Raw genomic sequence first — 56,955 nt, 5'->3', positions numbered from 1 at the left:
GGCTGTAGTTGTCCTGCAGTGTTTAGTGCTAGATGTATGGGGATAAGTGGGAAGAATAATAAGCTAAACAGTTGACTCGTATCCCTACCTTGCTTAGATTAAGATATACAGTATTAGGTTGATTGTATGTAAAAGTCAGATTTGGTGTGTCAATCCTATATGATAATGTTTGTGGCCACATTTTGGCTTCGGCTTTCAGAGTGAATGTTTCTCTGCAGAGAGTGTGAGGCTTGCCGATGTAAAGCGACAATTTTTTGTAGCTGCTGTTAGGCCAGCCAGCCAGGCCTGTCGTTGCTGTAGTGTAAAGAATCATCATTCAACAATAAAACTAATGGAGAGCAAGGTACAAAGCATTTCAATATCACATACAAATCTACAAACCCCCCCGGACACTCCCAAATCATATGGAGAAATGTCCCAGGAGCCCCCTGCACTGTAAAAAAATGTCTGTGAAATTAACAGTTAAGTGCTGTGAAATTATGACATCAAAAAAGTGTAAATAGAAAAACAACGAAGCAGTGTTTAATTTACAGTTATATTTTGTAAAATACTGAACCAAACACAACTGTTCATTTTAAAGTAAGAATATGTTAAAATAATCATATTTCTTTGTAGAATTTACAGATTACTGTAGTTCAAACACAGAAAAACTGTAAAACTAAAAGCAATACAATACAGTTAAAATTACAACATGACAGTGTTAAAATAATGTTTTTTGTCAGGTAGGTTTTTTTTAATACAGAAATAAACCGTATTACATTTTACTAATTCATATGTTATACTTTACAGATAAGAATACGTACAAATACAGTAAAATTATGTTAATATGAAGGGCTTAAAAAAACAGGTGATGTGTCTGTTTAGAATTGAGTAGGCCTATATTTAACAATATATTAGTAGGCTAGTAAAACTATAATAGTAGTAGGTCACTGTAAAAAAAAAAATTGCATTACATATGAACTATTTTTATAGCCTCCCTGTTAAAAGAAGTCATGAGTAAGTGTAGCTAATAGCCAATGGATTTTAACCCTCCTATTGTGTTCCGGGCAAAATTGGCCAATTACAACTTTCGTCTGTGATAAATAGGCTATGGTATATTTCATCTGACTGGCCGAAGTCTGATTTCCCCATACATCATCACACCCAACCCTCCCCCCACCCATCCCACAACTAACAACCCCACACACACGGACACACACACATGCACATACATACACACAGACGAGAGGGGCCTGCAAAGCTTCAGCTGTGATTCTGACCCCTAGCTGTGACTTGACCTCCTATCATTCTTGAGCACCCCCCTCACCCGCCTCATCATACCAGGGGAACCACACCTTCCAGACAAAATGATACATACATTGTCTTGCAGATCTTATAAATACATTTTTCTTGAGGCCTTGCTCACCTCCCAGCCCCAGCAGCTCCCCTAACCCCCCAAGAAAGAGGGGATAAAATGAAGAGATGTCAGCTCTGTGCCCCGAGAAACATCAAAACCTCACCTGCCACAAATGCCATGCCTACGTTTGCAAAGCACACGCCAAAATGATCATACAATGCCACTCATGCTCATGAACACACACACATACACACACGCGCACCAACGCAACACGGTCTCACAGCAGTTTGTGAAATAGTCACGAAAATCGAATCTATTCATTTGTGTACATGGACACGATTTTTTTCATGAAATGAACACGACCTAAAAATTACGTTCCTCCACCACGAATTTGAAAACGTTTTGGCAAATAAAACAACTCGTGTTACGGTTATGGTTAGGCAATTAAAACAACTTGGTTAAGGTTAGAGAAATGGTTTGGTCATGGTTAAAAACATTCATTAAAAATTAAATGGTTGAAATGCACATTGAACACACTGGGAATCAAACCCCGTTCCTCGACATCGAAGGCAAACCTATATACCCATCCACCACTGTTTTATTTCACGTTTTATGTCACACTACTTCCTGAATCCCGACTGACAGAAAAAAAAAATGTGTTGCAGGCACGAAAGATACTTCCAATTGAAATACATTAGTTTGAAAGTCATGCTGAGTGTCACGAAAAAAATAGAAAAATCGTGTCCATGTACACGAATTAATAGATTAAATTTCGTGACTATTTCACGAACTGCCGTGAGACTGGGTTGCATGCACACACACACACACACACACACAAATAAATGTATGTTCATGTTACTGTTTTTAGGTTGAATCTATAAAATAATAATATATAATAAGTTGTCATGACTGTTCTTTCTGAATAAAATCACATCAGTCAGTTTTTACCAGAAACAGATGTCGCTTATGGCAGCCACCCAATGGGACTATGGTACCAATACATTTTTTTTAGATGGTTTCAACACAGCATCCTGGCTAAACAGATGCCAGTCTGTGATAATCCCTCAATATATTTTCCTCTGGTCTTAACTATACTCAAAATAATACGTAAATTGTATTTCTTTTACTGAAAAATGAGTGGTATTATTACAGATAACTGAGGTCTATACACCATAAATTCCTAAAATAAGTGTGAACTTGTAATAATGACTGGTGATGGAATTTCAGAAATGTTATCTTTGTCTTCCAAATGGACATTTAGCTGCTCGTCTGTTCCATAGCTGTTCATCAGTTCTTTATTTTTGCATCATATTAATTGTTAATCAATTGTAAACGATACAATTAAAAGTTTCTGTTTTTTTTTCATTACAGAAGAATGTCATTTGGTAATATTTATAGTGCCTTAAGGCCATTTTAAATGTAACAGTAATGATTTTCAATGTAAATTTGACATTCCCGCGAAAATAAATGCCTGTGTTTGAATTTCAAACTAGATGAGCTCTGCATCATCGACTCACTGAGCAGTAGAGCTTGTTTCTGTTCTCTCATTGGACTACTTAATTATCGCGGGAGCAGCCAGCTTGGCTCGTGGCTGAGTGTGCGCCCACTGCCCAGTCTGCCAGCGCATGGAGCTGTGTGTTCATGATGACATGGAGAATCACGATGTGTAGCACTGGTAAGCTAACAATTCCTTTTCTTCGAACTTGAAATACATGACCGTTTGTTGTCAGAAAAATACTAGCTTCTGTTTGTGACCGAGGGTATATTCCGCAGTCATAATAATAACGCCGACTGACCGGGGGTTTCATGCTACGGCTGAACTCTTTCAGTTCGTTTTTTTCATGCTGTTGTGGAGCGGTGGTTTTTGCAGTGTCATGAGGAGGGTAAAAACTTAAAAAAACGGCGGTTTTGTTAGTTTGCTAAAAATGATTACCTGCCGTTTTTGCAGCAAAACACTAGAGACGTTGAGGGGTTATGTGCTGCATTGTACAGTTCATAGGAACGAACCCCATTGTTTTTTCAAATGTCTTGGCGCTGACTGCAAGCGGACATTTTCTACTTACGCAGCTTTCAAAGCTCATTTCTATCGGGTTCACAATGTGCCTGCACCCTCTGTTACTGCTACAGCCATTGTTACAGATTTTAAATGTGCCATTTCGCTGTGTGAGTGCCAATTTCACACAGTGAAAGAACTTATATCCCACTTAAAAGAGCATATAGTGGAGGGGCGACCTGTGGCGTGTCCAGTAACTGGTTGTAAAAATACGTTCACTGCGAAATCATCATTTGCTGCTCATATGTCCAGGAAACATAGAGCATGTTCGGTGGATAGCATATGTGACATGTACAGGGAAACTATTTCTCAGTCTTCTGCTCTCATTGCATGTGAAGATGCTTCCCAGAGCTCAAATGATGCAACAGCAAATGAAAGCATTGAATTGCCACAGAATTTCAATGAGACCTTTCTTAGGAATGTATGTTTATTCTACCTAAAATTGCAAGGGCAGCTCCTTCTTCCAGCTTCAACAATACAGACGATTGTCGAAGAGATGCAAAATGTGCATGAGTTGGGACAGGATTACACTTTAAGTAAACTACGTTCACTTTTAAAAAATGACATGTGTCTAACAGATGATGCTATTGCTAAAATCTGTGATTGTGTGAAGGATTCAGATCTGTTCTCTGTCATCAGGGACCACTGAGAACAACATATTCAAGAGCTCAGACGTTCAAAAAGATGTTCAAATACATAGAGCCTAAAAAAGTAACGTTAGGAAATGATGAAAATATGACACAAAGGTTTGCTTACTACATACCTGTGAAACAAACAGTAAATAACTTGTTAGAATCAGAATTATGGACGAATTCAGTGTCACAACAGTCTTGTGAAACAGACTCAGATGATTTAGGTGACATAAGCGATGGACAAAACTGTAAGTCCAACCAGTTCTTCATTGAAAATCCAGGATGCCTGAAGCTAATTCTGTACCAGGATGCTTTTGAAATTGTCAATCCCCTTGGCTCTGCTAAGAAAAAACACAAAGTTGCAGTATATCTTTCTGTGGCAAATTTACCTGCTCATGTGCGGTCCAATACTGATCACATGTCCCTTGTCTTATTGTGTGGAGAGAATGACCTAAAACAGTTTGGAAGTGCTAAGGTTTTCTCAGAGATGTCAGTGGATTTAAAAGATTTGGAGGAAAATGGAATGACTGTAGGTGGTGAAACAGTCAAAGGGGCTCTGTATTGTATTGCTGGTGATAATTTGGGTTCACACAGCATTGGTGGGTTTACTGAAAACTTAAGTAGAGTAGGTCTCAGTACTTTTGCAGGTACTGTGAAATCACACAAAGTGAGTTTGAGAGTGATCCAAATGTATGTGGTCCACAGCGCACCCCTGAAAGACAGTCAACACAGCAAAGGCATAAAGGTAAACTCTGTTTTCAATGCTCTGAAATCTTTTCATGTTTGCCAGCCTGGTCTCCCACCTTGTTTAGGCCATGACATATTTGAGGGTGTCTTATCCTATGATGTTGCACTGTACTTGGAAGTATTTCATTAAGAAAAAGAAATGGCTTACATATTCACTTTTGAACCGGCGCATCAAGCAGTTCAAGTACAAAGGATCTGATGCTCTCACAAAGCCATGTGCTGTCAACTCTGAGTTGTCCAAGCTTTCGGGTCAAGCCATTCAGAACTGGAATTTGTTAAGGTTGCTGCCTGTATTAATTGGTGACAAAGTGCTAAATCCAGAAGATGATGTCTGGCAGTTAACTCTCCAGCTTAAAGATATTGTTGATCTGATTTGTGCGCAAAAGATTTCGTTGTCACAGGTAGCCTATCTTGACATTATAATCCAAGAATATTTGGAATCAAGAAAGTGTTTATTTCCTGAGAGTCCACTAAAACCAAAACACCATTTCTTGCGGCACTATCCGGCACTAATTTTGAAATTTGGCCCCTTGATCAGAGTATGGACGATGCGTTTTGAAAGTAAACACAGCTATTTCAAGAGATGTGCCAGGCATTTGAAAAACTTTAAAAACATCTGCCTAACTTTATCCGAAAGACATGAGATGTCAGGCCAGGATGCAGTCAGCTTCTGCAGGTCAAAGACAGTTGTACTTCTCCTCCTGAACTACATGAATGCTGTTTGTGTGTACAAGAACAACAAGTTCCTACAGGCTGTAACAAAGTTTAAAGTGAAGAGGGGAGAGCTGAGTGGCTGCTCTGAAGACGTCAAAGAGATGGTGCTGCTTCTGCTGTCCTACTTTGATGAGAAGGAAGACGCAATGTTCTGTTATGTGGAGGACACATGCCTGGCAGGGGAAGGACAGATGGACCAAGTTCACTTGACTCCTCTCCCCTCTCCCTCTCTCCTCTCTGTCCTCTAGCTCTCTTTTTTCCTCTCTCTCCTCTCTCTCCTCGCTCTCCTCTCCTCTCTCTTGTCCCTCCTCTCCTCCCTCTCCTCCCTCTCTCGTCTCTCCTCTTTCTCCTCCCTCTCTCTCTTCTCCTCTCTCCTCCCCTCTCTCTCTCCTCCCTCTCTCTCTCTCTCCTCTCGTCTCTCTCCTCTCTCTCCCCCTCTCTCGTCTCTCCTCTCTCTCTCTCCCCTCTCTCCTCCCTCTCTCTCGTTTCTCTCCTCTCGTCTCTCTCTCTCCCTCTCTCCTCTCTGTCCTCTAGCTCTCTTTTTCCTCTCTCTCCTCTCTCTTCTCTCCCTCTTGTCCCTCTCCCTCCTCTCTCCTCCCTCCTCTCTCTCCTCCCTCTCCTCTCCCTCTCTCCTCCTCTCGCTCCCTCTCTCCTCTCTCTCCTCCCTCTGTCCTCTCTCTCGTTCTCCTCTCCCTCTCTTGTCCCTCTTCCTCTCTCCTCTCTCTCTTCTCCCTCTCCTCCCTCTCCTCCCTCTCTCCTCTTCTCTCTCTCCTCGTTCTCCTCTCCCTCTCTTGTCCCTCTCTCTCTCTTATCCCTCTCTCTTCTCCCTCTCTCTCCTCTCTCTCTCTTTCCTCTCTCTCTTTCCCCTTTCTCTCTCCTCTGTTTTGAGGACTTTTATTATTAAGCTTATTAATATGCTTGAACTGTTCTCTGATTGGTTAATGGTTGGAATGGAAAAGTTTGAATTGACAGTATTTGCTTTCATTTTTTGGGTCTTAAATTGTATTTATTGAGGTCTTAAAAAGCATTGAATTTGACTTTAAAAATGGTGCAAGAACCCTGTTTTACCTTTTTACTATTATAAGTGGCTTTAAAATAATAGCTTGAATAAAAAAAAAAATGATGATTGATGTGAAGTTTTTTGTTGTTAGTGAAGCTATTTTCTCCTTCTTAATACAGTCATCTGTTTTTCTTCTATTTCCCAAGGTGTTTTTTCTCCATCAACCCAGAGAAGGGCACTAAAGTGGAGAAGAAAAACACATCCCGTCTTCACGTGAACCCCAGAGTCCTTACCTTGATTCAGGAACTTTCCGATCACGAGTGGCGTGATGTCTGAATATGGACTAAACTCAGTAAGATGTATGGCATGTGACGATGTGCCCCACTCACAGTTTGAAGGTTTGTTTCAGCTTATCTGCTCAGTTCTTTGAGCTTAACAAGCAAGTAAAAGTTGCAGAGGAAATTGTTACAGAGTTTGTATGCAATTGATACTGAGCTTTATTGCTCTTGTATTTCCTCATAGAACAGGATTTTATGCCTTTAAACAATGTTTGTTTGGTATTTTCATTGGAATTGAATGGGATTCAATGTACAATAAGCTATTCTCTGTCCTCTCTCCTCTTCTCTCTCTCTCTCTCCTCCCTCTCTCCTCTCTCCTCCCTCTCTCTATCTCCTCTCTCTCATCCCTCTCCCCTCTCTCCTCCCTCTCCCTCTCTCCTCCCTCTCTCTATCTCCTCTCTCTCCTCCCTCTCCCCTCTCTCCTCCTCTCTCCCTCTCTCCTCTCTCTCCCTCCTCTCTCTCTTCTCCTCTCTCTCCCTCTCCCCTCCCTCTCTCCCTCTCTCCTCTCTCTCCCTCTCCTCTCTCCTCCCTCCGTTCTCTCTCTCCTCCTCTCTCCTCTCCCTCTCATCTCTCCTCTTTCTCCTCCCTCTCTCCTCCTCTCTCCTATCTCTCCTCCCTCTCTCTTGTCTCTCTCCTCTCCCTCTCCTCTCTCCTCCCTCTCCCCTCCCTCTCTCCTCCTCTCTCTCCTCCCACTGTCCTCTCTCTCCCCCTCTCTCTCGTCTTTCCTCTCTCTCTCCCCTCTCCCTCTCTCCTCTCTGTCCTCTAGCTCTTTTTCCTCTCTCCTCCTCTTCTCTCTCCTCGCTCTCCTCTCCCTCTCTTGTCCCTCTCCTCCCTCTCCCCTCCCTCTCTCCTCTCTCTCCTCCCTCTCTCTATCTCCTCCCTCTCCCCCCTCTTTCTCTCCTCTCTCTCTCTCTCCTCTCCTCTCTCTCCTCTCTCTCCCCTCTCCCTCTCTCCTCCTCTCTCCTCTCTCTCCTCCCTCTGTCCTCTCTCTCCTCTTCTCTCTCCTCGTTCTCCTCTCCCTCTCTTGTCCCTCTCCCTCTCCTCTCTCTTCTCCCTCTCCTCTCTCTCTCCCTCTCTCTCCTCTCTCTCTCCCTCTCTTTCCTCTCTCTCTCTTTCCCCTTTCTCTCTCCTCTGTTTTGAGGACTTTTATTATTAAGCTTATTAATATGCTTGAACTGTTCTCTGATTGGTTAATGGTTGGAATGGAAAAGTTTGAATTGACAGTATTGGCTGGCAGCACTGAAGAAAAAAACAGAAAAGTTAAGTTTTGTTTTCCAAAGTAGGATTCGATAAATTGTCTCTTGTCATTTTTTGGCTCTTAAATTATATTTATTGAGGTCTTAAAAAGCATTGAATTTGACTTTAAACTCAGTAAGATGTATGGCATGTGACGATGTGCCCCACTCACAGTTTGAAGGTTTGTTTCAGCTTATCTGCTCAGTTCTTTGAGTTTAAGAAGCAAGTAAAAGTTGCAGAGGAAATTGTTACAGAGTTTGTATGCAATTGATACTGAGCTTTATTGCTCTTGTATTTCCTCATAGAACAGGATTTTATGCCTTTAAACAATGTTTGTTTGGTATTTTCATTGGAATTGAATGGGATTCAATGTACAATAAGCTATTCTAATGTTTGTAAAGTACACATTACGAATATGTATGTTGATAAATGACAGATGTTGTTAACTGCTTCAAGGTTAATAAATTCTTGGAAAGGCAAGTTATTATTGGAATTTTTTTAATCTTTCAGTACAGTAACTCTTAATGTATATCTAGCTTTGCTTTTCAATTTTTAGATGCTTAATCTGTGTACACTGGGTTATATTTTTCACATTTCTGCTAAAAGTCAAACATCTATAAGAAGGCAGTGCAGTTTAAATGAAATTGTCTTAAGATATAAGTGTTCAATCTGCCTGTAATGTATAGAAACAGTTTCGCTTTTTCACTGAGCAATAATCCTAACAGGCGATGAAAAATACTTTTAGACAGTTTTACAGTTTATATTCGAGATTGATGTTCTATAGATAGGAGTCAGAACAGGATTTTATGCCTTTTTAAATTGTAATGAATACATTTTACAGAAAATTCAATTGCAGTATTTAGATGTTGCTTTCACTGTAAAATCTTGTCATTAGTACTGCAAAATACACTACATTATAAACAACTTTTGAGTCAAATTTGAAGAAAAATTCAGTAAAATGACAGTCTTATAATGAGGCTTTTACAGTTAAACAATGTTGTTTATTTGGTATTTTTCAGTGAAATTGAATGGGATTCAATGACCAATAAGCGACAACTGCATGTAAGTCTTACTGAAAGAAATAGTTTAATAGCAGTGTGGTCATGCTAATAATCCTAACAGGCAGAAAATAGCTGTTGGTTTTACTGGTTTAAAATGTAATTTTTTGGTAAATTACAACAGTTTTAAACTGTACAATTTACAGGTTGTTCTGTAAAGTTGTTTACATTTTTACTGTATTTTTTTACAAAATTATTCTGGCAACCACAGCTGCCAGTTTTTTTCCGTAAAAACAACAGGATTTTTTTTACAGTGTGGGTTCAAAGTGTGCAATTTGGGGATTGTCTGGCTTTCATTTGAAATAATTTATGAGGTGTTCAGTATGTTCTTAAAGCAAAATTATAATGTATCATTTGATGGTTTGGGTTTCTTGGAGAAAGTCATAGACTCTGATCCAGTTACCTGTGTTGCTGAGTGATAATTCCTTTCATTCCATATGTTGTCAATTGGTTTAAATCTTACATTCAACAGCACAGAATACAATTTGAAGACCAGACCTCGGGTACCCATCCCTGTATATATGCTACGTAATGGGTGCTTTTTGCCCCCAGGGAACTCCGTTAAGTACATAGGGCAGATCACAGCTGCAGATAAACAGAAAAATGATGTGCCAGGGAGACTGATCTGCTGCTGTAGATCTTGGAATGTATGGAGCCTGCAAGCAGATTTGCTCTAAAAACTGTATGGGCAGCAGAAGCAGCTCTTTGATGATAAAGGAGTTGGATGTAACATTGTGAAAGTATCAAAACGCACAGTCGCCAACTAAATCCAGCAGCAGTTGTCATTGTTTATTTACCAGAGAGTATTCCCTACCTGTAGGTGCCGGTCTGTGGTGTCTCACTTTCACTCTTGAAACGGTTAGCCAATCAGAACGGAGGGGTCATTAATATTAATGGACTTTAAAGACACAGCAACAGAAACAGCCTGTTGTTGGTAAGGCTCAGAGAGATGCTGCAAAATGAACACAAATGGTTTTTAATGGACCTCAAGACATAAAATAAAACACAGGAAAGTGCAGAATATGGGACTGTTACAGCCGTAGTGTGGGGGGGGGGGGGGTGTTTCCTGTGCTTAACTGTGTCTCTCCTCAGATTACCGCCCTTCCCCCCCTTCCTACTGCTGCAGCGATTGCGTAAGTGAGCACAGCACATATATATATATATATATATATATATATATATATATATATTAGGGCTGTCAAACGATTAAAAAAATTAATCTAATTAATTACATGCTTTATGATTAATTAATCTAAATTAATCGCATATAGCAATATTTGCCGTGAGAAGCATTTAAAAATATTTCCATTCAATCAATGAACATTATAAACTTTAAAGGTCAACATCTCTTTTATTTCCCATACATTCAGAACGTTTTTTTCACTGTTCATATGCAATAATGGCCATAACAATCAAAAATATGACCTAATGCATTTTAATTGAGGAAATAAAAAATCAGAAATGTTTCAGCAAGAACAATAATGGAAATAAGTCCATAAGTTTCTCATTTTATCCTTGAAATTGTTTTGACTGTCAATGTGTCATATTTTAGATGCCAAAAAAAAAACTAAACTAAAATTACTTAGACAACATAGACCAACAGTATGGTGCAGTTTAAGACACAAGGCACAACATTTTCATTTCACTGAACATACAGAGCATCTCAGGCCACAATTATAACCTAACAATAGGCTAACAGTCTCTTTGACCTCAATACGATTTCTCCAATATCTTATATGCCAAAATAAACTTAGGCATCACAGACCAACAGTTTAACATATAGCCTAGTGCAATTTCAAATCCAGGGCATAACATTTTCATTCCATTGAACATACAGACCATCTAAAAATAACAGTCCCATTGACCTCAATTCCTCTTATTTCTCCAATATCTTGTATGACAAAATAAACCCAACCAAGCAAAAATCTCTGTGGCAACATAGGCCATAACAGTTTGATTTATCAACATGTAGTGTAACTTAACAGTAACGGACCCATCGGTCTCACGATACCTCTTACTTCTCCTTCAGCCAGTTGCTGAGACAAACTAGCTTGTTTACATTCTCAGAGCTCAAGGCTGCCCTCTTCTTTTGAACTATGTTGCCTGCAAGTGAGAAAAGTCTCTCACACGGGACAGAAGTGGCAGGAGTGGCCAGATATTTGCGAGCCAGGGCAGACAGCTGTAGATGGGCCCCTGCATGAGTTGACCACCACTGCAGTGGGCACTCTTCCATGCTGATGTTGGGCTCTGCTTTATAGAGGCTCAAAGCCCTGTTAGGCCCCATTTCGTCATCTGAATCTGAGTCTGAAGCCAACAGCAGGAGGCTCCTCTTCTTCTTTGCTGGCTCCTCTGAGGGCTCCGGAGTAGCTCTGCTGGGTTTTTCTTGCAGCAGTGCCTCAAGGCTGGTCCACACCTCCGCTCTCTCTCCTCTTGGTAGATACTTTAAGTCCTTGAAACGTGGGTCGAGTGCTGAAGCCATCTTGAGCCATCTATTATTGATGTTAGCTTGCCGTTCAGATATGTCCTTCTTAAAGGCAGTCTTGAACCTCTCCACGTAGGCAGGGTCCTCATCCGAGACCTCCATGGTGCGGTACAGGTGGCAGAGAGCAGGCAACACCACAGAGCATGAGACATAAGTCTCACCCCCAAGGAGCTCAGTCACATATCTGCAGTGGATGATAAGAGATGCATACAGTATTATATTAGAGTGATATCAGTACATCAGTACATTTACAACTGTACATTTAATTTAGGAAAAGCAATTTATTGTACCAATTCACAGTCAATTCAAAAAGCTTTGCAAAAAAAAAGGACAGTAACAAGTAAATCCCATTTTAATAAAACAACTGTTCCCGATGTGGGTGTGTGGGTGCTTTTACCTGCATGGTTCAAGGAGGGTCTCCAGCCTCTGCAGCTTGTCCCACTCAGATGTGGTCAACATGACCAGCTTGTGTTTCTGTCGGCCCAGAGTAGCCTTTACAGCCTCCTGGTTCTTCAGGAGACGAGAGATCATGGCAAGCGACGAGTTCCACCTTGTTGAAACATCCTGGATCAGTTGCTCTCTCTGTTGCCCAAGTCCTGTTTGCTGCTGGTGTAGTTCCTCCGTATTGGCGGGGCTGTGTTTAAAATGCCCCACTATCTTGCGACACTTTGCCAATGCGTCACCAAACCCGCTGTCACCAAGGCAAACAGTGATGGTTCTCTGTAACATGTGAGCAATACAAGGCATGTGGTCGAATGGAAGCTTTCTGACTGCAGCTACCATGTTTCGCGCGCTGTCTGTTCCGACTGTGGTGACCTTATGTTGAACTCCCCAGGCCTCCGCCACAGACAGAAACTGTTCGGCGCAGGCATCAGCAAAATGCCTGGTGACCGTCTTCAGCATGGTTAATGCAAATGACTGAAGTTTCCACTCACTGTCAATGATGTGTGCAGTCACACCGAGGTAATTGTGATTGCTTACCGAGGTCCAATGATCCCCAGTCAGGGCAATATATTCGGCTTCCGCCAATACATCGTCTTTTGCTCTCTTTTCGGTGTCGTAAAGCTGTTGGATTTTGGACACAATTGTATTTCTCGATGGCGGCTTATAAGTTGTGTCAGAGGACGCAATCTGTAACGCCTCCGTTAACCCCCTGTCCTCTACCACCGAAATTGGCCTGCAGTCCATTGCAACCCATTTAGCGATTGAGTTGGTTAATTTGTCACAGGTAGACTTACTCAGTTTGCGTCTGAACGCCTGTTCGAGTGTGGCTTGATGAGACTGGTTGCTCACGTTAGCATCAGGGGCTGTGCTAGGTCTGACCTCCGAGCTCGCTGCTAAGTGCTTTGCGTTGAGGTGATATTTCAGGCTTGAAGTACTCCGATGGTACGAAAATTCCTTACTGCAGAAATTGCACAGAACGGTGCTCCTATCAACAGTTCCATCTGGGCGTTTTTTAAATGTAAAATTTCCATTCACTGGGCCAAGCAACGTTTTGTCATCTGGTTCCAACATGTTTACAAAGCTGCTGTGGACGGTTGTATGTTCAGTGACGTATACGTCACGTATACGCCTATGGGCTCATGGGGCATCATAGCGCGCGATTAATCTGCGTTAATTATTTTGACGCGTTATTTTTTCTATGATTAATTAATCGAAATTAACGCGTTATTTTGACAACTCTAATATATATATATATATATATATATATACAGTAGATATTCCTTTTGTTTTTTTTTGTTTTTTTTGTATTATTAGGTTATGTTTTCTTCTCTTTGTCTTTTTTTTTTTTTTGGGGGGGGGGGGGGAATGTGTTCTGTTTCATTATGTAAAATGATTGTGTTCTAAGGTCCATCTGGAAATGAAACCGTGACAGAGAAATAAGAAAAAAATACTAATCATAAAAAAATTAACTGCTGCTGTAGAAGACTGAAATCCTTTGTGATGTATGTATCCCTCTGTCAGTCCATGGAGGAAATGAAAGAGGTCGTCTTCCCATAATTATGGAATTATGGAAAGTATGGATGAAAATTTGATTGATTGCGGTGTGGTTGCCCACCAGGCGTCATACTGAAATTAATTGGGAGATGATTGGACCAAACCTGTTTAAATGGAATGTTTGAATGAAGTAAATCTTGCAGTCTATGAGGGGAGATTAGCTTCTCTATGGGAGGCCAGGCCACAGAAGAATTTGGATTCAACCAAAAATGCAGGGAATATAAAATAATAAAAGTCCAAAAGTACAATTAGAGAGTGACGAGTGCAGCAATACCCCCCAGAGGTCATGGAGCTGTAAAAGTTTATATGAGGTAAAACTGTAAAGAGTTTGTGATTTGTACCAATCTGTGCAAATTGGCTTCTACAGTTCTTAAAATTGCATTGAAATTGTTTTTAGTGATATGATGTTAACTAACAAGGTAGTTAACAAGGTTTCACAATATCCTACTAATAATACATTCTAAAACTACAACTAATAAGTTCATTTGAATATCATCAATAGCACTGATTCTGTCTTTGTAAATAAAGCAGAATTATGTGAGTGTGATCTCTATGTTCACATTTATTATGGCTGTGGCTGATCTGCAGAGTTTAGTGCTAGTATGTATGGGGATAAGTGGGAAGAATAATAGGCCTACAGTTGACTCTCCTCCCTAGCTTGCTTAGATTTGGATAATAGGTTGATTGTAGCACATTAGCACATTATCACTACACATGTCTCATTCTTTCCAAATCACGTTCGGTACATCAGCCCAGCGAGAGCCACAATTAAGGTTAGCGATTTTTTTTTTTTACGACCCTCTTATGCAAATCAAGTCCGTCACCAGTTACGATACTTGAGGCACAGCCATAGTCCACACTCAAAGCGACGCTCTTGACTGTGAGACTGTGATCCCCCCCATCCCCCCCGCCCCAGGAGACGAAGAGCTGCCAGAGGCTTCGGTCGTCACGACTGCATGACTCCTCTTAGTCCGAGGTTCCGCTTCGTTTATCGCATCAAGCGGCGATGATGCGACTTGGCCCGTCGATCCTTTCTTTTAATCTCGTCCTCTGACGTTTATTTTCTTATCACGCTCTTTTTGTTTTGTCTCCATACACATAACACAGCAGCCGTGGCTTTCTGAGGGTGTGAAGTGTTCTGTGCTGTGGAAAGTCCCCAGCCTCGTCAGCTATGGTAAAAAAAACCTTGGTAACCCCTGTGTTGGCCCAGTACAATGGGATTTAGCTGTTTTAGAAGCGTTCTATTATTAACCATGAGACTATTTGCCTGTCTCTATTTGCACTCTGACGAATTTGGGTGGTTACCACATGCCAAATGGATACATGTTGAGAAAATTAGGTCAAACAATTGATTTAATAAATACTCTGTGTGTGTGTGTGTGTGCATGTTGGCTGCATTCAACCGCTTTCAAAACGAGTCTCATGATGCGGGTCATATGCTCCGTTTATAATGGTATAATGGTCACAGTGTCTGATGCGATGACTTCAGACTTCGGTGGCATGAGTTGATCCAAAAAAAAAAAAAAAAAAAAAAAAGGCTGGGAGGTAACAGTAGGCTCGTCCCCGTCTCTCTCTCTTTCCCCCCCACTCGGAAATAGTTTTATATCCGACAGGGGGAGAGAGAGAGAGAGAGGGCGAAACCGAGAGCAAAGCAACAACCGGAGAGTGCTGCTGAGAGCATGAAAAGGGACCCGACCCGGTGGGACTCTCTCCGGGAAGAGGTAAATGTTGTGGAAGCAGCGGGGCCGTAGCGTGGGATTTCGTATCGCGCTCCGACCTGGAGCTGACCTGTTTCCGACGAGTCCAAAAAAAAAACAAAAAACAAGTCAAGAACTTCCATGGGCGATTGTCATGCAGCCAAAGTTTAAAACAGTCCTTTTAATTGCACTGTCGGCACTAATAAGCTATATTATTCATTGAAATATGAATGAATTCTAGACAAAGTATTGCTCACTTCACTTGGATTATAGCCTACTGCAGAGAATCTTTTAATAGCAGTGACTTATTTTCAAGGCTTGCGATAGGCCTATTGCCCTAATCGCATAGAATAGAGCTATAGAGGATAGAGCAGCATCTCACTCAATTCTTTTTTGCAGGCTTGTCAGTGCAGAACTAAATCCTTCTAAATCCATACATTTTCTGCATATCTGCTGGAGCCTGCTCCCGATAAACTCACTCATTCACTCTGTCTGTTGTAAGAAGCTGTTGTATCAAATGGACGGTTCCTTATCTTGTCAGCATATTCATATTTAGGCCCCTCATACGTGCCACAATTTGAAAAATCACATCATAATACATCACGCTGTAGAATTCCAGGCACCTGTGTAAACAGTGTGAAGAGTAGGAGGGGGTGACCGTGAAAAATGAGTGTGTGAGACAATTTATTGGGGGAAGGAACTATGCAAGGGAGAGAAAGAGAGTGGTAGCGGCTGTAATGATTTAACAAATAGGAACAACAACCTAATATGTAAAGCACTTGTTAATTGTTCTTTGCAATTGTATTTTGTATTGTGTTGTTATTATTGTTATTATTTTAGTAGTAGTAGTGGTAGTATGTAACCAAACAACATACTACAACATTACTACTATTACTACTAAGCACTACTATTACTGTTAACTATTACTAGTAATAATAACAATAATGTGGGGTGATCATTTGTGTATGTGTGTGTGTGTGTGTGTGTGTGTAGTGCTGGTGGGTGGGTGGGTTATGGAAGATCTTTGTGCACACACATGCACACACACACACACACACACACAAAACACATAAGTCACTTTTGGGGTATTTACATAGACTTACATTCATTTCCTGGAGACTTACCCTAACCATAACCATAACCACTACTTGCCTAAACCTAACCCTTAACCTAACCCTAACCTTAACCTTAACCTTAACCTAACCTAACCTTAACCTAACCCTAACCCTAACCTTAACCACTGACCTAAAAATCTGCTTTTTTACCAATTGGGGACACGGCTTTTGTCGCCAATTGCACAAGCCGTCCCCAATCAACTGGTCTTAAGTCTGGTGTGTGTCCCTGAAAGTGACTTAAGTCACACACACACACACACACACACACACACTCCATACAAAACCCTATCTGTTACCCATTATGGTTGCCTGACAGGATAATGACAGCATCGAGGTCTTTACTCACCAACTGTTTCTCCTCAGCTCATTGAGCTGTCATTGTTCACACAGACAAATGTACTCTGTATCAGTCCAGATGATACTTTGTCCTGCGCTTACCCTTTGTCCTGTCAAGTGGGTCACTCTCCTCCACAACTGTTCCCTTGCTCAGCACCACTATATAAAATGCCCTTTGTTTTGCTCTTTCAAAAATAATGTGGTTCTAATAATGTGCAAATGAGAGGCGTGGGGAATTTGCCAAGTTTTGACAGGATATATTGTTGCAAATTGATCATTCGTTTAAATTTGGTTGTAATGTCGCTCTGTGACATTCTGGGACTTTCTCAAGCTGTGATTGTTTATTTAACTGATCGCTTTTCACCATTTGGCGGCTTCACCGTTTTTCATTTTGAAAAGCAGCCAAAAAAAATACGGCAACCTACACGTCTTTTGGTGTGCTAATGTACTTTTCCCAGATGAGTCAATTCATAACAAGATAGAATATAGATGAGGAAACTGGAGTTAAGAATATATATATATGTATATGTGTTGTTTTTGTGTAGTGCAAAAATTTTAGAATTTATATAATGTTCTTCAGAGTTGAATAAAACCTGCTCAATCCATACAGGAGTGTGTAAAAATTACATTTTTATTCAAAATAGACCAAAGTCCAACAATTTATCTGGGGCTTCATTTTGAATATTCTTTCCCCCTATTTCAATCTGAACCTTAAAATCTGTCTCTAAGCAGTGGTTTTAATTCTTGTCACTCTTTGACTCGGCCCGCCCAAGGTTTCTTTCATTTTTTTCCCTAATAAGGTTTTCTTGGAAGTTTTTCCTTGTATGCATTGAGGGTCTAAGGCTGGAGGTGCAGAGTAGGTTAGGCTGTGTAGAAGAAACAGGCTGTTATGTCTTGCTATAATCTGTTTTTGTGTCTTGTGCTTTTCCTGATGTTTGTCCTCTATCATTCTGTTCTATGGTTGATTGTTGATCAGTTAGATGTAGTTAGGCTCATTCTCTGTAAATCCCTTTGAGACATTCATGTGATAAAGGGCTATATAAATAAACAAACTTGAACTTGTCAAATGACTATGTGAAACCATTTCAGATTTGCTTGGGCCATGGATTAAATATTTGCATTTTTCTAGATATTGATATTGAGAAGTTACTATTACCTGGCTGAAGGGGAGCCAGGGCAGGAGGCTTAACATTGTGATGTAAATTTCTTTGTTTTGTACTTCTGTTTTCACTTTAGAGCTGTTTAGAGCTATAGGACTATATTATAATTTCAGAGCCCCACTCTCCATGGTTGTTCATTTAGGAGGCTTGTTATTGATTGCCACAAAATGTCAAATAACAGTAAGATTTATAAGATGTTCCCACCTCTGCCGAATATAAGTGTCTTGTATAATTAATGCCTTAAGTGCAGTAATTACACATAACAGAGACGTAGCTTCGGTTTGAGCTACTACTGTCTTAACAAGGAAACTGGAAGATCGGAGGTTGTATATTGGTTTCCTGTGATGTGATGTGGTGGTAACATGGAATCTGGAAAAGAACAGATTCCAGCAACACTTGCAGTACTGGGAACAAACATTAATTAGCAAAACCAACGCGTTTTCGGCTCGCGGTCTTCATCGGGGTTTCGGAAATCGACAGGAAGCACCCTGCATCGCATCTAGCGGCCTTCGCGGGGAGCACAGGCTTCACCTTTGACCTCCTCATAGGGGTCGCAGTGGTGTCTGCCACAGTAACAGGTCTACAAAGCCGGAGAGAGATCAGAACGGGGGTACTGAATGATTACTAGCAGGTCTGAATCTCCATTTAGTTCCCCAAGCTTTGTTTTAAGGAATCCAGTCCGTCTTTGTTTTTCAGCTTTATTCATTCAGACATACAGAGTTTGATATAACAAAGTCTGTAGAATATCATCAAGGAGCCTATTGATAAAGAGCAAGGGTGAACAATTAACCTCAGTAGCATCAGTATTTTGGCAGTGATCCTCATTATCAATAACTTGATTAAAATAACAGCAGTAATGTAATTATATAATCATTCCAAACAGCGAGACATGTTTTTATCATACGAAATACTGTGGGAATTCAGAAGCATCTAGAGAAACACATATTATATTATATATATGTATACATTCACTTTATTGCAAGGTTTTCCTAAAGCAAGCATACTGATTTTCTCTTTTTTATTATTTGCATAGTTCAAGCAGTTTGTGTATTTTCCCCCAAAGTAGCAACAGTTAAGATTGATATTAAGATATACTGTAATTGAAATCTGAAATATTATGTACATTGACCAATGTTCTAAATATTTCTTTATTTTCATCAGCCATAAATGCTACATCTAGTATCAAATATTGGACACCGCTTTTTGGCTGTTTCGCATTTCTCAACGCATCTGATGCCAATTGCTCCAAAAATATCTATATTCTAGTCCTCCAAGACCATTCTCAAAAGCAATAAATAAAAAAAAATGTCAGCAATAATCATCTCTCGTATTTGTGAAAAATGCAAAACATGTAATTGAGTGTAAAAATCGAACCTGTTATCATCGGACACCCATGCGTCTAAAAAAATATGTACTGCCTCTTTTAACCGTATTATTCCCTTTCTCAAAAAAAGAAAACAAGAAAAAATAGAAATATTCTCTTCAGACATAGGTTGTTGTTTTTTTTTGTTGTTTTTTTTTTTGCGTTGTGAGAGCCATAAACTGCTTATACAAATTCCATTTTGTTCATTTTCCATTCCAACATATTGTCTCTGAATCGGAGTACGTACATACCTTTCTACAAAGACACATCTTTACTCTGGGTCACTTTTGCAATGAGATGTGTGAGGGGGGGGAAAGAAAATTAGGATGACAGATAATGACAGACGGGGTGAGGGGTGGATGGGGGGGCGGGTATGCACAGAGGCTACAGAGTTCAAATGTGGAGGAACTGGCAGTGGAGGGATTCAGAAACAGATTTTCCTTATCAAGAGACATGTCCAAAACGCACTAAGACAGATCAGCAAACGCTACACTGGGGTGAGGGGAGTATGCCACATTCCTCTGGGCTCACTCTCTTCCTCTCAGTTTGAAGAAATGGGCTGGGGAGGTCAGGCCTCCACGGGCCATCTGGCAATTCCGGCAAACGCGAAAAGAGTTGCACTACTTTTAGATCTTAGCCATCAGAAAAATCATTTATTAAAGGAATAGTTCACCCAAAAATGAAAATTCTGTCATCATCTACTCACCCTTGGTAGCAGCCTTCTCCAAAACAACTGAAGTCAATGGGGACCTGTTCTTTAGAGTTCCAAAACAAAAACAGCCAAACAATCACACTGTGAATAGAAAGACCTATACACCATGATTTGTTGCAAATCAATCAGCTGTAGTTAAGATTTGCACTAAATGATGGTGTAAATATACTGTAGGTCTTTTTGGAACTCTGAAGAACTGGTCCCCACTGACTTCAGTTGTTTTGGAGAAGGCTGCTATGGAGTTGTGCTGGCAGCCTCCCTGTGTGTTATATGGACAAACTTCACCTGTGTTTCAACTGGCATGAGAGGGAGGAGATGATGACAGAATTTTCATTTTTGGGTGAACTATTCCTTTAAAGTAATAATCTGAAACATTTTCATATAGATAAATATGTTTTGCTACCATTTTGCTACTCTCTACTGACCGATTGATAAAACATAATTGTAATTCAATCTATAGCCGGTTCATGAAAGCTTTTCCATTTGCCATTCTAAACACTCGCTAGGTCTTTCCTGGGAAAAAATCCTCAGGATTGATATGCTTTATGCTTCCATTTTGTTTGGAATAAATAGAAGAAGATCTGGGTAGGGGCAAAAACCATCTTAGATTTGTTCAAAATTTAAATATAAATATCATAAGTGAGATGTCTTTTTTCACTCGTCAAGCCCGATCTGAGATATTAATTATTTGGGGTGTGGGCGGTGGGGTGTGTGGGGTGAACCAGTACCAGTTGGGTTTCCTCCAGATTCAAACTCATTACATTTCATGTTACTAATATGTCCATTCATCACAAAACATTAAAAACATAGACATGGTTCAGACTTATGGCACTGCATGATATGATGAAATGTTGGGATATGCTACATGATAGTATTTTCCAATATATAACTCCTATCAAATGACTGCATCATTAGCCCCTGGCCAATCTTTACACAGACTAGTGTTTCCAAACTAGCAGACGTGCACTTCTAAGGTCACTTCTAAATTCGCTGACATCTTTCCACATACAATGTACCATTCATGAACGAATACTCAACATACTTTACCTATACGTTTAGGCAATCACTGAAGTAATGTCTTGAGCGCTATGATTAAGTCCAATGGATTCGATGCTAAACCTGAACGGTCTGGTTATACCAAAATGCAGGACTTGGAAACAGTGGTGTGTAGTGAGGTGATTGTGTCCCTTCAGGCCAACACACAGCTACACACAGATGTGGAAAAGCACTATGTGTAGAGTGGGCGCAGTGGAGGGGATGGAGGGCAGGGTGAAGATAGGCATCACAGTGAGTTCCAAAGGTGTCCTCAGCTCGGTACAAGGTGGTGAGAGGGTACAAGTGTAAAAGTGTCAAAACTAGGTGTCGGTGTGGGAAAATGCCCAACCCTCTGTCCCATGTCGATGAACCGTAAGCCCTTACAGGGTCTAAACACCGTTGGCCAGTTCTCGATGTCGGCGCGGTCGATATGGCGATGAAGATAACAAGAGACAACGCGGCTCTTTCGACGAGCCTCCTCCTAGGGCTTTAAGTCTCAAGAGGTTTCGAGCCTCTTTACGGCTTCAAGCCTCTTTATGGTTTAGCTGAGCCTCTTGTTGTTTACCTCTGAACCTCTCTGATATTCCCTCTGGCCTCTTCCTGAACTCTTTCTCTTCCAGCTATCCCTGCAGCTCTCTTCCTTGTACATCTTCACCGTGAGTCTCACAGACCCACTGTCCAAACCTCAGTTCAATTACTTTTTTTTTTGTCATAGTGTAAAACATCTTGGTAGTCCCATCAGTAATCTCTCCTTTTGTAGATAGTGTCCTGAGCTAAATTATACAGAAATGTCGTGTCACAACTTGAAGCTGGTAAGAGATCTGGAGACTTCCCTTCCAGGTCAGTACAGTAGCTTCGGATGTGCCACTGAGCACACACACAGGGAAGTCCGTCGTGGGTTGGATGAATTCAAAGAGATAAAGCACTCTACTGTAATCATCTGCAGGAAAGTGAAGGTGGCAATGGGATAGTGCCCTCTTGGAGTTGGGGGAAGTGAACTTTAAGTCTTCCTATCTCCCGTTTGGGTTTTGAACCTAGCCGAACCTCCTTCGACAACGTTCGGTGCTTTTGTCGTACTGGTTTAGGTGATAAAAAAAAGAAAGAAAGAAGCAAAAGCCGTTTGTCTGGGGGTCATCTTCAATGTTCAATTGTCCAGTGAATCCTCAGAAAGGCGCTCCGTCAAACTTAACAGCAGCCAGGGCTTGAGCTAGAGACAGAGGCAGAGAGGGACGGGGTACAGAGAGATGAAAAAGAGAAGAGAAAGACTTTCAGGTCATAGTTTCAGATCATGTCTCGTCATGTTGTGTGTGTGTGCCACGCATAATACTGTTTACAACCACAGGAGAGAACTATGTAAGCCATTTTGAGGCAGATTCACTTAATTGGCAGGAAGTGCTACCACAATGTTTGAGAGTTGTTATTCAAGGGGAATCTGCTTTGTCGCAACATAGCCTACAAACCAAATTATAAATGTTCACATGTATTGTTATTGCACAGGAAATACTAGTACTTCCCCGGAGCCATATCTGCTCTGAATCAGTCCACCAAGTATTCCCCATAAACTGTCTGGCTGCCCCCATATTGTCTGCCACAGCTGACTTCACATGCACACACACACTGCACTATGCCACCAAATAAGCTATACAGTTACACAGGGGTCAACTCTCCTTCAGTCTGTGTTACTGTCTGGATACTGTGTTAATAACCTCAGTTTTCTGGGATCAATACATTCATCCACCTTGTGTTTTATGAATGACCCTATATCTACATTCCCGTACTGTTCTGGTTTTGTTGCTGCTTTGCACCTCTGAACTGTAGTTTATATTTATTGTATTTATTGTTCTATTTTTACCTATTTATTGTTCTTTTATTGCATCGAGTTCGGAAGCCGCAAACGTTATTCTATTCTATTCTATTCTATTCTATTCTATTCTATACTGTATGGGTGTAATTGTTACCTCATGAGACCACAATGGTTTTTGATACAGTGCCGGATAGCTATTATCAAAAAACATCTGTGTAATTTCATCATAAACTAAACCCCGAAGAGTGGCAGGTTTTCATCGCATTCTGACTGTTAATGACTTGTGGTTCAACTACCTGCAGAACTCTGGGGTTGGAGTTAGATGTACAACCCAGTGATTTCAAAAGGTCATTCTGTTCCATTGGTTTCTGCATCCAATTAGCGTTCTCAACTTTTTGGATGGGCCACATCCTTAAAGGGTGCTTCCATCTTTTCTGCCAGTAACAAGAGAGGCAGGCAGAAGTCTGTTGTTTGTTTTTGCCAAACACATTGGATGCATATAAACCCTAGTGGGATTAGTTTTGTTATCCTTAAAACATATTTTCGAGATTCCAACAATTCTGCAGCCTATTAGCCCCAGATGGAAAACAAGAATGACTGCATTAAATGCATTAAATACACTTAAATACATTTTTAGAGGTATAAACTGTGCAAGAGCAATAGCGTGATTATTGGCAAAAAACAGATGGAAAAAATCTATTACTATCCATAATAACTTTAATCGCTTCATCCCTTAACTTTCAAGAAATGCCACTTATTTCTGGACAGCACAGACTTTATAAACGCATGTATTATTAAAATTGAATAATAATAACAATAACCATAGCAATAATAATAACAATAGGCACGCACTCATACACATAACAGTGTAACTGTGTGTGTGTGTGTGTGTGTGTGTGGTGGTGGTGTGAGGAATAATTTCACCCACCCGTTCCGTCACTTGGTCTGGCACCATAAAGTAGGCTACATTTTTCGATAGAGTGTGTGTGTGTGTGTGTGTGTGTGTGTGTGTGTGTGTGTGTGTGTGTGTGTGCGCGGAACTCAACAGTCGGGAGGGGGTGTGATGTAGTCTTGAAAAAAAACTACATTTTTTTGGGCATGAAAATGGTCAAATTTAAAATATTGGCACAACAAAGGGGTGGTGAGCAGCTTCAACCCAGAAATATCGGTATTGGTCTTCAAAAATCCATAATCCCACCAAATCCGGGAGAATCCTTTACAACAGGGATTCTCAACCTTTTTCATATCAAGAACCCCCAATTTAGTCCACATTAGGCCCCGGACCCCCATTTGATGAGATTTCGTCTCTCAAACCCAAATCTAAGAATATTTTTTATTGTTAGATATGATTTTGTCCAGAATTCCATGACTATCTGTATTGTAGGTAGAGAGATAACAGTGAAACTATGGTCAAAATAGTCATTCTTCTACATTCTATAATTGTTCTTATAAATGAAATAATGAAGTTTAACAATTCATCAGTTTGCTGGGGACCCCCTGAAACTCCCTCAAGGACCCCTGGTGGTCCCCGGACCCCACGTTGAGAACCACTGCTTTTACAAAAAAAAAAAAACTCAGAGGGTGAAAACCAAGCAGTGCGAGATAAGTGGGGGGAGGGGGGGGGAAAGAGAGTGATCGGCGGACATCGTGTGGTGAACGGAGACTCACCTTGCCGGATTCACACCTTCATGATGTGGGCGGAGTTGGGGAAGTCAGCGGAGGAAGGGGGAGGGGCCAGGCTGGTCGGGGAGGTGGGGGGACTGGGGGCGCACTGGGCTGGAATGGGATGGAGGGAGTTGGGAGGAGTATGAACACAAGGGGACATGGCAAGCGAAACAATAAGTGAGCCAAAAAAAAACAGGGAGAGGAGAGGTGAGGTACTGCTATGCATTCGCAGTCTGGACATTCATCATGTTCACAAGTCTGGGGCCGGATTCACAAAACCCTCTTAAGAAAAAAAAAAATCTTCTCAAGTGCCATTTTTTTCTTAAGTCTAAAAAAAATAGGGAAAAATGCTATTCTCAAAAACAGTTCTTATATATTTTCTTAACTTTCTTAAAAAACTTAGGAATAAATGGTATTCTGGAAAAGAAAGTTGTCAAATTTGGTCTTGATTTTTTTCTTAACTTTAAGACGGCCCTTCACCTGTCTTAAAACTCCTCCAGTGAAAAGGTAAGCCTCTAATATCATATATTTAAACACATTTTAGACAAGTAGGTTATAGTTCAAAGTCTTCATAGGTTCCCCTACACCTAACATTAAGATGAACATTTATTGTAAAGCTTTATTTGGTGTAGGGCCAGGTAGGCCTCTGTCTCATGTCTGTTGAAAATAAGCTGCAAATTTTACAGTTACCAACAGCAACCAATGTTTAAATCTTTGCTCTAGTTGCCCTAAATAGGTTTTTCCACAATTGTTTTGTAGATGGAAGCACTTTGGGTTGCCTCCTAGCCTTGTCTCCTAGCCTCCTAGCCTTGTCTCCTAGCCTCCTAGCCTTGTCTCCTAGCCTCAATGGCAGTAAGCCTAAAGTTTATTAACCAGAATTAATTCAGGCCCTATTTTGAGAAGTATTTAAGTAGGAAAAGTAAATTCATAAGAAATGAGACTGTTACTAAGAAAACATTGAGGAATTACACTTAAGAGCCTTCTTAAGAACTTCCTAAAATTTCCTCTTATGTCATTTCTTAAGATCTATCTTAAGAACACATTGGTGAATCCGGCCCTCTTTTTGACCTTCCATGAATTGTTTTGAACTGGAGCCCAGCACTCTTCTAACTTTATGGGGTTTTTTTTTTGTTTTTTTTCTTGGTACTTAAACAGAAAATGCCTTCCTTTGAAAAAAGAACGCCAGTTGTTTTTCATTCATTCCACAAGTTTTTGCCACCAGTTTTTGATTGTTACTTGCCTATCCAGATTTTTCCTTAAAATAAAATCAAACATTATGTTGATTGTTAATTAGATTTGTAAGAAAAATGCTTAAATGTGGTCTGTTGAGTAGGCATTTGAGAGCAAGACGAAGCCAGTGTAACAGAAATGCTTCTCAGAAGGTAAATACAGTATCATTAATAAATGTTAGTAAATTATCAATAAAAAAATTTGAGGGATTATGTGTAATTTAGTGAGATGAGGGTCTAGAGGATAAACTAAACAAAGTAAAGTATAGTTCAAGCCATCTATCCAATAGAGTAGTAAACAAAAGAAACATGGACCATTTATGTTGCTTCGGGAGTTCTGGGAAAGATAGATATTTTACGAACGATGTCCTTTTTTTTTATTATTATTTATTTTTATTTTATGTTATTTTAATTTTTTCTTTTTTATTTACTTTTTCTGTGTGTTGGTATGTAAGTGAAATATGTTGTTTCCTTTTTTTTATTTGTTGGAAAAACTAATAAAAGTTCAAGTAAAAAATAAATAAATAAATGTTAGTAAATTATCAATATGACTAAATATGAATGTGAGAATTTTTTTTTTACTTTTTCCTATATGCAGTCAGTCTATACTACAGGAGTCTGGTGGTCGGTTGCTTGCTTCCAGCTTCACAAACTTCTTTAGGGGAGACTTCATTAGCTATAATGTTTATTTCATTGGTGTTGCTGAGTATGGAAGGGTGAAGGGTGAAGTGTGGGTATTGCAGGCTATCATCACCAGCTGAACATGAGGGATCACTAGGGATTCAAGGCATAGGTCAATGACAGTGGAAGTATTTACGTAGTTCAATCTTTTCAAGAAGATTCCATTAAGAGGACATTATGCTCTGCTGTAACCCCTGGTAACTGAGGACAGGCCTGTGAATATTACCTGACACAGTGGGAGGGCCAAATCTTAATTTGGGATCTGCATGTCAGTTTTTATATTTCACATTAATAACAATGCATGCAGCATTGAAGATTTGCATCATCCAAGTACCAAATACCGGTAACTGCCCATCTCTTAAAACTTTAAGGGGTGTTATGGCTTTTATTGACCTCTATCAGTGACCAGGGAATCAACAGATCTACTAATATAAAATAATATACTGTATATAATAATTTTATATAGTTATACATTTTGTGCTATGGGACAGTAAAAATCTTCAGGGTTTCTGCAGGTTTCAACAAGTTAAATTTAAGACTTTTTAAGACCTTTTTAAGACCATTATGAATGCAATTTAAGACCAATTTCATGTCCATACTGGCAAAAAAAGTACATAGGATATGAGTATTTTTAACAATAAATAGATAAATAAATAACAATAAATATCGGGGCAGCAGGATGGACTAGTGGTTAAAGACACCATCCTTAAACCAGATGATTTGTGCCCCATGTCAGCAAAAAACCAAAGTGTCCGTGAGCAAGTCAGTGAATCCATAGCAGCTCACACACACATACAGTTATTTATTAGATTTATTGTATATTGCATTATAGGATATTATAGATTATTATAATTTTTCCCAAAAACACATTTAAAAGCGAGACTGAAGTTAATGCAACTTTATAAAAGTAACGTTAACTTCATAACCCAATCAATTTTTAAGACCTGTCAAAATCGTATTTAAGACATTTTAAGGCCTAAAATTCAGATTATTGGATTTTAGACTTTTTAAGACTTTTTAATGACCCGCGGAAACCCTGAATCTTATTTAATGCACCTTTAATGTTATTCCTATAGCGGGTGTAAGACCACTGAAAGGCCGCACAGCACCTGATTCTGTACACAAAACAGCATTGAAAACCGGGTGAGATGACACATTTCGATGAAAAATGCATATTCAATCGTCTTTGCCGGTAGAAATTACTCTTTGCCGATAATGTTTTTTTTTATTTACCAGCCTTTTGGCAGGCGTGATAGAACTCGCATGGAGATCCCACATCAGAATTCAACCCTGAGTAGAGGGAATCATGCAGGTGTGTGCAGAAATGTGTATGAGGTACTTAAGTTATCTCAGGTGGGAGTAAATAGGTCTGGCCTGTGCTGTGATGCATCGTTCCTTTATCATGGTAAATGGTCGGTGGGAGAGGGGTTAGTGATGTATTTGGTGTTGGTGTGTATGGAATTTTAAATCTATCCTAAAGGTGTACTTGTGCATTTAGGTTTGTGGTTGTAAACTTAGTTTTGCAAGTTTGTACATTTAGTTCCGTGCTTGCAGTTTCAATTTTACCAGCTGTGAGGCAAAAAAAAATCATGTGCCAGATGGTTTTGTAAAGGAAAACAAACAGAATTGTTTTGCCTCACAGCTGGTAAAATTTAAACTGGAAGCACGGAACTAAATGTACAACCTCGCAAAACGGAGTTTACAAGCACGGACCCGACTGTACAAAGCCTGCAAGCACGGACCTAAAAGGTGCAAACGTGTAAAATTAAGCTTGCAACCACAAACTCGCATAACTAAGTTCACAACCACAAACCATAAATGTGCAAGTACACCTTTTACGATAGATTTCAAAGTCCCGTAGGCGGGCGGCAGGTGCGGAGCGGGGCCTCACCGGAGAGAAGGCGGCTGCGGCGGGAGGCTTCTGCAGCCAGAGCGCAGGAGATCTCAATGCGCTTCTCCTGCTCCTGTAGCTGCTGCTCCGAGTTGGCCTGGCTGCCTCCCTCTACCGGGCCATCCAACAGGGGGACCACATTCTGTAGACTGGGGAAAGAAAAGCAAAGAGAAAGGGAAGGAGGAAGGAGAATGGAAATGTTGAGTACCGGAATAAAATTTGGCCTATATAAAGAATATTACTAGTGTAGTGTTTGAACTCATTTAACATGGGACACATTTGTGTCATGAATTGAGAGCTATTGCATTAGCAGATAGGTACGGAAGAGGATTACAATTTATTTGAGTTCTGAGTTTAAAGTCAGAATTCTGAGTTTCGAGTCCGAATTCTGAGATTAAAGTCAGAAGTCAAATTCTCAGAATTCCGACTTTTTTCTCAGAATTCTGACTTTAATCTCAGAATTCTGACTTTAAACTCAGAACTCAAATACATTTTTCACATGTGGCTCTAATCCTCTTCCGTAGATAGGCAACTTCTGAGTCTCCAGTCCACCTGACTTGCACGTTATGGGCTGTGGGAGGAAACCCAGGCAAACATGGGGAGAATATGCAAACGAACAGCAAGGACCACGATTCAAACCCGTGATCCTTCTGTGAGGTTTTTTTTATTAATCCCCTGACTCAAGTCAGAACACTGACTGAAAACAAAATCAGTCACCAAAACAAATACACACAACTGCTTTGATGCATGGGAATCTGTAAAGAATGTGAAGAAGATGCCCAATATAAACTCATGGACAACCGACAGGATAAACCAACGAAAGAGAAAGACACCCGCGGGACTGAGAGGGCATATGACTAACAAGTAAGTCCTTTCAACTGGTTAAACTATGATAACTTCACAAATATGATACACCACATAAACACTGGCAATAATAACCTGAAGCATCTAATAATAAGCTGAGCATCAAAACAATTTCAGGAAGTGGGTTACTCTGTTTCTCCCCATGCTGTTCCTTGTAAAATTGGTGCACAATCCATGGCATGGTTAACCCTCCTATTATGTTAAAATGAACAAATGCCTTTTATGTTTTTGGTCAAATTGACCCCAGAAATTTGAAACTACAAAAAAAATTATTGTAATTGAAAGTCTTTCCCAAGTTTACACGTCAGCACATCAGCAAGTAACGCAAAGCTGTTAGTCAATAATGAAAACAAAAAAGCCAATAAAAAGTAAATTAGTCACCAAAATAGTCTTTTAAAAAAGCTCACGGGCAGAAAATTTCAGAAATGGTACGTGTCATATGTTATGCGCCCTAAAGCATGGGAACATTTTTGAAAGATCAAAAAAAAAAAAAAAAAAAATTGCATGGGAAAGTTCCCTCAGTATCAGTCAAAATAAAACACTGTTGTATACAAAGCGTGTATGAAAACGTATCATCATGTTAAATTTTATGTTGACCTGTTTTCCCCATGAAATTAGGAGAAGTCGTGAAATATCAAGCTGGAAAAATTGACCCCAAAACCTAATAGGAGGGTTAAGTCTGTTTCAAAATGCAAAAAAAAACCATACTTTGATTTGGCGATGAGGGTCTTGATCCTCTCTACTTTCTTCTGTTTCTCCTTCTGCTCCTCAGGGCTCAGAGGAGTGTTATCCTCTGTGTCCAGGTAGCGCTCAGGGATCAGAACCTTGTCGGGTGCCATCAGCTGAAAAGAAGGAGAAGAAGAAGAAGAAGAAGCTGAAGAAAAAAACCCCACACATACATAAACATTTATTAACACAGACACACAAATGTAATTGTATTACATGACATTTAACAAAGACACAATGGCCTTATGATCAGACACATGGGATCTCAATAGTGTTGTGGTTCTCAACATGGGGTCCGGGGACCACTGGGGGTCGTTGAGGGGGTTCCAGGGGGTCTACAGCAAATTGATGAATTATTAAACTTCACCGCTATGTCATTTACAAGAAGTTAACACAATTAGAGAACGTAGAAGAATGACTATTTTGATAGTTTGATAGTTTCTCTGTTATCCCTCTACCTACAATACAGAGTCATGGAATTCTGGACAAAATCAAATCTAACATCTCATCATCTAACATGTACATGTATGTCAATAAATCACAATAATATTCCAATAATTTATGAAAAATATAACTCTCTGAATGGGGACAGTTTGCATAATGAGTATGTTTACTTTGATAATCTAAGTACATTTTGCTGCCAATACTTATGTACTTTTACTTAAGTAAGATTTTGAATGCAGGACTTTTACTTGTAATGGAGTATCTTTACATTGTTGTATTGCTACTTTTACTGAAGTAAAACATCTCAGTACTTCTTCCACCACTGACTAAATTAGGGGTCCTTGATATGAAAAAGGTTGAGAATCACTGCAACAGTGCATGGGGGGTAGGCTGGAAAACACGCAGCAGACATGTATGTTGAAATCATCAAATATTAAGATCCTGTCATATGTAAGGCATGATGTGAGAAAACGGGTCTTTAGTCCACAGATCACCTCGGCCTTGCTTGCCTCACCTCTTTGCTGATGTCCAGGTCATAGTGGTCTGGTTCGATCTGTAACCGTCTGAGGCGGGCGATCTCTTCCCTGGGCGACTCCACCCCCTGGCCTCGAACTGCTGCCTCTAAGTCCTTAATATCCACCTCGTGGGCTGTCAGCCGCCTCCGAATCTGCACACACACACACCACACACACACACACACACGCGCACACACACAATGAAATGAGCAACAAACTGAAGAGCGAGAAGCCCGGTTGAACAACGCAAATCTGAAGCTTGTCCTGAGTTCAGTAATAAGAGAGCAGAGTGTGCAAAATATTGGCAGGAGAGTACGCAAACAGAAGAATTGGCATGTGTAATGCGATTTACCGCGACTGAAAGTAATGACAAGAACGGTTATCGCCTCTGTAATATAATACATAGGGAGAGCACGCATTAATCAGACATCCATGCAGAGATGACAGCTCTGGTAGGGAGGAGGAGGAGGTCGGCTGCGCTTGAAAACAGAGAATCCACTGAGAGCGGGTGTTTTCCAACCGTGTAAATATTTTTTTTTTCGAAAATGCCAGCGAAAATAATACAAACAAATACGACTGCCAAGCAAAGCAATTTTTAGAGCTTTTGGACGAGCTAAACCGCAGCAGCGGGATCTCCCAGTCCACTTTTCCAGATGGCTGGCTTTTAGGTAGCCTATTCTGTCATTCAAACCTGTCTATTTATTGCATTTAGCAAAATAAACCATAACGTGTCTTTCTTTTTCTATTCTTATTTGTATTCTGTTCCTAAGGTGGTGGCAGCACACCCCGTCCACTCCTGGCTTCTAAGTCCAGCTCTGAACCCAACTACTCCAGAAGAGAACATGAAGGCAGCGTGACTCTTCCAGCAGATCGCTGGAGGGCGACCAGAGTTCAGTGAGTGGGAGAGATCTGGGGAATAATGAGGTGAATAATGGACTTTTGCACCCACAGTGTAATCTTTTGGATTCAGAGCACTTGTTGCTTTTTAGAACTGTGAACTGTAGGCCTATGTTATGTGGACATAGTAGTGTCTTGACTGACATCATGGTGAGTGTATAATGACCAAATTTTCATTTCTGGGTGAATATACAATTCATTATAATTCAAATAATAGCATATCCATCCTTAATAGAAATATGAATGTTCTGTGTGTGGATAGCGAGCACTTGTTGAGCAATGGCTCGCATATCCTGGATGAAAAAACAAACAGAATGTTGGAAAAAACGTCTAATATTCATCTAATATCTAATATTGATGCTTTAAGATATAGAGTCCAGACCGCTTTTTATTTGGCCTTTGCTGCCTGATATTATTTTCAGATTCCTCAGCAGTTTCATAGCCGGACCTTTTGCCACGTTGTCTATTTTGTGGAAAAATTGGCATAAGCAACAGCATGTTAGCCTATAATACATACACCCAGACCTACAACAAACCTATTCATTTTTCTTGGCTTTCAATGTAGGCTGTTTCAGCCAGCCTTTTATTTACTATTTATTTATGGTTAATTTAGTCTATTGGTTATGTGTAGTTCATGACCTGTTATGTTCTGGAATTTGAAATTAGGCCAGTCTTTTCATTTGATAGCCTATGAAGAATGAACGGTCTGTTACCGCTCAGCATAACAGACCGTTTTGTGTTCCTAAAATACATTTTGGGTCACTGACTGTTGAAATTAAGGTTAATTGTTTGTCAACCTGTCAGATGTCTTAAGGCCCGCCTGTGAATAAACAGTTGTCAGTTATTATCATATTTCTCTGGGCTACGTGATTATTGAAAAGTCTCAAATCTTCATGGACAACAAAAGTAGCCAAGTTATAGCATAGGCTCTTAGACTAAATCAGGGGATTGTGATATCAGCTGAGGGCAAACCTGTGGGGGCTTTAATATCTTTAATATAATAACTCCCAGTAAGTTTTAGCCTACTTCTAACTATTTTGTAGCCTATTTATTTGACAATTAGTCTAAAGATGAAAATTTGTCTCCAGTAATCTACAAAAAGAATGTTTGTTGACTTACCAGTGTAATTCGGTGGATGAAAAAGCAATTAAATTAATGCAGAGCCTTTCTTATTCATAGGCTACAGATAACGTAGAAAAGGCAAAGATATTCAACAATCAGGCCCTTTATCAACGATTCTGTTCTATTTAATGGAATGGAATAGCAATAATTTAGGCTACTAAAATTCTACTGCTATAGGCCTACTGCTGCAGAATAGAGAGACCTATGGTGACATATGGTTAGGAATTGCTCCATCGACATGTTGACAGCATGGTCTACACGGATAATCAAACGTACCACTTTGTAGTTGCCTGCTGACTGGCCACCTGAAAGGTTTAGACTTCGCCTCTTGTCCCTCACAGAGCTGCTCTGGTTCCGGCGGATTCGCTCGTTCTGCTCCTCCACGCTCATCTTGGACTTCACCTCTGCAGGAAACACAGCACTCTTTGGACGCTCCTAGGAGAAAGCAGCGACAGAGAGAATACACTCTGTATCACTCAATCCAACTGACTCTCATGCAGTGGTGGAAAGTAACTAAGTACATTTACTCAAGTACTGTACTTAAGTACAATTGAGATACTTGTACTTTACTTGAGTATTTCCATTTGATGCTACTTTATACTTCCACTCCACTACATTTCAGAGGGAAATATTGTACTTTCTACTCCACTACATTTATTTGACAGCCTTACTTTTCAGATGGAGATTTGACACAATGGATAATATAACAAGCTTTTAAAATACAACACATTGTTAAAGATGAAACCAGTGGTTTCCAACCTTTTTGGCTTTTGACGTCAAAAAGCAGTGTGTAGTCTATGAGTTGTTAACGGCTCCACCAAATAGTGATTTTTCCCTCTAAACCTCACATGGTTTCATTTCAATAAATGTTCAAATGATCCAATATTTCAGCAAAAATCAAAGATTAGAGAAAAAGTCCAAAAACTGAAAACAGATTTGTGTATCAGAACTTTGTTTTTTCTTCTTTCATCTCCCATTAATCATCTCATGACCCCTCAGATTTATCTGGTGACCCTTTGGAGGGGCCCGACCCCTAGGTTGGGAACCACTGGACTAAACTAGCTAACTGTATATAAAGTAGTTCAAACTAGCTCCACCTCCAGCAGCTACAACAGTAACATGCTGCTTACACACTGATGCTTCAGTATTAATAATCTAATGTCATATATAATAAAATATCAGTCAGAGGGACCAAACCACTACTTTTACTGTAATACTTTAACGTTAATACTAACTACATTTTGCTGCTAATACTTATGTACTTTTACTTCAGTAGGATTTTTCATGCAGGACTTTTACTTGTAATGGAGTATTTTTACATTGCTGTACTGGTACTTTTACTTAAGTAAAGGATCAGAGTACTTCTTCCACCACTGCTCTCATGCAGGTAAACTTGGCATGGTCCACTTGAACTCTCTTACAAGAATGCCTGAAGGAGTAATTAATATGCAATGTTCCCATCAACAGTATATGAGTGGACATTAAATGGTGTGGTGAGTGTGAAAACAATGTAAACTAGTTTTAGTTTAGTGTATTTGTGCAAGAAAGTAAAATATAAAATGTCAATAGACAGAATTAAACAAGATTGTCCAGTATGCACAGGTGGCTGAAAAAAAACCCATAGGGCTTGTGCGATGACCACCTGTATCAACTGAGTCACTAAACAGGAAATGAACTAATAATTAACTTACAAATGAAAATGAAAATTAGTAATAATAGATTATAGTCATGAAAAAATCAAAATCAAAATAACCAACTAAAAAATAACAAAAAAAACAAAAAAAAGTAAATGGCAGAATGAAAACGATTGAGCATCAGCATACATAACTAATAACTTAATGCCGTGGCCATCTGACCAGATCTCAGCCCCACTTATGGAAGATTCTGGAGAGATGCCTGATGGATGAAGTTAATGAAAGATAAAAAGAATATCGAGAGTAGGAGGAGTGCATTTCCCGGGCAAAGCAGGACAATCCTTGAACCTGTGGTGATTTCATCCTGTGAGTAGTAGGCTTTAAGTTATGGTTGTCAGATTATTGAATGATTTATTATCTGATGTGCCTTGGGGTTTACGCCACAGAATCTCTCACATGCTGCTTAGATTCACTTGGAGACCATCCTCAAGCCTTGTCTGGCAAAGTCAACCAACCATTTGTCACAATAAACGGTCCAAACACCTTTGACGTAAGGGTTTCTGACTGCATCAAACCTTAACGTTGGACAATAGCCAGGACACTCTGTGGCTGAAGATCACTGAATGGCTTGATAAGCATGAAAACTATACAAATTATACTCCAGGAATCAACAAAACACCAAAACAATGATTTTTCTCTTAGGAAAATTGTGTTGTGACATCTAGAATCTAAGTCTAATGTGCTTTGGCTGATTGTGGTGGCCGTTAATGCTGGTATTTCCTTTATTTGACCAATACCGAATGTTGTTACATTGAATGTTATTGTTTGAAGACAGTTGTTTGAAGAGCTACACATCTGCGGTTAACATTGAAAGTACTGAAGTTTAGGTCGACTTACCCTGGAGATTCCATTAGGCACCTTGCCATTACGCCGGGAGACGCCATCATAGCTGCTGTCTGGATCGTCGGTGGGTGACTTGGTCCTAGGAGGAACAATGCCAACTGGCATTGGATACAACAGACAAGTCCAGACCATGGGGAAGAAATTAAGTTTAATTCTCTCGGCATGGAGGCACACTACCATTACAAGGCAATGTATATCCTGTGAATCCCACATGATTTAATTCTCTACTGTTAGTTTTAAAAAAAATACTTTGTACAATGCCGTACAATAAGTTGCTTTCTAGTGATCGTGAGCTGAGAAAGGCTCAGTAACTCGACTTGCATGCGATACCAAATGCAAACTTCACTACCCAGCAGACAGGCCTCAGTTGTTGTACCTTTATTCATGGTGGATTGTCTTTCCTGGTCCTGATCCTGCACTTCATTGCTATTGGTCCGTTCTCCAAACTTGGGCTGGAAGACAGAGCACTGATCTTTATTGTTGTGTAATCAACATTAAAACCACTTGAAGGTGTGGAAGATACACTACTCATCCAAAGGTGTGGATTATAGTCATACAGACTCAGAATGCATTAGATAATGCATTAGTGCGGATAGCGATGAGGGCATCATGTTAAATTGACGGGTATACCTGTAATGGCAGAGACAACACACTACTTCACAGACACAATAACTAGCATGACCACATCACTACCAAGACACTACACAAACAGGCACATAGAGAGCATGAGGGAGGAACTGGGATGGTGGAGAACTCCACACCTCCAGTCCTGATTCTGCGATTGAAAGCATGTTGCTCATCTTAGGCTAGAGAATGCATTTGCACTACAAGCACCAGAAGTCCATTTTGAATTGAAATCTTAAGTGGCCCGTTTGAAAAGCTTTTGTCTAATTAATTATTGACAAATGATTGACAGTCATTTGGTTCCTGCTGCATCCAAACAACATGCAGTTGACATGGCCTTTGTTCCAAAGTGTCAGATCCATCAAAAAGGGGCAAAGGGGAAGCAGCCACTTCTGGAACCAGTGCTTTGGGAGGGCAAATGCAGGCTGAAATGGAGACACAATGGGATAATCAGAAGCAATGGGTGGAGTGCTTGAACGGATGGAGAGGTTTGGAAGGAGAAAATACTTTCGGAACATGGAGGGATGGCTTAGGTTGAGGGTGGTGTTTTCAAAGGACGGGTTTCGCTGACACTTGGGTGAAGCGGGGGGCTGGACAGGGGGCAGAAACACCCTACCCATCCCCAAATACCTTTCTGTTGTGAGAGTCTTCATCGTCTAGGTAACCATCATCGAAGCCCAAGCTGCGTAGCCAGGCGGCGCTGTCATAGGGCAGGGGGGGAATGGAGGGAGGGAAGGTAGGGGAGGGCTCCAGAGGGTAATAGGATTTGGGAAGAGGAGGCCTCGGGGGGCCAATTTCCTACATCACCGAGAGGGCAGGAGGGAGGAAGGAAGGAGGGGGGGGGGGGGGGGGGGGGGAGAAGGAGGAGGTGGAGGAGTAGGAGGAAGAGAGAGCGCTGTACATCAGGAGGAGTGACAACAAGCCAGGCAGAGTGCAGAGCAGAAAGGATTCATGGGAATGATTTTGTGGAATGGAACCCTGACCCCATGTTGAGGGTAAGGGGTGAAAGACCACAGGCGGCCAGTGAAATGCCTGGCCTGACCACTCATACTCATACTCAAATACAGTCCACCAAAGGGGATAAACCTCTGTAATACATCCATCACACTACATCCACCAATTTGTAAGTATTAAATTGATCATAGGTAAAATAGTATTGTCCTCAATAGCCCCCTTTCCACTGAAAGCCAAAAGCCCAAGAACTGCCTTGTCTGCATAAGCAAAGGCAGTTTTTTTTTTTTTACTTTAACATTTGTTCCTCTAACATTAGTCCTTTGCTACTGTGTGTGTCATACTTTGAAAGCAAGTGATAGTAATTGGGGTATTTACAGCTAAATAAGGCCAATGTTGGTTTTAATATACGGAATCAGGCTAAAAAGTTGTTTCCAACTCTTAACAGTTTCATTTTTCTATATGTAGCAATACATCTTTTTTTTCTAAGATAGCAGCTGAAAGTAATGCAGATTTAAGAATTAACATACCTAGTTTCTAACAGGTAGATGCTCATTAATGTAGGAATGGCTGCACTCAGTTACAGATGTTACTAACACCCCCTATTTGAAAAAATATAGAATGTGATGATGTATACCTATCAGGGCTAACAGCTTTGGCCCTGAGGATCTGGAAGGGCCAAGTAGTGGGACTTGAGTTCCTGGACTAGCCCTGTTTTGGCCCAGGCCAACCCAGTAGAAAGGGGTCAGGAACTCTGGAACTAAGTTCAAGCACCAGGTTTGGCCCTCAGTGGAAAGGGGGCTAACACAATTTCAAGCTGAGCTGGCTCTAGGGCAAGAGGGCAAGGAAGTCAGCACTGTATGAAAGAACCATACCTACTTTTCCATCATTCACAAGCAATTCATGCTTAGATTACTTAGTCAAACAGCTAACAGCTGGACATTTATCTTTCAGCTCTGTTAACTCTCTTACTGCTAAAAAATAAACCAAATCAAGATGCCTCAGAATCAATTATCTAAATTAACTGTCCAGCTAATAGATTTGATTTGGTTGACAGGAAAACTCTGGAAATGCCATTTACAAACAGAACGGCAGGTCTTGTGGTCAAAACTAGTCACTGCCAGCCTTTTGTACCATGGAGGGTTTGCGTGCAACAGTGAGATTAACAGTGCCTATGCTCTTTTTATTTTTTTTAGAGATAGCACAATTGAACCTTCAACTGAACTTCAGCCAAATGTTCTGCCTTCCAGCTGATCCTTACCAAATCGATGGTCAAATCAATCAAAAAAGCTTTGTGGGAATCCGACTGAAGCACATTGGTGCCAAAGGGTGTTGCGCTCAAAATAATGGTATTTAGAAAATAGAGGGATGTGTGCCACTTCTTTCCTCCACATGAAAAAAAAAGATGTTGAGAGTCAGTGAGGATCATGGGATTCCCCCAAAGCAATCTGAGAAAGACCACTGATGAGGCAGATAAGGATCTTTTTGAGTCTGCCTGGTCGATTAACTTCATTAAATGGCACCAATGGCTTTCTAAACTAGTTTGTCACTGTCTCCACATGAGCAGACAAAAGGGCGCTGAAGTACTTAAGCCATGGAGACTCTTCAAATTAACTGACGTAAAATGGTTTACTATGTGGGGAAAAACCACTACATGTCCCTGCCTTTTCAGAATTACAGACCAATATTGATTGAATTCATTCGTCCATTATGTTTGAGTGCAAAGGTCAACTATGAATCGGTGGAAATTTATTAACATTCACTATTTTGTCCAGCGGGTTTAAAGATGGGTCTGCATGAACACTTTACGTGAATGCTCACTGGGTGAATCAGATTGCGATACAGGACAGAACATTAGGTCGATGCTATTGCCAAGGTCCAGCTGATTGTTGGGGTAAGTGAGTGGCCTGGCACTTGCACGAAGCCGGGCCCCAGAAGCTAACTGGTGATGGTTCTGGGTTTCAGGGCTAGCAGCTCTGAAACGTGGGGACAGCAAAGATGGTGTATAAAGGTCTGGGCTGTAGCTAACCGCTAACAGGTTAGCTTGATAAGAGTCTTGGAAAAGTAGAATCTGTGATTCTGGGGTAGAAAAGCGTCTGTTGGAGGACAGGTACCTGAGGCCATCATGACGGCCAGCTGAGAGGGGAGGTGGGTGGGAGTCTGGATAGACATCTTTTCTGTGGCCAATCATGACTTGCTGACCGGGAGCATTTGCGGTAAGCCGACTAATTTCCTGATGGTCAGGATGAGTTTGGTTTGCGTCTGAATGCTGATCGGCAAATTTGGTGGTGTGGGTAGAGTCCTGGTGTTGTACGTGGAGGAATCTGGTCTGTTCTCCAGCACTGGCTTTTGCTGAATATATATTTTGGTAGAGGTTTGTGTTGGTTCTGTAATTGGGGTCGTGGTCTATCTCCTCTACTACAGGCTCTAATCTGTCAGAGGGTTCCCTAAGGGTGTGTTGGAGGGCTAGTGGAGGCTGAGGAATGGTATGTTCATGGGTGACTGCCATCTCTATGGGGACTATTTGGTTGGTTTGGGTTTCACAAGTATAGCAATTTACATGGTTTGTATGGAGGCTTGGGTCAGGCTCCCTGTAGCTTTTGGGTCTAGACCTAGGTTTGGGATCAGATTTGGAGTCAGTTTTGAAATGGGGGCCTATACATGACTTAGGACGAGGTTTAGGGTTGGACCTTCTACGGACTTCGGGGTTGGTGCTGGAATCTGAGCGGGTGCTAGTGTCGGGTGCCGGGTTAGGGTTGGGGTTGGCCCCGGGCTGGGTGCGTCCGGTGCTTACCTCCGGGCCCAGCTGTTTACTGGGGGAGGCCTGGGAGCCGGGCACTGGGGAGAAAGGGCTGAGCGGGCTGGTGAGGCTTACTGAGCTCAGGGGACTGGCTGGACTATTGGTGCTAAAGGAGCCTGACGCACCGCTGGCCACTGTTAGAGAGAAACAGAGAGGGGTGGTATGGAGAGAATCATTTTAATGTGCATGATAATGACACTGGTAATACCCATTTTCCACTAAACATACTGATTATATTTGAGCTCTTTTTTGTTACCTCTGTGCTTGGCTGTGTCAGTGCCTCTGGATGAGTTATTCTTGTGTAGTCCCTCTAACACATCCTGGACCCTCCAAAACTCCTTCTGGATGTGCCTATGGACCAATTCACTCTGTAATAAGCCAGGACAGAGAGAGCAGTGAGGCAGAGAGTTGGAAAGAAAAGTTGAGAGATGGGGAAAAAAACAGGGAAGGGAGCCAAGAAATGGAGTAGCCATTAATATTGGTGATTTTTTTTTTGGTCTAATTTGCTTTGGAAAAAGAATAGAGCCACCAAGAGATGGTTACATCATTACTCCTAAGTTCTTATGAAACATGTTGTCTGCACTCCCTACGTTTTTGGACCGGTTGCACTCCATTGAGAGAAATAAAAGCCTTCTGTAGATTTCTCAATTCAATAGAAATGTGACCTCAAGCATTATGTAAATAATTCAGCAGAAATTGCAAAAATTAGGGATTCACACTCCCACATTACTGATAAGACAGCTGTTACTTTCAGCCTGGGTGTGGTATTTACTTTGAAAACAATCAATGGAGACTGTATCTCAAGTGAGATCTCTCATAAATAACTTGTGTTGTGTTTTAAGTCACTGTCCAAACAGCAAGTTTGTACAATTCTCTAAGCACAGACTTCCATTTGGCAACAGGGTGTTTGTCTCCCATAAAGATTTGAGCCAGCCTGTTAAGACAAACAGGCGTGACTACACAGTATGACCTCTTGTGGGGTCCTGACACTAATCAGAGGCAATGTGTTTACCTGCCCTCCTGCATTAAGTTGCTCCCATAGGTCTCCATGGATAGCGTTGGCCTCATCCTCTAATGCTTCAAACTCCATGCGTGTGGTAGTTAAAGCCTGAGAGAAAAACAACAAAATGCAGACACACTTAGAAATACATTTATCACTTCTGTGTCTTAAAAAAAAAAAAAAAAAAAAAAGCATCTTTGACGAGTTTGAGTTTGATAAGTCATTGCAAAGCATTTTGAAATTATAACTTCTTTTCCCCTTCAATGATTTTAAAGTAGTGATTAAAGTAGTCATATTTTCAATGATGTTTGGAATTGCTTTGTATAATGTGGTTTTTAAATGTTTTTTCATGTTTCAACCCTTTAATGGATGTTGTGTACTTTCTGATTGAACATGTGGCTGATAGCACTGTGTATTTTCTTTGTCAATTTTATTAATGTTTTTTAATCTCATGTTTCTCATGAAAGCTGATCTGGATCCCACTGAGACTACCTGATTGAAAGATAAGTGCAAAAACAAGTTCCTCGAACCTATGACCATTTGTATTGAAGAAAGACAAAAAGGTGTCTGTGAAAACTGAACAGGCTTTCAAAATAGATTTTCTCCCCTCTGTCAACATTTGAATAGTATCACAGATAGTATCCTGAGTATCTGATCGAGCCTCTTACACTGGAGGCCTGTGAGAGCTCTCCTCTGATGTTGATGAGCTGGTTCTGCAGGGTTTCCTTCTTGAACTGCAGTTTTTCCATGGCCAGGGGCTGGTTGCGGTAAAGCTCCATCTCCTGATGTGTGGCCACCAGCGCCCCCTCCAGGCTGTCCTGGGAACAGCAGCCACAACAGAGGTGTGTAAGTGTTTACTAGGCGTGAGCTTCCCTGCCCTCTTTCTTAAACTTTAACAATTGGTGATGAATTTGAACTTCCCTTTATTTTGAGTCATGAAGACATATTATTCCTGTGTTGGGAGGAATACTGAATCACTTGCATGGGGACTTATTAAAACATACATCACCAGTATACCGATTGCTGTTATAATTTCACCCATAGAAAGGGGGCAAGTTTTATTACAATCTCATGGAATTCAATGTTAACACATATTACAGTGGCACTAGATCTATTTGAATGAAATTGCTCAGTTGCATGTGTGAAATTATGAAATTTACTGGCCCAAACAAAAGTGGGGGTATATTATCACGTACTGTATATTACCATATATTGTCAATATATGAAATGGGAAAAGCATATGATAAGCTTTATGGGTGTGACTCCTAAAAATGATATTATAGGTTTATCTGTTATATTTGCCAAAAAATATTCATAAGTTGTATTATTATGCCATCTTGAAATTTTCTTTCATGTTAACAATCACAGTCTTTGTCTCTTTTTATAATGATGAATTATCAAAAGGAGGGCAACATTTTTGTCTTAACCTAAATATAATGTGTGTTAGAAGGTGTACCTTGTCCATTCTCAGTCTGTGGACTACGGCCTCCTGGTCTTTCAGAATCCGGTTCTGCTCACACAGTCGGCCCAAAAGTTTCTGTGCCAGGCAGAGGGAGAAGAAAACACATAGATTAGGGGAATGCACAGAAATATGTGTTTGTTTGTAAGTACATCCCTGCTTGTGTAAACTTGTGTGTGTGTGTGCGTGTGTTGTGTGTGTGTGTGTCTGTCTGTCTGTAACAATTTAAATGAGATAATTAAGGACACATCATGTAAAATCTGGGATCTTCCCGGAAAATCAGAAGGTTACAAGTCCTTCTTGGAAAAGTCACCAGAAACAAGCCTCAAGAAGTCTAATTTTGTTCATCTAATTTTTTTTCCCAGAACACCCTGCTGCTGCCTTACGCTTCACTGTCAGCTGAGTCAGTGTGAGCCTCCATGCTCAATTTGAACAACATTTGACCTCATAACATCCTGGGAAATGATTTTGCGTGTAAGTGTGTGTGTGTGTGTTTTGTCTGTGTGACGCGGATGCTAGTGCGTCTCCATATGTTTGGCTGCCTATGAGTTAGTGTTGTGTAGCTGGGATGCATTTCTCTGCGTGTGTGTGTGTGTGTGTGCATTTGCATCTCTCTTACACTCGTTTCAATCTCGTTGAGCTTCAGTGTGGGATGTAGATCCCTGCTGTAGACATCATGGAAAGGAGGCACCTGTGAAAACAAAGATCGAACACTAAATGGGCTGTATCAATCATGCAGTGCGAAAACTTACCGCTCCAATGGGGCAAAACAAAAAAGTTCAATGTTTTAATTTGGTTCTTTATTCTGAGAAATGTTTGGCATAATTGTCATGGGTTTTGTATATAATAGATAATGTGTGGAGAAACATCAGCCAGTAATGATTATATTGTATTCTGTATTCTGTGTTTTTACAGTGAATTCATGTCCATCAGAACTCCATGGAGCCATTCCACAGCCTAATATACACAGCATGTTAACCACACTGATATTGCATACCTGCACTTTGGCTCAGCACCAGTCTGTATGTGCCTCATGTAAGCTGTCCAGTGCATGTCTCAGAATGAAGGACTAAATTGAAATATGGCATGATTTATAATGCGAGTATGATAATAAATAGCTGAAAAAAGGTTGAGGGTGAGTATGCTTTAGGTCGAGGTCCCAACACCCACCATCAACCTCCCACCCCACCTCCCCCCTTTACCCCCCGCCCCCCCCATACCCCTCTCAAAGCAAAGACCATATCCAGGATGTAATATAACGCTTTGAGCATTGAGACACAGGGCTGTGGGGGCTCGTCAAATCGGTGGTTTAGCAATGGACTGGAACATACTGTATAACATGGGTGTGTCGATGGGTGTCAGAACAAGGCCTGTTTCCATGATATTTATAGGCTATGGGGGAAATAATAGGGTAACACTTTACAATAAGGGTACATTAATTAAGGGTTAGTCCTTAATTACAGTTAACTAATGTGTCTGGTAATAATTTACTAATGGTGTTCATGTTAACTAAGGTATTAATTTATACATTATTTAATAGTTTATAAAGATGACTATTAAATAATGTATAAATTAATACCTTAGTTCAAGATTCAAGATTACTTTATTTGTCCCTAGGGAAATTTGTCTTGGACATAAAGGCTGCCACATAAAAATACATACAATTATAGTGCAGTAACAGACACAAAGTGCAGACATAATTCCGTAACGTAATATACTCTCTATCACAGCATGATAAAATAACATCAGTTAACATGAACACCATTGGTAAATGATTACCAGACACATTAGTTAACTGTTAATTACCCTTACTGTAAAGTGTTACCAATAATGGAAACCCAAACAATAAGTCTTTCAACAGTCACAGGGCTCTATAGGGACTATTCAGTATTGGAGGTGCTGTTTTTGGGGCTCAGTTCGACTTCATCCAACAAATCCAACGCTCTCGCTGACAACTCATCCCATGGTACATGTCTATGCTGATGGAAGCTGTAGTGAAAAAAGAAAGTTTGTAGTGAATGCAGCGTGGGTGATAAATCATGAGGTTATAGGCTTGCATTCCGAGCTGCCCTGCTCAATTAAAACAGCAAAGACCAAATCCAGGCTCTCTCTGTCTTCCTAAGCACTGTGATTGTATTTGCATTGTGTTGTATTAGAGTAGACTGTAGTCCTGTGTAGCTCAACGGGTGGAGCATGGCACTAACACAGCCAAGGTCGGGGGCTTGTTCTTGTTCCTATGGCACCATCCATGTTAAAAACCAAACAAACACACGGAAGCGTAAGGCACTTTCGGATGGGGACATGAGGAAAAGGATGTCGCATCATTAGCTGGGGTTCAAGTGTTTTTTTGTGAGTTAAGATGTACTGAATTAGAAAAGCTGTATGGAAATGCAGTTGCCTCAATATCACGAAGAAGTCTTTACCCTCACTTGAAGCAAAAATATATTTTGCTGATAAAGAAATTGTGTGATAAATAACGATGGAAACGCAGTTGTCAAAGTAATGTTTCTAATATGTACTGTATAAGTCTCCATCATGATTATACAACATTAGCTGATTCATATACTGAACATTGCCAAGTGCATTTCTTTGCTTTCATCTTTAGATGAACTAAAGAACACTAAAGAACAATAACAACTTGCCCAATACTAATCAATGATAATCAATTCTTGAAACATTTCTTTTCCCTTTTTCTCATGGATTAGATATTTTTGACATTCAGGGAGCCTATTTATTTGCTTCAACCCAGCTGATGGAAATGCATCAAATTGCCATTTATTTTACATTTATGTAAAAATTTCTTGACACATGGATGGAAAAACAGCTATTATAAGGACAGAGATGGGGGGGAAACGTGACAGGTTGGGGCTAACAACACTGAACGGGTATGAAAGACCATGACAAGGACTGCACAACATGAAGCAGGAATAATGGAGAACAGAACTGCAAACGCTGCTTGAAGGTGAGTGACGTTAAGGAGAGTCTACACTATGTCCACATGCCAGAGAAGAGGACTGAAAAGAAAGAGAGGCAGGCTTGTTTAGAACTGGAATGACACTAAACTGGACTTCGACTGGACTATCCAGGCCTGGAATTACGGCTAAATTGGACTGGACTGGACTTCACTGACTAGACTGGACAGGATTTAATTAAGTAGATTCTATGAATTTATCTAACTTGGTGGACTTTGATTATGCCTAGTTCAGAAATGAGAAATTTCATTAATTGGAGAGCTCTGCTGGAAAATTATTATTATTATTATTATTATTATTAGCCCCTAAAAGCTCTGAGGCATGAATCCAGAGACATTGCTGGCTGAAGCCTGCCTCTCGGCGGCGCTCTCTCCTCTCTTACTTGTGCAAAGAGCTCTGCTGTTGAGGAGGAGCGTTCCACCATTCGGGTGACCACGCCAATAAGGTGGCTTCCCTCGTTCACCTGAAGCAACGCATTCATCAGCTCAATAAGGAATACAGAGACCTGACAACAAGCCTGTGTAACAGGAGCAGTGTAACAGCACTGAAACTGTGATTTATCTGGTTTTACACAGCAGGTGAGAAACTAAGCGAAAGGAAAGCATCCTTTGGGAGGGAGGAAGGAAGGAGGGAGGGAGGAGAGAAGAAAGAAAGGATGGAAGGAAGGAAGGAAGGACGGAAGGAAGGAAGGAAGGAGGGAGGAGAGAAGAAAGAAAAGATGGAAGGAAGGAAGGATGGATAGAAGGAAGGAAGGAAGGAAGGAGGGAGGGAGGAGAGAAGAAAGAAAGGATGGAAGGAAGGAAGGAAGGAAGGAAGGAAGGAAGGAAGCACAGGTATTGACAATGTAAGACATACAGTATCCTCTGTGAATAGCTATCAAACAATGCTGTAAAGTGTGTGTGTGTGCGTGTGTGTGTGTGTGTGTGTATCCGGCCTCCCACCTGTTGGTCTAGGTACTCCAGGTTGCGCTGGAGTTGAAGGTCTAATATGTCCTCCTGAGCCAAGCAGCAGCAACAGCAACATACATGTAGATACACATAGTCACACATACAGTACATATAGAGGGCTTCCAGCTGACGTAAAGCAACACGACACAACTCAACGGAACCCATCTGGCGGCCATATTGGAGGTCCACAGCTCTTGGGCAACGATGACTGAAAATAGCTGATAGTTTTGCTAAATGTACAACTTGGCTGTCTCAACATGAATAGGGTACACATGCTTGAAGTCTGTGCTGTTTTTGACTGGAAACTGATTTTTGTTTTATGTCAGCTTGTTAGCTAGTTAACCTAACATCAGGGTATCCAATTCCGGACAGCATATGACCAAAACATCACAATCATACTTACTTCCGTCCGTGTCGGTGGAGTCATATACTCGATATTAACCCTTTATTAACCCTTCCTGTACCTTCACAATGTTACAGATACTTGTAAGAAGTGCAGGCTGTGTACTCAAAGCTCTTATTTTTCCATTTATCAGCCGATACCGATTCTCTACATGAAGTAACTGTCGACCAAAGTGCTTCTTGTTCATGATTCATAACTTAGCATTTTATATGCTTAAATGTGTATAGATATTTATGAAATTTGATACCTAGCTTCTGAAATGTGTATGAATTTACGTCACTTAGCTTTCAGTTGGGAACTCCGTATAAAAATGCTGGTAAACACCGGAAATTACGCGAGTGACCGAGTGGCCGGAATTGGATACAGTGTCCGGAATTGGATACAATTCCGTTAGTATCTGGTAAACTAACATCACTATAGTTAGCACATCTGATTTGCTAAGTAGCTAACATTACAGAGCTTGTAGCTAGTGTTGGCTGGCTGTTGCATGTTTGTTAATATTAAAGTGGTAATCTGCAAGATCCAAGGTTTTTTGGGTTTTTTTGTCTCCACCATTGGTGCGAAGTGCTCATTGCTGTGTTGCTTTTGCACTGCACATCCCGGGGACTGCCCATTGTTCCGATGGCCCATTATTCCGAAACCCCAATAGTCAGAAAAATGGCCACCCATTGGACCCAAAGCCCATTTGTCCGACAGCCCGTTATCCCGGAGCTGTTTGGGTTGAGGCATGGGGTTACTGAGGTTAGGGTTAGAGCAAGCTTACGGTCAAGGCTGTCAGAAGCCACGGTTTTGGATGGAGCCAGCATGGAGTTTTCGGACTATTGGGGTTTCGGAATAATGGGACGTCGGAACAATGGCATGGCACCCACATCCCAGGGATCACTTTTTAATCAAACAGTCAGTGTGGGCGGTACTGTGATGTCTCTTCTTTGGGATTTTTTGTTGATGAAGTTTGAGTTTCTATAGGTCCGTGGTGTCCATTGCTGCTCATGCTAACTACCCAGTTCTTTTTTTGTTTATTCCAAACACTTTGGACATGTAAAACGCATCACTTCCTGTGTGCCAGAGGACACCAATCATTGATGGAAAGTAGCAAAAAAGACACTTCTTTATGTGAAAAAGTCACTGATTTTTACTTCTGAGCTGACTCTTCTCAAGCTACAGCTATGTGTTTTGGAATAGAGACTAGGGCTAAAGACAAGAGAGTTTACTGTGTCACAGTAACCTACATTTGGAAACAAATCTACCTCATCAGACCATTCACTTCTAGAATCATGTTACTGAAAGGATCTAGTTTTTATTTATAGTTTTAACAGTTTTTATTTCACCATAATGTGATCACAGCCAGTTCTCCAATGGACCTCCATGATGGTGCCAGCTGTGGCTGACAAGAGATTTATGATGCAACTGTAAAGCCTCTATAGTACAAATTCATATATTATAGAACACACACAGACACACACACACACGCGGACACACACACTAGCGGGGCCAAGTAGAGTACAGTGTTATGAAGAGAAAAGCAGAGAGAAACAGGAGAGGGAAAAAGAAATCCATACAGTCCATACAGTAGAGACAGTGATGGGTAGAGGCTTATGAAAGACAGACAAATAGTGGAAAAATGTACAGAAGAAACTTCATAGCTGGCTATAGAGCTGCAAAGCAAAGCTAGATATACACTACTAATGTAGGTACCACGGAGATACTGTGCCTTCCACCAGAGGACTGAGTGTGTGTGTGTGTGTGTGTGTGTGTGTGCACTCTTGTACGTCTATCCTTGTGAGAACCAGTTTGAGTATTACACCTTGAGACTGAGGACATTTTGGCCTCACTTCTTCAAGGGGCTAGTTTAGGATTAGGACTCAGGTTTCGGGTTAGAATTACAATTAGGTTTAGGCCAGGAAAAAGGTCACTTACACTGCTATATAGCATGCTATGCATCAATCTGTGATGTTCAATTCGCAGGAGTGCATTATCAAACTCCACTGTGGCTGCTCTGGAAATATCTTCATGTGATGTCACGTCATCTACGTTTTTAATAAAAATACCAAAAAAACAGAATGGCCCAGAAATGCAAGGTATATCATCAATATCTGTTTTGTTTTTTTTAAATAGTCCTTCAGGATAGATTGTTCCTTTCAGGTTAAGGTTAATGTGAAATTAGGATTTTAGGGTTTAGATTGTTCCTTTCAGGTTAAAGTTAATGTAAAATTAGGATTTTATGGTTTAGATTGTTCCTTTCAGGTTAAAGTTAATGTAAAATTAGGATTTTAGGGTTTAGACTGTTCCTTTCAGGTTGAAGTTAATGTAAAATTAGGATTTTAGGGTTAAGATTAGAATTAGGATTAGATTTATTTAGGATTAAGGTTTGGGGAATGAATGTAGTCAATTGTAGGATACTACAAGGATGGTACAAGGATGTGTGCGTGTGTGTGTGTGTGTGTGTGTGTGTGTGTGTGTGTTGTGGATGTATATTAGTATATTAGTGGACAGTAGTGGCACATACCATTTTGTTGTGGATGGAGGGGGATGCAGGGTAGTTGTAGTGGTATATTCCTTGGGTTAGGGACCTCCTATCACCAGGGTAGTCATACTGATGGAAGGAAGGAAGGAAGGAAGGAAGGAAGGAAGGAAGGAAGGAAGGAAGGGACGGATGGAAAGGAGTATGTGAGAGTGGAAGACGGTGAATATGGTTACAGCATATGAAAACAAAACATTAATCTCTCTCATACAACGACAATCTATGTGAGCATAAACCACTACCTACAATGATTAAATATATGGAAGCCCTGAAAGGCAAGGTGAAAAAAAAAAAAAAAAAATGCGGCCAGTTTGTAAGTTTATGTAACAAGATCAACTTAGAAACTGGCAGCAAAAATACATGTTTTCATTTTGCCTTTCATTTTTCATATTTAGGTAATAAGATATTTTGACTATATTTTTTCAAAAACGCTCTGAGGTCACCTTTTTTTGAAAGGAAGTCTTAAGCCAAAAGGTATTCGACACTGTTCTGCAGTATTATGAAGCAGAATACACCTACATCCTAAAATTCCATCAAGAAGTATTCAAGAAACATGCAAGAACTGACAAGAAAGGAAAATCTGTACTATTTTGAAAGGACACTGGCTTACTATTGCCTAAACCTGAAGAATGAACAATATATACAATGAAATGTTTTTTTTTTGGTTTTTTTTCAGTGACAGAACATAGCCCAAATGAGTTTAGACTAAAAACCCCCAAACCTCCCCCCAAGAAAATACATACGTAAAGTCAAGTGGGAGGGTGTGTGGGGGGGGGATACTCTTTATAGCCACTGTATAATACTGCACACACACACACACACAACCCCTCTCACCTTTGGCGAGCTGAGGGATCTCCTCAAGCCGTACACGGACGGATCGGCATAAATCACGTCCTCCCTCATCCTCCCCGGGAGCCGGTCGAAGCGGGTCGACGGCGACCGGGCCGGCGAGGCGAAGTTGGGCGGCCCCGGCGAGTAGGGCCCCCCCGACGACGAGGAGGGCGACCTGGGTACAGACCTGGAGCGCGGCTGGATGGACAGACGCCTCATGGAGGCCTGGGCCATTTCCATGGGGCCCCCGCCGTAGTACTGGGGCCCCCACGGGTCCCTGGGCATCGGAGGGCCGTAAAAGGGAGGGGGTCCGTCCCTCAGCGACCGGCGCTTCTCCTCGACGGTCCATCGGCGGTCGTAACCCCCCACGGCGGAGACGGAGCAGATGCTGTCCGGTCGAACCCCCGGCGGGTACAAGGGGTACTCCTCCACATATTGGGGACCACCAGGGTAGACCCCGTAATAATCAGCCGAAACCCCTCGGTTCACCGTGTAGTAGCGAGAGGGACTGGAAGGACAGGGAAAGAAAACGGGAATTTGGCAGAACTCAAAATTTGCGAGAACTCTGTCCAAAATTCTTGGACCTTGGCGTATTTGTGTTTTTTATACCTTGCTTCACATTCACACTGGGAGCTGACCAGTACAACCACAATCTACTACTGTCAGCCACTGGGAGCTGCACAGTACAACCAGCAAGGCTGCTTGCCTTGCTAAAGGGTACCTCAAGAGTAGTTGTTCAGGGGGGGAGGTTCTACTCATTCCCTTTCAGACAGTCTGGGGATCTGAACCACTGTCCTTTCCTTCTCCTGTGCCTCACCTACAATCTCATGTTAGGTAATTCAGTTGCCTCGTATTCAGCGTGACTTCCAATGAGGTCGACAGTAGAATAAGCTTCGATTCCCAGAGCACCAACATAACAGGAAACCAAAAATAAAGCGTGCAGAGGTCAGGGTCTTAGGGCTCTATTTTCGTGGTGGCACACTTTTTTTTTTGTCAGGTTTTTGCGGTCATTTGGTGTTTTCGGGGACTCGCCGTGAACTCTGCCAAAGAGGGAGGAGAGGTGCAATTACGGGCGTTTAAGCTCGCTGCTTGGGCCAGGGCAAAAGTGCACGCTACAAAGCTACTATCTTGGCTGTACTAAGCGATGCGATCATTAACGGCTTCTATTCAAGAGCATTCCCACGCTTGTGGATGATATGTTGGTCAATTTGACTTTGATAGAAATCCGTCAAGCAGGCAAAAATATGACAACATTTCACGACAACATTTTTCATTCTAGCTATATACACATGTGGCCTCACTGGCTGGTGGATCCCCCCCCCCCCCCCCCCCTCCTGTAGCCAAACTGTCCCTTCCCCCCTTCTGTTTGGCTCTTTGCGTAATATCACTCAACCATTTCTTACATTGTGCAACAGTTCTCCTAAGACCACAGCAACACATAGCCTGTTTCTTCCTCAACTAATTTAAAGGATAAAGCTGGTGTTTTTTAATGCATTTCTTACCGTCAACAGATGCTATGAAAATAACAAAATCAGCAATGATTTTGTTTTGGTAACAAGTCTCGTCCACGTAGCCGGTGCCCAATGAAGCCATGTCCCAGCAGCCATAGAACTCCATTGTATTAAGAAAACTATTAAAAACATGTCACAGAGCCAGGAAAGTAGTTCCATAGCACAGAAAATAGTCCCCGGCGTAATGAAGAATTTGTTACCATTTGAATTTGATTTGGTAATAACTACAACAGCCTGACTTTTCATGGTAACAGTTAGCGATTTTTAAAATGTAAACTATGTCTTTGTGAGCTGTATTTAAAGGTTTTTAGCTTACAATTGGAGCCAATGACTCCTGGGTTGAAGGCTAAAAACGGTACGTGGGAAGTCGGAAAGTAACGGGAGGAGAGCAAACGCATTGTTGATTTTGTTATTTTCATAGGATTTGTTGACAATAAGAAATGCATTAAAAAACACCAGCCTTATATATTATGTATATTCGCTCATGGCAATTCTGCACCACAAGGACACTCCTCTGTTCACCTACCTGTTCATGTCCTCCTGGGACATGCCCGCGACCCGGCGCTGGTTGACCCACTGCTGCAGCTGGGTCATGGAGCTCTTCCTCTGGGCCATCCTCTCCGGAGCCGTCCTGGGCACGAAGCCCCTCCTCAGCACCACATTCTCCTGCTGATCCCTGGGGTCCCGCGGCGGCCCCACACCCACTTCTGGGCGGCCCTGGGGCGGGCGATCGCCGCTGTGACTCCTAGTCGGAGGTTGATTGCTATTGCTATTGTGTGGGGGGGTGCTGGCGGGGCCGTAGTTGCCCCAGCCGTTCGGATGGTGGTTCGGGTGGGGGGCGTGGCCGGAGCCGGGGCCTGCTCCTCCGCCTCCTCTTCTCGTCGCTCATCCTTACCTCCTGGTCCGAGCGGGGGGTGGAGGGTGGCGGCGTGTCGAGGGCGTCGACCCCGTTGACTTTGGGGTGGGGGTGCAGGTCGCCGCCGGCTTCGTTGTGCGTTTGCGTCTCCGGGTGCTGCAGTGTGTGTGCGTCGGGTGCTTTCGTTACCATGGTACGGCTGAGCTCGGCTGTGGTGGCGCTGCTCTCCGAGTTTGCTCTGAGGAGTAAAAATGTTAAAGTGTAAGAAAGACACAGACAGCAACAGAGAGATATTGTATAGAGCAGTGGGTCTCAGCATGGGGTCCGGGGACCACCAGGGGTCCTTGCGAGGGTTCCAGGGGGTCCCCAGCCAATTGATAAAGTGTTAAACTTCACCATTATCTCATTTACAAGAAGTCAACACAATTAGAGAATGTAGAAGAATGACTGTTTTGGTCATAGTTTCTCTGTTATCTCTCTACCTGCAATACAGATAGACATGGGATTCTGGACAAAATCATCTCTAACAATAAAAATACAAGACAAAATCTCATCAACTGGGGGTCTGTGGCCCCAATGTGGACTAAATTAGGGGTCCTTGATATGAAAAAGGTTGAGAATCACTGTTGTATAGAGCTGATATAGAGATTAGGGTTAGACCGATATGGGTTTTTGAAGGCTGTTTACAATATCACTATTTTCTTGGTGGAAGCTGCTAATAGCTGCTATTTAAAGGGACATTAAGTAATTGATGACTTTTATCTACCTAGCAACCAACATTGATAGAACTTATCTCCTCCTACACAGGTCTCTGGCACATGCCCCCCACCCCCCTTCCCTTTGAATTACAGTGGCCTGTAATAGAAAATGTAAACAATAAAACCACATATCCCCAATGTAGAGGAGTAAGCGAGTTAATTAGAGCAGAGAACCAACATAAACACTGAGGGAAGAGGTAATACGTCACCATGCTAAATACTGGAATAATAATATTGCATTGTCATTCACTTTTTTGGCTTGAGAGCGAGGCTTTTTAGTTTTTATAGCTGAAAAGTGCTGCGGTGCCAGTCGCTCACTCATAGCACCATCCTCCATCGAGTAGTTGAAAATGCCAGTAGATTGTGTATGTGTTTATGTGTGTGTGTGTGTGTGTGTGTGTGTGTGTGGCAGTAGAGATCTTTTCCACTTTCTTTTCACAGGAAACAGTATTTAGAGCATCATGGGACACAGTGGTGGGTAGAGTACTGAAAATCTATACTCAAGTAAAAGTACAATTACTCCTATAAAAAAATGACTCAAGTAAAAGTGAAAATTACCATTTGAGAAACCTACTCAAGTAAAAGTAAAAAAGTATCTGGTTAATAAAGTTACTTTCCATTTTAATATTTTTAGGGTGTGCGGGCCAGTGCAAAATAATGAAAAACAGCACTTGTTGATAAAACTTTCTTAGCCCTTTATAAAACAGAATATAAGTCTGTTTAACTCAAGTATTTACAGACATTATCAAAGTAACCAAACCTAGTACAGCCCCAAAATAGCAGTAGATACCGAATACAATACAATTAATTAAAACTCATATTTTCTGTTCTGTAGTATTACTCCCTGTACCAAGACCTCAGTCAGTCAACTAGAGAATGAAAACTTCTCTCCATTCCCATTTTTCATTTGGGGATTCCCATTTGTTGGTGCTTATTTTTCCTCCAGGCAGCTGGCAACTTGGCCTCTGCAGTAGAGGTGCTCCTCGCCCCCCCGCCCCTCCCCCTACACTCAATCCCCGCATTTAGAGCAGACTAGTTGTAACGAAGGTATAAATGTAGCGAAGTAAAAAGTAGATTACTGCCTCAAAAATATACTCAAGTAAAGAGTAGAAGTACAGTTTAAAAAAAGGAACTAAAAGTACTCGTTCCTTAAAAAAACCTACTTTTTTACTCATGTTACTACCCAGTCCTGATGGGACACTAAAACTCTCCATTGAAAGCCGTACTAATGAAGTCGTTTTCGGTGGGTCAGCAGCTCCTATAGGCAGGGTGAGGCAGGTTTTTACAGACTGTTGAGGAAGACCCTCCCCACAACACTCTGGGTTGAGTCTCCTCGGTCTCCTCTCAGAGTTACCTCTGTGCTGTCTGGACGGTGACCTGCGCGGCATCGCTCATCGCCGCGATCCACTCCTCCTGCTCCTCATGGCTGTCGGCGCTGAAGTAGTAGGTCCTGGTGCCGGCGTGCTCGGCCTGCATGCAAAACACAATGGGACCCTTAAACTCGCCCTCGTCCTCGTCCTTCTCCCCGCCCTCCTCCTCCTCGGACCACACCTGCAGAGGGAGAGAAGAGAAACAAGAGGCAGGGGAATGAAGGAAGGACGAATTCTTAGACGTCTTCGTAAATCAACATCACCGTCATCAACATAATCGACAAATTCATCATCTCCTCATGCAGTGGACAAGCAGTGACACCCATGCAACAATCCTTTGGTAAGCTTTTGTTGAATTAAGCGATCATCTGATGATCACAGTACAGGATTCAGTTCCAATAAGATTTCTGAATTCGCATGCATTCTATATATCCGAACAACACAGGACATAAAGTAAAAGTTAGGATAATACGGTACAAGACAGAAAGAACAGATAATGGCAGGAGTGTGTGTGTTTGTGTGTTGGAACAGTGAACACTTGGGTTGCAGTGTGTGTGATGTTTGTGTGAGATCAGACATGCAGTATAACAGACTCATCATGCAGCCATCCAACACTGGACACAGGGATAAACAGAAGGGCGATAAAAGTTCAACACTATACCTGCTGTACATTTATACCACAGGCACAGTGGAGGACAGCTAGGGCCCGAGGTTTCCTCACAGGGATGGACAATGGGGGGGGGGATGGAGAGGAGAGAGTGAGGGATGAAAGGTTAAGGGTGAAGGTGGCAAAGGTGATTGAGTGCACACTGATGGGGCCACCTGTATGGTCTTGTGTAGGTGTGGTTACAGTGAGGATACCAGATACTCTGCAGTGTAGTAATGTTAGAAACCCCATAATATGTTCCTCTAAGGCTGTGGCTGTGTGTATGAGTGGTTGGTTGCTTTATAGAAGGAGGAAATCTCTCAGACATTGAGGAAACCCCCATCAACAATGAGAACACGCATTTAGTGTAATTTCACAAACACGCCACACGGGGGCGGCACAGACCAAGAAGTTGGACTTGGACACCATTTGTTTACACTGATCATAGAGTGACTTAGAATGAGTGCAGCAATAGAATAAGCTTATTATATTAAAATAAGGAGTTCAGTGTGGCCTTAGTGGCATTCATGTGATAACCTGACAAATATTCATATTGCATAAGGAAGTGTTGGGAAGGAACGTGAATATTACTTTAACCTAAAAAAAAAAAAAAATATGCAAAACATTTCATGAGAGATTCAGATAACGTGTGAATCTGCAATGGATTAAGAGTATCTATTACAGCATAGACTTTGAAATGCACAGCTGAAAACGTTCCCAAACCCAACAATCTCCACTCTTGCATCTAAAACAACATATCTGCAAGTTTCATAAAGCCATAAAGCTAAATCAGACTTTTTTTTAAAGACATTTTTAATGACATGTATGACCAATTTCACCACTGAAAATGAATAAAAAATGTCAGTCCTGTCAAGAATACAGGTCTGCCTGACTGGGCTTATTTCTCACTTGGAAAAAAAAAAACAGGGCAGCATTAAAGCCTCTAAAATTGACTTTAAGGCTGAAAGGCTGCGTTTAAGTGTTCAAGGACTTTTGAGGCCTTGAACACTGTCATCAAATTCAAAAAGACAATTTTAAGACGTTCTCAGGACCTGCAGACATCCTGCCAAGACTGCACATTAAACCTCTCCAACATCCTTTTGAGATATTTCACAGGTGTGTGTGAATAATAGAAGTCTTTGCATAAGGCATCGGCTAGCAAACCGCACATTTGTATACAAGTCCAAAAAATCAACAAATCAAGCCGAGATATTTATCATACAGTAAATGTTTCACTTTGAGGCGTTTGCTATTTGACGCCTTGAGCCAATAAAAAAAGCAGTTCGGTGTGAAAGCAAGTGGAAAACTTCAAATACAACAAGAGTAAAGACAGAAATTGATGAAAATATGAATACTGAAGATGCGTTAGAATACTACAGTTCCCAAATGTTTGCATGTCAATCCCAAACCTCATTTTCAATATCCTGATTTGTTGCTCGTGTGAATAATGGGTGACGCTTTATATTCCCGGGTCCGGTGTGAAAGGCCAGGGATCATGCACATACACACACACACACACACACACACACACACACACACACACACAGTCTTAACTGTCCCAGCCTGGCCGCAGTAACACCACACCACACCCCACTATCATTTTCACTTGCCCCACCAGTTTCCAGGTTATTTACTGTGTCACATTGTTCTTTGCTGTATCCTGGTGCTGCTTCCTCATGTGGATCGTTAACTCACTTTTGTTTGTTTCATACAATGGAAATATGTAAAAATGACTAAATAGACCAAAATATTTTTTGGTGTGTGTGTGTTTGTGTGTGTGTGTGCCAGATTAGCTCTATATTTGCCCTTGGCTGGTGATGATAGCAGCAGTGACTGAAGACAAACGATGTGTGTGTGTGTGTGTGTGTGTGTGGGTGTGTGTGTGTATGTGTGTGTGTGTGTGCATGCCTAGGAATGTG

General features: G+C 41.2%; 2 protein-coding genes across 2 annotated transcripts; both read right to left on the bottom strand.

Annotated features, from left to right (window-relative positions):
- Positions 1 to 10,726: 10,726 nt before the first annotated feature.
- LOC139640079 (E3 SUMO-protein ligase ZBED1-like) lies at positions 10,727 to 13,111 on the bottom strand. Its single transcript, XM_071514243.1, has 2 exons — positions 11,994 to 13,111; positions 10,727 to 11,780 (listed from the first exon to the last, which is right to left on the bottom strand). Exons 1-2 carry the CDS (start codon positions 13,109 to 13,111, stop codon positions 11,129 to 11,131), a joined length of 1,770 nt encoding a protein of 589 aa, XP_071370344.1. The 3' UTR covers positions 10,727 to 11,128.
- A 5,215-nt stretch (positions 13,112 to 18,326) lies between these two features.
- plekha6 (pleckstrin homology domain containing, family A member 6) lies at positions 18,327 to 55,212 on the bottom strand (the record flags this gene model as incomplete). Its single annotated transcript, XM_071514242.1, has 22 exons — positions 18,327 to 22,219; positions 24,485 to 24,592; positions 28,283 to 28,431; positions 29,855 to 29,988; positions 30,831 to 30,983; positions 33,127 to 33,285; positions 35,382 to 35,485; positions 35,764 to 35,839; positions 36,642 to 36,809; positions 39,757 to 39,896; positions 40,019 to 40,130; positions 40,775 to 40,870; positions 41,431 to 41,580; positions 42,219 to 42,299; positions 42,841 to 42,912; positions 46,135 to 46,188; positions 49,050 to 49,136; positions 49,899 to 50,403; positions 51,933 to 52,275; positions 52,316 to 52,500; positions 54,375 to 54,571; positions 55,052 to 55,212. Coding segments are annotated over 21 exons (3,224 nt in total), but the record flags the coding sequence as incomplete, so codon positions are not given.
- Between the last annotated feature and the right edge of the window lie 1,743 nt (positions 55,213 to 56,955).

Source organism: Centroberyx affinis, unplaced genomic scaffold, assembly GCF_046629955.1.
Source record: "Centroberyx affinis isolate AG114_WGS23_722 - 3 ecotype Tasmania unplaced genomic scaffold, CSIRO-AGI_Caff_v1 ptg008320l_1, whole genome shotgun sequence".
NCBI classification, from domain to species: domain Eukaryota; kingdom Metazoa; phylum Chordata; class Actinopteri; order Beryciformes; family Berycidae; genus Centroberyx; species Centroberyx affinis.
The sequence above is the reverse complement of the archived record's forward strand: the minus strand, read 5'-3'. Positions and strand labels throughout refer to the sequence as shown.

Bases quoted from the DNA above. Each gene is read 5' to 3' on its own strand.
- LOC139640079 (XM_071514243.1), bottom strand. From the start codon at position 13,111: ATGTTGGAACCAGATGACAAAACGTTGCTTGGCCCAGTGAATGGAAAT. The intron at 11,781-11,993 runs GTAAAAGCACCC...CATCCACTGCAG, and splicing joins ACCCTCCTTGAACCATGCAG to ATATGTGACTGAGCTCCTTG.